The following is a 72,089-nucleotide window of genomic DNA, read 5'->3' as shown; positions in this document are numbered from 1 at the left end:
TAAACCAGGACCATTTGAACTGCACTAATAATTAAAGGATAGAATAAACTGCCTTGTGTGTTACAGTATATCACATAAGAACATTTTTTCGATTAGTGCCTATACTGTATGATAAACATGCATGTGATTAGATACCAGTGAATGAGCCTCAGGCTTTGAATACAATTCAGCAGCTGCTACATATCAAAGCAACAGTAAAGCCTCTGGGTGTACTGTAATGTATGATCTAGATATGTTGGTATCAGATAGCTGTAAGCTATAGGAATAATTATATAAAACATGCTTGTGATTAGGGACAAAATCAAACAAATATATTCTGCACATGGAGCATACTTCTGCCCACAGGAAGAATTAGCTCATTGGTGTGCACAGACAGAAAGAGACCAACACAGAATCAGAGTTCACAGCATTTATAGTCAAATATTTGAACTCTCATTGGAGAAGATGTACAGGAGTCAGTCTGTCAGTGCAGAAATATGTGCTCAAATGTTCCAAACTAAATATCTGTAACTGCATTTATATTGCGTATTTGTATTACTTGTACACTAACAAGTAAACCAAATGTGAGCGTGAATGGTTGTCTGTCTCTATACTGTATGTTATACCTGTGATTGACTGGCGACCTGCCCCATGTCAGCTGAGACTGGATCCAGCTCCCCAGCAACCCCCAAGAGGATAAGCGGTAAAGAAAATGAATGAATTATGAATATATTCATATCTAAGTGTACATATAATACTGTATATACATAGGCTATATACTAAATAAAGGATCAAATACAAAATAAATAACAAAAACTGCAAAGTACATATCATTTTAATATACTATATATAATGCATAATGAAATAAACTACACAAAGTAAAGCATAGAATACAAAATAAAGACACATTATGGTGCAACAATACATGACTAATATGCTGATGTGTAGCAGGTATAATGTTTATCATGTTCACCATCTTTGTTTAATGTGTTTGCATGCTAAAATGTTCTAATTAACCAAAAAGTACAGCTAAAGGCTGATATGTGTCCATCTAGATGAAGTTGAGATGTTTTACTTTGACCTGCTGGTGGTGCTACATGAAGAGTCAAGGGGGAAACTAAAGTCAGTAGGCTTCATCCTCTGGGGACCATAAATACCAAATTCCATGGCAACCCATCCCATTGTTTATGAAACATTTCACTAAACACACAAAAAATGTCATTCTCGTTCATAAAGCATGTCTATGAGCAGCATCTTCCAGAGAATCAGCATGTACTTCCAAGGCTGAGTCAGTCTTCCTGGAAAGTTTCTTCATCTTGTTGGTGTCAGAGCCAAATACTGTCCGCCACCAATTAATAGAACATCAGCAGCATGACACTGCAGACAGTTAACTACCAAAGCCTTCTCAGGAAGTGATTTTGACTTGACAATCCTTTTAAGTATGATCAACTGTAACCTATCTGACTCCATGAGATTTCATAGAAAATCCTAATTTGCCAAAGGCAAGACCAGATCTCCCATAGGAACATTCCTGTCCTATAAGTGAGCTAAAACAACACTGTAAAGGTTAGGTACAAAAGATAATAGTCCTCAGGGGAGGAGCTCTTGACCATACTGGTAATATCTCCCGGGAGCAGGTTGTTTAAATCTTTATTTCTCAGGATGTGATGCACATATGATATATTTAGTGTTATCAAGTTGAAACAGTCTGTGATAGAAGATTATTGAGGATTACTAAGAAATACTAGGATTTGTTGCACAGTACTGACTGGTGTGTTGCCACAGAAATACTTCTTGGTCTTTGCAAATTCAACAGAAGATGTTAAATCTGCTATTTGAGGGTTCTGGGGGATTCTTGGAAGTTGGAGGCATTGAGCTGGTAGGTTCAGATGGGAGGCAGTCCAAACTGCTTGAAGGGGTATTTGGCATGAAAACCCACCTCTTTAATATACATTACCCACATTGCTGTTTAATATGAGGCTCACAGTTGTATTACTGTGGGCAAACTTATGAAGTTATAGGCAGAGGAGTGGGAGGAGGAAGGAAACCCTATGGAGAAATCACACACATATAAACAAGAGAATGTTACACCAGAGATTGGGGTAATTGAAAAAAATCAGGTCCGAGGGCATTTTTTTTACCGACTAGGATAACAGAGAAACCTTGAAGATTGGTTTCTGCAAAGGAGTTAAATCTCCTGAACCTGTTACAAGGGGAAATATTCCCCCTTATTTTTCTTTTTTTTCTTTTTTCAGGAATAGAACAAAACAGTTAAGATGAAAATGGAGAAAGGTTACCATGAAAAGAGCCTGAATTTAAAAAGTTAAAAATGATAGTGATATTTTACAGATAATAAAAACACATTTCAAGGAAAAATGTATCAATAAAAAATGGAAACTCTTTGCAGCTACTAGATATAGGAAATCTGAAATGTGTTGCTCATTAGAAAGTGAGAAATTTATGACCGGAAACTCTGAACCTGGGGGTCATTCAACTCTTTAACAGTGCAGGAACTTATGAGGCATTCAAAGGAATATGAACCAGCTAAATTACTATTGAGCAGGTGTTATTGCTCAAATCCATTGGTGTATAATAAGGACTCAATACAGCATTGGCGGCATGGCTATGTTCATTCCAACAATTGCTCAGTGGTGAATCAAGCCAAAAAGCTAATTCCCATTGTAGAGAAATTAGCCAGATGTTGCTCATCCTTCTTGATCATTGGGCACATTGAGCATGCACACCAGAGACTTCTGCTAACTTGAATGGGAATGTTACCAAATGGATCAAATTCTGATAGTTAAATTAGTCATTTCGTGGGGGTTGTGATGCTCAAAAAAATGTATCCACTGATTTACAGACGTCTCTTTCACAGTCTGTGGGGAAAAGTCTTTTTGTGCCCAATAGCATCAAGTGGCGGAAGTTGTACCCGGAAGTTACAATTACACGGTTTGGCCGTTATGTCAAATTGGCTTCAAAGCCCGGCACACTGTCTGGGGGCTTGGTTGAATCTTGCTGTATAGCAATGCCTGCTGGGAGCAAACGGCTTGCTGGTTCTCCACTGTAATGAGAGGGAGAGTTAAGGTATCCATGGGAGACAGTGGGCGTGATGGGCTCCCTAGGGAGTGTTGTGGAGGAGGTGAAGTGACAGAAAGAGAGATTCAACAACCCACAGAAGAAAAGCAACAGGGGAAAATACATGTGATGAAGAGGACACACATTTTATCATCCACCATGTTTTAATGACAAAAAAAGGTATTTTTATGCATTGAAGGTTGAAATACCCACCTAAGAGTCATTAACACCATGAGAAACTGACACAATTAGATGCTAACATAAACATGATTGTTAGCAGGTCATGTAAGGAATCTGGAGTAGACAGGTGTGTCTTCTAAGTAACAATTTCTTGAATGCAGTAGTGTTGCAGTGTTATTTGTTCACCTGTGAGACTGATGAATTTCTAAAATGGTTAGCTTCTTTGGTGTGCACCTTAAACTTGAAGTGAGTGATTTTTTTTTGGCCATTTGGGAACAGAGCAGCAAGCTGGAAACACAAAACTGATATATCTTGACTTCATAAGGCTGATATGGCAAATTCAATACTAAAATAGGCCCTGTTGATTCATTACTAGAAGAGACCTCTTTCATATTACACATTTGATCCACTGTGGATATAAAAATATTGATTAATGCAGCTTTAACACGGATGACTTTGCCATGTAAAATCCTCAACTCCATCATGTTGGCTCTTTACTGACCAGTGTCCATTTTCACTTAAAGCCTCCAATTCACAATTTTACCGTATCTATCCTCCACAACAATACCCTCCCTCCTCATAGCACACAATCATCAGCGACTCTGTCACTGCTCCCTTGTAATCCTGTGTGTCTCGGTTCTGGGTCGGGTCTAATTGGCTGCAGTGTGTGTGGCTGCTAACAGTGGAGCCCAGAGAGGTCAGCTAAGTCAGGGTTCATTAATGTAACAGTGGAGCTGCTACCATATTCCCTCAGGATTCTGTAGGTTCTTCTTCCATCTATACATCAGTCACTCTGCCACTCACTAGACACACAGACAGAGTGGGAAACACCAAGCAGCCATTCATAATAGTACGCAACTCATACATAAATATTGAAATGCAAATACAGGCGTCCACAATATGCAGAAGTGTCTGATTGGATGCTGAAATAAAATAGAAGAATTTGCAGGGATGTATCACAGTAGAAATAGTTACACTGTGCTGTTCGGATCCTGACATTTTGATCCACCTCATTAAACTACATCTGATCTTTCAAACACACACACACACACATCTTGCTCCAACTGGGGGGGGGGGGTGAAAGGGTGGTTTTGTCAGCCTGTTAAAAGCAGTAAACACCACGATGCCTTCTGCGATAACGCACAGCCATGTTCTGTTATTACTTTTCTCATTTTCAGAAATGGGGATGGAGGGAGTCCCTGAAGCTCCCCACTTTCCCACTGTCTCTCACTGATGGGCCTGCAGTGATGGATGAGGGGAGCCCAATCCAAAAGCAAGAGAAAATGAAGCTTTCATTAGACAACGTAACCAAGCAGTTGTGAGCCATCTCCAGAGTCTCTGTCTCTCTCTCTCTCTCTCTCTGCACTCAGACATATTACCTGCACCCAAACAACGGCGCCTTGTAGATGGAATCAATGTGTTGTTCTCTTGCAGCCACCTCTGCACTTTCACACACTGAACCTCGAGTCAATTTCCAGGACTTTCTGTGAGAGGGAAGGAAGGAGGCTGTTTATGCTTCAGTAGGTGCTCACTGGTTTGTACTGTGAGTGCGGCTTTAATATCCTTCTCCTGGCTATTTTAGTCACCTTTAATGTAAAAGAATTATAGAGGTTGGTGACAAGTTACCTAACTCGCTAGTGATTATTGATTGATAGGAGTGAGATGTCCCTAGGGGGAAACAATCAATAGCAATTAAAAAGGAGGGGAGGTATTTACATAGGAAGCAAACATCACAGCTTGTTAAACTGAGCTTGATAGAGGGCTCTCCTTTATGTGGCTAATATTCTTTGCAGGGCGTTGCGTGCAGGAATGATGTAACCCAGTTAGAGGCATCCAGGAGGAAACTTTGCTGGAGAATTTTGCCCTCTGTCTGGCAACACGTCAGTCCCCAGGGCTGTTTTTGTAGCTCTGTTTTAGCCATGCATGGCTTCTCCCTTTCCATCTGCGCACAGCTAGGGGTCATGTTTTACTGCTGCATAACACTTCATGAATGAAAGTTTAATGTAATTACTTCTTGACAGCCTCACGGAAAAAGTTACTTGAGCCGAGTCCCAGTCCCTGTGTCTGCTATCTGTAAGTGCGCCGCGAGTTCAAGGTGAATGAAGTGTTTGGTAACATTTTCTAAGCAGTGGGAGGAAAGACTAATCTCTAAATATCCTGTTTGCCTCTTTGATGTTTCCTGGAGAGAAGGGAAGAGAAGAAACGAGAAGAGAACAGGAGAGAATAGGAGAAAAGAGAAGAGAAGATGACCCTGTATTTCACAGAAGGATGAAAATTATAGCTGCTTAATTGCTACAGTTGTGATAAAATATTCAGTGTATTATAAAAAGGATGAAACCACATTTACAGAATCTCTTTACTATTCCGTCTCACTCTCCTCATTTTCCCTTCCTCTGTCAGAGAGTCAATAAGCCATCCTCAAATATTGATGGAAATTTCCTACAATTTGCCTGGTTTAAAAAACACCTTTGATCTTCCTTCCTTCATTCGCCCTGTCTCTGTTTTTCTCAGACACAGTCTTCCACCAGAGCACAGCATTTCTGAAAGAGCACAACCACGGCAGATCTACAGTTTTCCAGCTCCAAATTTATATCGATGAATAGCCAGTAATTTCAGTCCCCTCTACATCCATAAGCTGCCCAAAGAGAGCACTGATACAGGCAAAACTGGGACAAAATTCATGATCACGTAGGCCCCCAGAAAATGATGGAATAGAACTGCACCAAAAGAGGAAATTCAGTCCAAACACAACAGAACAGTGCAACTGAGAGCTGCTGCTTTATCTATCATTTACACTGCATTGTAGATTGTAAGAAACCCTAGTACAATGTTAAGAGGTTGTGTTATGTAGCACAATAAGGAATTGAAGCTCCCTTGCATGCACAGTGGTGTCGGCCATAAAAGGAACTACTTTCCGGGGGCTGAAAAAATGTAACATGATTCCAAACTCACTACTGTATTCAAACTCTTGGTGGTAAAAGAACATGTATCGTGTATTATGACAATGTGGTGAGTTATATGATATATGAGACTCTGCATATGTGTTGTTGATCAAACTACAACCACACAGTCTTAAATGACTTTTTAAGTCATTGATGGTTTGGCTCTGCACGTGTTAGATTTGTTGACAATAAGAAAATAAATATAGACAATGACCAGCCAAATCCTTTAATTAGAATGCAAAAGCTCCAAGTGTAAGAGAGATGGAAAAGAAGAGAAACTGAGAGGAGAAACAAGATGACAGACTCTCAGAGGGAAGAGAGGAAGAAATGAGAGAAAGAGAAGGACTGAAATGAGATAATGGAAACTAATGGAGAGAGGCAGGGAGATTGATGATCCATTACCTACCACAAATTCACTTGCACTCAGTTCATATAATTTCTGGTACAATAACATTTCACATGTTTTTGGTTATTGACTGTTTTCTGTTGTTATTTATCTGCACTCACTGCTCTCACATGCTGCCATCTGTTTTTAGATGCAATTTCAATTTGCACATAAAAAACCTCAAGTGGAAATGCTGAATTAAAAAAAAAAAATCCCCCTAGAACTAAAAAAAACCCCAGTCATGATGTAATATTATGGCTGCAGAGTTGCATCTCACTCAAGCATGAAAACTAAACCCATATGTAGGTCATGTTGACATTTTGCGCCTTCAAGTGCTCATACTGTATCCATGCACAACACAGGCTTTGCTCAGTGGATGACTGGCATATGTGAGCATGTCTGTGTGTAAGTAAACGTCTTAACATATAGCGGTTGTTACAGATGTAATGAGGCAGTGTGGCCTTACTTACTCTTTATGGGTAAAAGCCATCACTGGGGACGCATTTCAATCAGATCCATTTAATCAGTGACACATTCACCAGCAAGACTCTGTGAGGGGGCTTCACGTAATGACCTGATCATAGACAAGACACCTCACAGCACAATTACACACAGACACTCCACACACATCGATAACTCACATGAGCAGCAGGCATGCAGTCTCCTTCCAGAGCCATAAACAGCATCTAATATACTTCAGAGATACACACGCTGTGATGATGAAAATATCGTAAAACACACCCATCCCATCGCCTCAGTGAAGAACAATGCATGGATGCTAGTTTGGTGAAATGTGTGGCATTGCATTTAGTGCTATTTAAATAAATCCTCTCAGTGCATAGACAAGCCCTTCCTAATATAAAGCCATATAACATGCATATGCAATAAAGTGTGTTTTATGTTGGAGAACAGAATATAGGTCACCCCTGCGCCTGCACATAAATGTATCCATTTCAGTAATTGCTTGAGAAAAGCAGACGAACACTCTTGTCATAAAAAGCTGGACATTATATACAAACACATAATAAATCAATACAATTTGCTGCATGCATAAAGTAAAGAAAAACCTCTCCGTCGTCGTCATCATCGAGCTCTCTCAGCTCACTTTGGTACTGGGTTGCAGAATGAATCATAAATCAAAAGTTTGTGTTTGAAGTCCTCACTAATAACTGGCTAGATTCAAACTAGTGACTTACTAAGACAGGTTGCACCGTTAAGTAATGTCTTAGCTAGTAAAACCTTTAGTAATGTTTAAATAGGTTGCTGGAAAATGTCTGTAGCGCCATCTAATAAACAACCATGTAAACCGGGAGCCGCTGTGGTATTACAAGCTGTAACATAATTTGGCACCCTAAAACTGTTTTAGGGTGCCAAGCAGTATATTTAAGGACCGTAGAACCAATTTTCTCAAGCTAGCTTGCAAGTCTGGGTAATGGGGTATCTGCAGTATATGAACATTTGGCCAAAGTTTCAACACTTTTGATGACTTCCCATCAGAAGTGCTGCTTTTTCTTTGTGACCTTTATTGGCCTGAAGAACGCGGACTCAGCTGGGAAAAAAATGATGTCACACACTTCTGCGGACAAATCAGGCTTTAACGATATTTGAAAGAAAATGTGATGATTTGCTGTTGGCTCTTGTTGCCACTCAAATCTGATGAAGTCCTGATGAAGCAGGGAAGTGCTGAGTTTTTATGTTTTAAACTCAAATAAAATGCAAATAAAGACATTTTTATTCCCAAACTTTATGTGATTTACTTATTCAGTTACTAATACAGTCAAGCTTTGAAGCCAACCTTTTAAGTGATTTTAAATTAGCTGCTAATCCTTTTCAAATGTCGGCATTACTTAGTTATATTTGTATACTGTATGCATACATGGAGAAAATCATCTTATCAATTAGTTCAGTGTAATCAGCATTTTAATTATGTTGAGTTACTTTTTTGAGATGTATTTTAAAATCTCTCATTTCACAATATTATTAAACAGCCAGTTAGCAACCTCTTAAATCTAAACAGGTCATATATCAGCGAGCTAAAATGAGCTTTGTCAGTTACTTCAGTTATCCACACCACTTTTACACTTGGCAGGAGTGTCGAAATGTAGTTAGTTTGTGCGGTGCAGCCAATTTTATTTAACAATGTGTAAAATCTCCACTTTAAACTATTTGCAGTTTTCATCGTGCAATATGTTGCACAGCTCTTGCTTTCTTTCTGGTGTCTGAAAACTTGTGGTTGTTAGATGTGAGCAGCTGTTAGAGTGCTAGACTGATGAAAGAAGGACGACAGCGGGATGGAGGGATGGTAGAGGGAGGCAAAGTGGAGAGCAGGGGAGGGAAGGGGGGTTATATCAAACACTAGTCTAATGAGCCATCTGTAGTAGCAGCCCTGTGGAGGCCACTCTGACCTGTTCACTTCAAAAATTGTTCGCCACCACACACAAGATGACACCCACACACTACCACATGTATCCAATTTTAGTGTTACTACATGGTACAGTGAATGATCTGGGCCAATATTGGTGTTTTATCACAGACAACAAAATATAAGCCGATGAAAGTTCTCACTAGAATTATTTTGGATGTGTCATCAGTTTTAGGAGCGATTAACGCACCTAAAATGATTAGTATTTGAACTGAATAGTTTATGTAGGCAGTGGATACAAAAAACAACCTTAAAAAACATTTGTTAATATTTTAGGAGTTGTGCTGATATGTCCAAATGTATATTTATATTCTTTTTAAACTATAATTATTCTGTGTTTTATTTGTCTTCAGGTACAGTATTCAGGCAGAAGGTAAAGCCATGTTTCCCTCTTTGGTATCACTGATACTATCAATTCATGCACCAAAACTATGTCAAAGTTTCTTCATGTTGTACTTTTTTTGATGGTTTTGATGACAGTAAATGTTCAATTCATCTGAAGATAAGGATTACATTTTTGTGGCAAGTGATCAATCCCTCATAAGCTTCACAACACAACAATAAACCGCTGCATGTAGAGCACACAGCCAGGCTGCAATGACCTCAAGAGAGGGACTGTGATGTGTGATAACAACACAGAATAATTGTGTTTGGTCGGTGCCAGTCGTTGAGCGGTTCCAGTAGTCTCTGTGTAACACTGCTCAATATGCAATAAACATAAAAAATGCTACGTTCAAAGATATCAATAAAAAAACATGTTTTTGTGGGTGGTATGTTCTAAAAGGTTTATAAGCAAGGTTATTTTCATTTGTAGCTCAATCTGAGTCACTTATGTAACAGGTCTCCAAAGACTAGAGCTATATAGGACAAAACTATCCAAGCCTTTAAGGGTATACATTTTTAAGCATTGAATTCCGGCTCAGAATATGAGCTACCATGTCATTATCTGCCTGTTATAAACCTTATTAGCCAGATACAGTACCGCTGACTCCCTTTTTTATCCTTGAGTGAGTAAACTGCTGTAAACACTACCATTTTTTCTAAAATTATATTTATATAATTTGACTGTATATCCATCATCTGAAGTGAGACAAGGTTTCAAATCACTGCCAGAGAATTATTCCTCCTTTAAGGTCTTAATAATCACCCTCTGGAGCCCTGACCTGACAGAACATGATATAGACGGGAAGACAATTGGTTTTCAATACACCTATGGGGAGTTGTTCATTGTTAATCATAGCAGTGTGAGCACATCCTCAGGGACTGTTACTGAGTCCATGTGGATAAGGGCATTGTTTGATCTCTAAATGGCCTAATTTGGAAACAGGTGGAGGTAAAAATGACTGACATTTGCTATTATTTGATCCGTAATATATAAACATCAATAAAAGAGAGGTCAAGAGAATTTTTGCATTCTTTTAGCACTTCACCTAGCTGTTTTCCTCTGACCCGATGAAGCGGAAGCACTGATGCATCTCCTTAAATATCAACGGTGTCAGCTCCACTTTCATGGAAACATGGTTATCAGCCATCCCTGATGTTCATGTGCACAGAGGCAGAAATAAGCATCTTCTCAGAGGGAGGTGCGATGAATAGAGGCTGAGGAAGCAAATGTCGGCCTCTGTGCTGATATGGAGCTGAACACTTAATGGAATTATTGTGCTGAACGTCCTCCAAGAGCATTTCCATCCAGAGACTGAATACCCAAAAGCTATGGAAATAAGGGGGATTACACACAATGTGGTATAAAGAGTTCCCAAGTCTTTTCTACTTTCATCTCGAGCCAGTGACAGAGAGAGAGAGGGTTGAGCAAGTTGGAAGCTAAGGAGTCGATTTGTCAATTGGACCACTGAATGGACGCCTCAGCGATTGAGGAATTGTGATGATTACAGGGTTCGCTGCTGTGTGGTAATGCAATAGGCAAAGCCGTCACTGCCTGTACTGTTATCAGGCCGAGTGATTTAGACCCTGCTTTGTTAATGACGGCCATCCATTCTGTTCAAATGGCTGGGAATTTATCTAACATGGCTCTGTCACACATGAATAAACAGGAAAGCACACACACACATCCGTCGAGAAAATGAACATGACTAGGGGATGTGCTGACAACGCTCCTTGAGTCTGAAAAGGCAATCCAAAATGTTGTCATCATCCTGTAGCACTGACTGATAAAAGGCAATGAGGGAAATTGACAGCAGGCTAAGGGCAGTAGTGTATGTTTTTAATCAGGCTATGTCTAAACAGCCATTGGAGCTGTCCTCCTTCTGGCAACATATCATCATTGTCAGTAGGACCTCAACGCTGATATAAGATTAAGATGAACGATGATTCGGAGCACCCAAACCTTTCCCACTTTAACACAGGCTCCATGATTAAACACACATCCATTTTTTAAACAGGCTCGCCACAAATGGATTACCTCAACCGTCAAACAGCATAAGTACTCCCTAAAGAAAGAAGGAGGGAGCAGAGTGGAGGGCGTTGGGAAAATGACATATTTGCCGCATTGCTATTCATGGTTTCTGTCCCGTCCATTAATTATGTTCCAGAGCGGTTCTCAAGAACGAGCTCGAGTAAAGAGCTTCTCCATGTTCAACAAAAAAATTAGTTCTTCTCGGGATAAAAGCGTCGACTCACCACAGTCCACAAAGTAATTAAGGCTCAGACATTAATAACTCTGGCAAGAGGGAGAAATTAAATGAAATACAGAGAGGATTTATTTCCTCATTCCGACGAATCTTATTTAAACTCTTTCACGCCGGTGTCTATTTTTAAAATTGTTTTTCGTTCTCTCTCTTTCTTACTCCTTCTCTTTCTCTGTGGAGAGGAAAAGCCCCAAACATTCCTGATCAATAATCTGCCAGCGGAAAATATAATTTATTCTTTCCTTTTCTGTTTTTTGCTTTTACTTGCAGTTCCTTCGCTATAACGATCGATGGATTTCAATTCCAGCAGCAAGGAATATTTGTCTGAGGCTGCAACACTATAATACAGTAATATTCATCTGGATAAATGGCCACAATGATGATATACAGCTCTATATGTGGTGACTCTGTGTTGGTGTACAATTAAAGAGAGGCTGCTAGTTTTCTCCTGAGGGTTACAGACCACCCCTCCTAAACATTACCTTGATATTCCAGCTAAAGCCCTTTTATTACCTCTGGTGTAATAAGTGTATATTGAAAATAATGCCGGTGGCAGTACTACTATTGTTGCTCCCAGAGAACGTGGGAGGAGGTTATTATTTTGCGGAGTAGTCAGCTTGGAGTCTTCCCATCTCAGGGTACGATTAGAATTCCTGTGCTGATGTTGGCAGTGATTAGAGGTGAGGTGAGAGGGTGGCAGGAGAAAATAGAAGGGCGGCTCAGAGAGGTAATGGGTGCTGACTTACAGCCAATGATGAGGAAACGACTACATTAGCTGACAGAAGGTCTGGGACGCAGGCCAGCTTGATCAGGTCAGGTACACACATTTGGCTTTTCTACCAACATGGAGCTGGTGCAGGTGAGACTATGGTGAGAAAGGCAGGGGGGTTTCTAAGTGTAGCTTGTAAAGGAGCTGCAGCACAGACCTCATGTTGGTTCATAGATGGTAACAAATGAACACAGACCTCCAGGTATACACGCATGTAAGCAATTTCATATTTGATGCTGTATTTTTATTCAGTAGGACATGTCATGAGCCAAACAATCTGCTTGTTTGGTCCAATTTCAAGATGTGGATATCCAACCACATGTCTTAGCGTCACTAGCAGCATGGCTATAAGGATGGCATTGTCAGGCAAATACAACTATTGTGTTTGGTGACCTTTCACTTTTCCTTTAATGTGATCAATAGGTCACATTGTTATTCAACCTTAGCTGTACTACAGTGCCATTTAGCAAATGTCAGCATGCTAACAAACTAAGATGGTGATCATGTAAACATTATGCCTGCTATATATTTGCATGTTAACGATTTAGCTCAAAGCACCACTTTGCAAATGTACAGCCTCACAGAGCCGCTAGCATGGCTGTAGACTCTTGACTCTTCTGAGGATGCTGGTGTTTAACATTTAGCTTGTGAAGTAGATGCAGCACTGATCCGTTTTAAGTGGGCAGCAGTTGTTAGACTTCCATATATAGCCTATACACACACACCTAGAAATGTCCTATTTACATTATTTTGCAACCGGTAGTATTGAAATAAGTTCTCTTCTCATACTACAGTGATTGATTTCAATCCGTATTGCACCAACTACTTTGATTCTGATGTCTTCCCCATTTTAGAAGATTTACAGTATATTCAACCCAAGTACTCAAACCTTAACATAACTGTGTGAGTGGGATAATACATTCTTGCACAATAATCCCTACCATCCATCTCTGTAAAGTATGTTGTGTGGATAATCAGCCACTCAACTGCAAAATACATTTCAAAATCCATCCTTTGAGCTTGTGTGAGGAGTGAGAGCTCTCTTCTTCATCGGCGTCAATAATTTTAAGTTCACACTGTTCTCCAGCATATAAACACACAAATACACACACACACACACACACACACACAAAACTACAACATGTGAATATCTCAAATCTACAACATTAAAGTTTCCACGCCAGAAAATAGCTTAAAGACACCTTTAGATGTGCATTATGTATAAGTTTATTGCATATCACAGTGTGCAAGATACCTATAATAAAATATTGGTCACAATCTGTACACTGTATGGTGAATTTTAGTGAATTATATAATGTGAATAGAACCACTCTCTCAAACTTTATTCTGTTCTATAACTGCATTTACAACATGTCACTCTGGCTAGTGTAATCTGTGTCAATTCATGTTGTATTCTTCTTAGTTAGTTGGTAGACGTGGGTCATAGCAGCAGTCACATTGTGCGAATTTGGGTCTTAAATTTTTGACCCTGTCCGAATTTTGCTTCAGGTCTCACATTTCGGATTGACAACCAAAGATTTTACCAAGTTTTGTATCAGATAGCCCCAGACCGCACACTCACTGAGTATGTAGAGGCCCTAACCCCTAACCCTAACCCTTCCACATAATTCAGTGAGTGTCTGTCTTTTTTTTTTTAAGGCAAACAAAGTCTTTTAGAGAAAAGCATTGCTCCACCATCTCCTCCCTCCCCGTTTTTATTGTGCAGTAGTTGCAGATTTCTAAACCTAGATGTACTATATCCCTTCCTTCACTTGTAGACGTTCAATCCCACTAAACTACAAGACACAACACAGCAGACATGATTGCAGAGCTGTCTCTTATGTGCGTGCTGCCTGGCCCTTTTTGTTCAAATGTTTTTTCCATTACGCTGCACCATCCATAGAATGTACTTTATTCTCCTTTTGTGCGAATCATGCATTGAAACTTTCCAACACATGTGCAGACACATGCAGGCGTTTTTCAGTCTATTAATCAAACAAGAAGTACTGTATAGTCACGTTGACTGCTGAACACACACAGATGCTTACCCTGACACAGCCATCATTTACTGAAGTAACACTGTGAAAGGTGCACTCCATCACTTGCTTGTAATACAGAGCACACCTACACATTATTTATCAACAACAGACATGGTTCATTTCATCAAATTTGTCCACGGGTTCATTGGTTCATAAAATTGCACTAATGATCACAGTAACCATGTTGAGAATCCGCTCAGCTCACATTTAAAGAATATTAAACACCTCTAACCTTTTCACAGCAGTGTTGTGATTAGATACTAATGTATGACTAAGTTCTTAGGTGTTTATATATTCATGTTAATGCAATCTCGAACAGTCAGGACAAGCATATCACTCAACAGTGTTCAGTGGGAAAATAACATGAATTCTCACACTTGGTAATAAAACAAATCCCCCGACCAGTGTACAGCATGTTATATATATTATTACTACTTTGGACTAATCATTTTTACACTTTTCCAAAATGTTGAACTATTCCTTTAAGGTAGGTGAAAGTTTACTTTACTTGGGCTCTAAATAATCCAATTTATAAAGTGCCACCACTTCTGTTTATTCATCGATTGTGGCTGTGAACAAATGCAATTGAAACATGCCGCCACCCCTGTATATGACTTCCATCAACAGCAGCATTTTCCTTCCGGCAGTGGCCTATTGGCATTGTGTCACCACACCACAAGCTTCCTCTGGACTGCAATTAAATAAAGCTGGGCAGAGCCGCAAGCCTGATGAAATCATTAAATATGCTCTTCTCTAATTGCCTTTATGTCATTAGGCTTTGCCAGCTCAATGCTGCGGGCATTACAGCTGGCTAGTGTGAGTGGACGGAGGAGTGCCAGAGTTAGGTGCAGGTCTGTGAGTGCAAAATTACAATTTACACATAAATCAAACCTGCATGGCAGCTGATATTTATTCAGATAATGTACGTAATAGCTAACCCTGTGTGCGCAAGTGGGCAGCATTTGATTTGTAGTCAAAGCCATTCCAAATTCACAGGTTAAATTGTTTTTTCCTCTCCATCAGGCCATTCCCCTGATGTGTGGACTGGAGCCCATCAATAAGGAACCACCCATAAGTTCTCCATCTGAGCTAGTGGCCTTTAGACGTGGGGAAAAGGAGGCTCGTCCATCAGTGACAAATGCCTCACTGACACTTGCCACTCCTCAAGCTGGGGAAGCAGGTGGGCTGGTGTAGAGAAATGTTCACATGGCAAAACTCTTTAGGAAGTAAGACTATGGATTAAGATTTAGGGCAGTTTATTATTTATGATTCTTTATTGCATTTTACTTTTCTTACCACCTTTAAGTGTTCCTGTCTATGTCTAGAAAAATAACTTCCACCTCACAAAGTCTGCTCAGTCCAGGAAACTGCACTGGAGGGTGCTCCCAGACAGAATTACTCTGTGAAACCTTCTTTATGCTCAAATTTAATCTTTCCTTGGAATGAAATTGCATCTTTAAATTTTGTACGGTACTATAAAGTTCTTAGCAGTGTCCTAGCTACCTGAAGCTGAAAATGTCTAAGATAACTGTTGAGATCCCACAGTTGGTAATGATTGTGAACATGCATGTGTGTACATCCACAAAAATCACATCACTGATATAGTGTCACCTTATAAATTTGATATAGTTGATGCAATATTAAAATATTGCCAGAAGGAACAGAGCAAAAAATAAAACATTTGTTTTGAGTCATGTCTCTTTTCGGGTCCAATATTCACTCTTCTTCTACTTGTTTTCGTCTCCAGCGTCAGTCACTAAATGCTTCACTTATTTCACCAGCTAGCTGCTAACTTTGTCTGTCTGCAGGTTGATGCTGGGCAGGTAGAGTGTAGTGACCTGAAAACAGCTGCCAACATTGATGAGAGCTGTAAAAGTGAATAGTAAAGTTGAAGGCTGTAAGAATCAAAGCAATGAGCTGAAAGACAATAAAAAGCCTGATAAAACTGAGGAGAATTACAGAGTTGGGTGATCACTTTCCATGGTTTCATGTTCATATAGTCATATGATACACACTAACATTACAATATGGATTAGTGCAGCATCCAAATTGTACCTTACGGACCTCATTCTTTCTCCACACACACTTTACGCACCTGTCACTCAAAGCAACCTCATTTCTAACTTCCTGCTCATTCCCAAGACACACTCCCACCTGCCTTCTCCTTCTGACTCTTCTCTGCCTCTCTCTGTATTCCAGTCTTTCCCATCCCATAAATCATTTTAAGCGTGTGAGAAAGTCTCATCTGCAGCGCAGACAGATATAGTCTGCGCCGCCCCCTTCATGTAATCCCTCCAGTGAATGGAAAAGCGCTAATCCTGCTATTGTGCAGCCTGAATTGCACAGGGGATCGTCCACACTGTCACATGTTTGGTGTGCCTCTGTGTTCCTTGTCTTACAGTTTGCTTTGGGTGAATCTGTGCCATGTCAGTTATATAACTGTGTTTGCACAAAAATGCTTTAAAGCGAACACTGTCTGCTTCTGGGAAACTGAGCTGATAAAAGATCTTTATTGATCTTTATCAGACACATTAGATGATACGATTTTTTCAACTGAATGCTGGCTTTACAGATAAAAGTAGCCTCTGTTATTCACATGGATCTTCCTGGAAGTACCACAGCTTACAGATGTGCCAAACACTAGAGTTAGTGTTAGTTAATGCTAATGATAAACTTGCATGACTGATGAAGCCCCAAATGATCTGCTTGGTCTGAGGATATTTTCAAAGAAAACCAGATTCTTCAAAGAACTGCCAGTTTGTCTTTTAAGAGACTATCAGCGCTACAGAAAATGACTTGTGGTTGTTATTCCTGTACAGGAGTGGCAGTCTTTCTGTTGAGTGGGAGTCTTATGCAGGCACCCCTGGCTTGTGCTGACACATCACTTTCCAATTTATATATTTCACAGATGGTCCAACATAAGTGGGTTTTGTTTTAAATAACATATACAGAACAATTCCATTTTTTCTTCTCTCTGCTTTCAAGGACTAATTTGACATTTTGGGAAAATATGCTTATCAGCTGTCCTGCTGAGAGTTAGATACGAAGATTGATACCACTGTATGAGATGAATATGAAACTGCAGCCATTAGCTCAGCTTTTCTTTAAGGATAGAAACAGGCTTCACTAAAAGGTAATACAAATCTGTCTTACCAACATATTTTTAGTCTTAATGCTAAGTTAAGCCAACCAGCTGCTGGCTGACTGTAGGTTCATATTTACTGTACAGACATGTGGATGTTCAGAGAGAAAGACAATATTAAAAACATATTTCAAATTGTCAGGATTAAGTGTGCACACCAAAACTATGTGACCTCTGAAAGCTGAAAAGGGAACTGGAATTAAATATGGCACTTTGATTAGATCTTAAGGTCTCCTGTGTAAAGGACATATTGAAAATAATCTGTCATCTACACTCAGAGCTGCACATAAGGAACTGCAGGCTTTGTGAGCTGCATGTATAGACATCTGATTACTTATGCCATACATGTTCTCTACATTCACTGTATGCATGTTGAGCGTGTTCTGCACCGTAGTGGTATTTAGTGTAAGCTTTCTCATGTGCTAAGTGCGGTACATTGTGTGCTGCTTCGGGCTACCAGATGGAGAAAGTCCTGTACCAGTCTGCCTGCTAATGAGAGCAGAGTAGCCAGAAGACATTGGCAGATGCTACACTGGGAGGGCTATTCCAAAAAAGCACTTTTTGGGATATGCTTCATTTTAACCTTCTCTGATGGCTGGACAATACTGTTAAAATAGTAGCAAATATTTAAAAGTAATTGCAGGGATTTGTCAGTGTCATAAGCAAATGTATTGGTTGTGTTTAATTTGGCACAACTGTCAAATGTTGTAGAGGTTCATCCAGGAATGGTTTCCTGTCTCTTCCTAGAAGCATTCCAGTAATGGCCAGGAAGCAAAAATTCACAATGGCACCACCTCGGTAGATTTTGATCTGTGATGCATCACACTGTCGTGTTAAAGTGTTAATATTCAGCACACAAAACCTTTATCTCTTTACATCACGTACTGTTCTCATATCCTTGCACTATCTGCAATTTGCCGAACTGCCCTCTTACCTCCTTCAGAATGGAATCGGTGGGTTCCCCCTCCCGCCGCGGGATTAGATTTAGCCTGCCATGTCGTTCCCACTCATAAATCATTCGTTTTATCATTTCACCAGCCTCAATAAAACTCCTCTAAATGGAAATGCACCACCATCGTCGCTTGGGCTTACTTTACGAGAATAACCATATAAATCAGGATTGTTTGAGCCCCATAACCTGGCAAGTCCTGCAACCCGCAGATGATCAGAAACACACACATGCACTCAGTCTTGGGAGGAGACAGCTAGCATTCATACTCCAAACTGACTAGCTTCCCTCTGGCGTCTGTCCATACGAAAGTGAGTTACTACTACTGGGACTTCAATCATAAAGACAACACATGGCTACAGGGAAAGTCTTACAAGTCTGACACTGTTACTCTGTGTTTGTGTGTGTGTGTGTGTGTGTGTGTGTGTGTGTGTGTGTGTGTGTGTGTGTGTGTGTGTGTGTGTGTGTGTGTGTGTGTGTGTGTGTGTGTGTGTGTGTGTGTGTGTGTGTGTGTGTGTGTGTGTGTGTGTGTGTGTGTGTGTGTGTGTGTGTGTGTGGGAGAGAGAGAAAGAACAGGATGGGCTATATTTAGACCCACAATCTGGCATGAGGTGGGGCAGGGTGTGTAGTGGATGAGGGTTATATAAATGATTAATATGCTCGATTATAACATTGAAACTGTGCTATAAGTAATATTTTTCAAGGCCACTTCTCACTAACTTTTCCCCTCATTTAAATGGAGACACATCGTAGCTAATCGCTTTTTCTGAGTAACTCATCAGTTCATTCTATTAAATTGATGATTCTGTGTGGACATTTCTTTTTGTGGAATAAAAATAATCAACTACACTGTGATTTAGCAGTTCACAGTCTCTCTTCTGATATTGAAGGAATGTGACTTTCTCAGTTGATGCAGAGCGGTGTAAGAGCTGCCTCGGCAAAGAAATATATATTTTGCATAGAATGAGAGATTGCAGTGCGGCACACAGGCCTCAAAGCACAAAGGAACCAATCAGTTAAAATGAGAGCTTAATACAGTGCTGGCATATGAGAAGATAGACCTCCCAAAAGGGAGAAATAATTCACTGCTTGACCATTTATCACAGAGCTGAATGTTAAAGTGGTCAGAGTGCCTCACCCACTAAGTCCCGTCCTCTGAGTGTGCTCAATATGGAACAACTTTCCTAAGGCACAGAGTCTCTTTAATAGTACAAAGCACCTATGCTCATAGTTCTCCCTTGTTTCCCTCCTTCCTCTCTCATCTCGCTGCCCTCCATCCTCTAGTTCGTTAAGCACCTGGTGTTGATGAAATGGTCGATCTGGGCTGAGACACGGCCTGGCCCAAAACCGGATGCCGCCAGAGGGGGTCGATGCTTTCGGAGGCTGATTAGGCTAAGAAGGTGAAGGTGGCATCTCCAAGGACCTCAGAGAAGGATGTTCTTCATTAGGACAATTAAAGCAGATGGTGAGGCCGAGCAATGGACAGCCAAAAACCGGGGTCTTTGAGGTGACCGTTCCAAAGCAGCCCAAATCTCCACTTTGTTAGTGCTTTTTATTTTTGGATGTGTGTGTGTGTGTGTGTGTGTGTGTGTGTGTGTGTGTGTGTGTGTGTGTGTGTGTGTGTGTGTGTGTGTGTGTGTGTGTGTGTGTGTGTGTGTGTGTGTGTGTGTGTGTGGTTTTAGTGGTGGAGGAGGTGCTTGTTTCTCTTTTTGTCAAGATTACAAGGGAACGTTTGTTTCTCCTGATGTAGCACACAGTTGGAACGCATATCAAGATCACACTTGAGCTTTTGATTTTTTTCTTGATGGATGGATTTCATGCACAGATGAATCACTTTAGATCAAATAGGAAAAAAAACAACCTCAAACTAATGCAGCTCTGATAAAGCTGTCAGAAAACAGGGAGGACCACCTGACATCAAAAGAGAAGCCCCTTCATATTGACAGACACCCTCATTAAACTCAGCCACATGACACCACCGTCCCATTGATGTTCGGCTTTCCGGTGTTCCCCTTTGTTTTAATGACAACAAAGACAAACAAACCCAGTGTATCAAAAGTGGCAAAGCAGCACTCGTGATGCCACGCCGGAGATCATATCCTGGTTAGGATCTCTTTTCCTGTCCCAGAGAATTAACGAAGGCTTCTCGGATGTGGTCTCCCCTCGGTCAATTACAGTAGTGGTGCTCTCACTGGCCAGCAGCGCTCTCTCTTTCAGCTCAAGAGCCAGTGAAAGGACGTCACACAGGGCTAACCTCATTCGACTGCCAAATTCCACTTTGTGATTGAGTTCCTCATGATTCACACGCTAGTCAGAGTGCAGTACAGTATATATTAACAGTGGCGTTAACAGGTTGACAGCCCGGCACACTATTTAAGCAAATGTGCCTTTTTAGCCCTCCTGAGTGGGTTCAAATGAATAAAAGACTGATCGCCTGCCAGATGGACGTCATAGTCACACTATACGTTGTTTATGGCTCTTATTAGAAGGAGATGTACTTTTGATGGTAAAGAATAGCTCTTGTTATCCATCAACGGCTAATGAGTAGTTTATTGAGCTTGGACACATTAAATAAGAAGTACTTCATCTCTGCTCTCATCAATCGCTTCAGACTGAGATACTTCACTTTCTCTAATTGCTTCAGCACTTTATATATTTACATATTTCTGAAGGGCATTTCTTCATCTAATGGAGAGAGCGTGAAGCAATGTATGTTTATGGCACCAACAGGGTTTAAGTATATTGGTGCTGTAGGTCATTAGATTAAAGACCTGTTCCCAAAGAGAAACTCTAATCAGTGAAATATGTTTTGGGGTGAACTGTGAGTTATAATTTAAACGATTGCAGATAAATGGGAGTTTTTTTACTCTTTTCTTGAGTTCTCTCTCCTCAGCGAGGTTTAGCTACGTGTGGCGTTTCTCTGTGTGGAGCGGACGGGTACACAACAGCTGCTGCTGGACCTAAATATCACACCATGCGTCACACAGAGCTCGGCCTGTGAATAGTCGTGCAGGTTGGAGGTGGTGCTAAAGCTGGCTTCTTGCGGGCTCTCTGCACCCCATATGCTTTATGTTTTTACTCCATTTTTAGTTTGACAAATGTTGACAAATGTAAACCTTGTAAACATGTTTACAAGTTGAAAACGCATCACATGATATATCCACATATGCATGTACTTATATATACAGTCACGCAAACAACATAATGCATCATTGCACATATATTGTATGTGTAAATACATTTCTTCATATGTTGTATATACTCAAATATTTTTAATATTAAAAATATTAATATTTTATTTTTCATTTTTCATTTTAATGTTCTCTATTTTTTAGAATATCTCAACATCTGTTTTATGGATTCAAACTAAATGTGGGACAGATGTGCATGGTCCCCAGAGGATGACTCATAATGAATTTTGTGATTCCCTGACTTTTCTTTAAGCGCCACCATGAGATTAACATTTTGAGTAACATTTCAACAGCTATTGGATGGGTAATCATGGAATTTGGTACACTCATTCACGTCCAACTCAGGATGATGATTGTGATCTTGTAATCAACTTTGGTGATCCCTTTTCATCAGGTCAAAAATGTAATATGCCCAATGGTTTGGTTATATAAAGGCACCAGAAACAGTCAAACTTGGTCCTTTTTACTCCAAGAAAACACATTTTGGATCAAGGTGCTCCTCAAACTCATCGATGCACATCTGGTAAATGTTGTGACATTTTTCATCTGATATGAAGTGACTGCAGGTGGGAGCTGCATCATTTCTCTCACACTACCCTGAGTAAACTGAGCTGACTTACTGACTCCATTTAAGCTTGTTTAAACACTTTGATAAACTTGGATGTGATTGCTCAGTAGTGATCAAAAACCAACTCTGTGTCTTCATAATTTCTCATTCTTGCCATTTGTAGTTTTTCATTTGTTCCCAACCAAACATCCTCCTCTTCCTCCTACTCTCGTCTCCTTTTTCTTATCCTTTCCTCTTAAACATGATGCATGACGTCATGTGTTTACATGTATGTCACACACACACATACTTTACGGATAGGCTGCACGGTGCAAAATTCACTTCCACTGACCCTGCCGCTCAGCCTAATCTTACACATCCCTCTCTACCCTCTTGTCTTTCATCCCTCGCTCCGTGGCCGCTATCATCAGTATGTGTCACCTCAAGAACAATTCCCATCCTCTCATTTTTCACTGTCGCCCACCGTCTGTGTGCATCCATCACTGTCTGTGGCCCATTCGTCTGTCTCTGAATGCACTGCTCTCCTCTTTTTTTTGGGGGGGGCGAATCAAAATGTGTGTGTTTGCTGCATTGTCCACTGAAACTCTTTCACTTCTTTGTTCTCCGGCCAAGCAAAAAAAAAAAAGAGCAGTTAATGCTTCAATTCTTTCTGCCTCTCTCCATTTCTATGCACACATCACACAGTTTCAAATATAAAGAGTTTATTGTGTGTGTGTGTGTGTGTGTGTGTGTGTGTGTGTGTGTGTGTGTGTGTGTGTGTGTGTGTGTGTGTGTGTGTGTGTGTGTGTGTGTGTGTGTGTGTGTGTGTGTGTGTGTGTGTGTGTGCGCGCGCGCATGGCATAACATCAGAGACAAGAGGCTGGAGCAGTGCTCTGTGGCTGTATCAGTGTGCAGCAGGCAGGTCTTTGTCAGCCCCATGCTGAATAATGTCTAATAGGAATAACCTGGGAGACACAAAGACAATGAGGGAGAAAGAAAAGGATAGAGAGAGACGGACAGTGGGTAGGAGAGATACAAAGTGAGGATGATTTGGGTTTACAGTGCAGCAGGAGAAAGTGTTTACATATTTGGCCTCATGGTGAACTAGCACAACATAATTACATGTTGTTGTTGTTTTTACATAAGCAGCAGGTGTTTATCATTGAATATGAATAGAATCTATTTTGAGATTGTGTTGAAAATGCAGGAAAAAACCCAATAATCATAAAGAAAAAGATGAAAAACAGGGTAGTGAGGAGAAAGTGAAAAATGTAACACCATAATGATTAATTCTGATTGTATATGAATGATTGACCCTGGAAGTATTTCCTGTTAATTAACATTAACACGAGGACGACCATTAGTCACTATGATGAATGGCGACATCTTTTTGCTGACCTAAGAGCTTTGAGACAGAAATGATGGTCAGATCATTTTTTATCTCTTTCCTTTGCATTGTCAGATCATTTTACACTGGCAGGGAAACAAGTCATATCTTAAAAGTGACTCTTTGTCTAAAGGTTCATTATCAGTGTACCAAAGTCAGCTGGCAGTCTTAATGATGATCTCACTGTTTCTCAGCAAGCAGTTAATGTGGGAGGAGGCTCTGCTCAGTGGTAACCTAAAACTTATTATGGTGATGATGGTGGGCATGATAACAATTCATAGCAACACAGGAAATATTTGAAGCCTATATCAGAAACATATCTGCAGAAACAGACAGAACGAGTGACAGTAATGCTTTACAATGCAAACTAGTCTATGGAGTTAAAGAATATGGTGATATTCTTTTTTGTCAGTAAGCAGGACTATAGACTGTATATAAAGATGGATGTAGAGAGGTGTGACGTCACCCACTAGTCTGCAGCTTTGGTTGCAGTTAATGGTCAGCGCCAACTTTTCCATTTGGAGTCAGAACTTTAAGGGGTGTGGGGTGTTGCGGAGTGGTGTACACTTGAGCTTATGTCAGCTACTTTCATTAAATTGTGCAAACAGGGCAGGCATCATAATCAAGTAACATTAAAATTACCAAAATATTGCGACAATAGTGAAAAGCAATGGAAAATAGCAGGTGAGCCATCTGTCAATCAACAACCACATGAGAGACATCAAAGCTACTATAAATCTTCAAATCTTGTTAACTGAGCAGTAATTCCCCAAGTGATCAATAGAGGGCCAAGATTTTGTGATTGTGACAATGTTGACTCTTTGAAAAAGAGTTAAATTAGTGTTTCTAGAGAGAAATTGACGCTTTTCTAATGGGAGTCAATTGAAGCCTAGTGAAGTCTAGTGGCTGTCGTTTGCATTATACTTCTGCTATTTCTGCTCTGGCCTCAGCCTCATAACCTGACACGCCAGGCAGTTTGTTACACAGAAACCATCTGAAAAGTCATCCATGGAAACTGTTTGGAAAAGAGCAGGCACTTTCCAAAAATACTTGGCAGGTTATTGGATGAACCATCGGTCTATCACTGTGTTACTTTGCGAGGCAGCTGGATTCGTGACACTTATTGGTGCAAACCACCAGTGGTTCAGACACGAGATCCTGTGATCCTGTGATGTCGACTGCCTCAGGCGATGGTGGTTGGCGCTTGATCAGGACACAGAGGACTAAGCTACATCAGGTAAAGAGAATACTTGTTAGTGTTACTTGTTGGTTTGGTTTTGATCACTGGATTTGTTTACAAAGCTAAACATACAATATCTCCACATGTATCATTTATTCAGTCTCATAAAGGCAGTATTTATTGCAGGGCTATTAAATTGGATTGCACTATATCATACGTTTGTTCATGTTTTCTTTTTGTGTTTATTTTTTCCCTTTTTGTCCATCTCTGCATGCAGTCTAAAGAACAGCAGCTGTTGACATCTTCCCACTCTATTTCAACATGTTTTCAAAACTGCAGCAGGACACCCTTTCAAAAATCTGCCCATCAAAATATTCTCAGGGATATTTTCCCTCAAGATTCTCTCCAAAACCAGCCTTTGTTGCCAAAACACTCTCATATGAATAGCTCAGACTACTACTACTAGTACTACTGTGTGTTTGCGGCCAAGTTCAATAAAAGGATGAACAACAGGGTGTTAAATAGTGCAGGTGTGTGTGAAAGTGACCTGTTACATCAGAGGCTGCACTGAGGAGGCGTTCACAGGCAGAGAGCCTTTCGATTAGAGGCCAGCGTTCAACTCGTACTTTGAAGTGAGCATTGGTGCTTTGCCCGCTGTAGCTCCTCAGTGGGCTGGCTTCCTCGAATACCTAAACATCTTTTTCTCTCTGTCACACACACACACACACACACACACACACACACACACACACACAATCACAAACACATGACGCACACCAGGTTTATGCAACTGGAACCAACAGAAAGGAATAGACGATGAAAGACAGAGGCAGTAATATCAAGAGACAAATCATGTTCAATCACTGTGAAGAAGTCATCCAAGACATGTCATCTGACACGAGTTTCATTTCAGATTCGAACAGTACGCCATGGCTCGGCTGTTTGGTTGATTTCACACAGGCTCAAAGTCCTGATGTTAAAGTCGTTGGCACAAATCTGATTATTTTCATGTTTGTGCCTTAACAGGGTGAGCCCACACAGGATCAGATTTGTCCATGGTTAGACAGCTGTGAAAAGATCAGCGTCACTAAGCCTTGTAAGTCAGGTTGCCTCTGCTGTGCGTTAACAGTTGTAGACAAACATAAAAAACATATGATCCAAGCAGCCCGACTAACGCCATCACACGTGTTTCTCCGGCCTGTCGATGGGCGATGTGAATCCGCAGCCTCCTCGCCTCGAAGGAAAATCTCTCCTTGGATATTGACAGTGGTGCTTAGTGGTCCATTTAATTGAGAGAGGCACTGAGTGACAGGTGAAAAGGATGATGGGGAGGCTGCTACTAGAGAGGTGGATGTGGGGGGATCCTGCTCTGCGTAGATGCACTCAATTTACTGACCTGCCACAGCCACAACACAGAGAGAGAGAGAGAGAGAGAGAGAGAGAGAGAGAGAGAGAGAGAGAGAGAGAGAGAGAGAGGGTGGAGAAGAAATGGCAAACTGATAGAGGCTGATGCTTCGTTTCCGAGTGGAGTTCTTATTCGAGCCGCATGTGTGTGTGTGTCTGTCATACAAAGGATGTTGCATTTCAGTGTCTTTAATATCTTAAATGTGAAATTCACATGGTGAATTGCAAGGAAATGAGTATTAAAATGTAATAACTGCCACTGAAGTTTGAGCTCATAATGACTTTAAGCCCCATGAATGATGTTAAACCCACATTTTACATCCCAGTGTGTTAAATATCTAGAAGTTTGTGTGTGTGTGTGTGTGTGTGTGTGTGTGTGTGTGTGTGTGTGTGTGTGTGTGTGTGTGTGTGTGTGTGTGTGTGTGTGTGTGTGTGTGTGTGTGTGTGTGTGTGTGTGTGTGTGTGTGTGTGTGTGTGTGTGTGTGTGTGCGTGCGTGTGTGTGTGTACATGCATCTAAAAACAACATCCATTTGAGCAGGAAAACAAGCAATACACTAACAATGACAGAGCTGGGAAGTGGGATGACTTCAGTACAAGACATTTGTATATTGTCATTGTTTGTGTGTGTGTGTGTGTGTGTGTGTGTGTGTGTGTGTGTGTGTGTGTGTGTGTGTTTGTTTGTGTGTGGAGGCTAAACAATGCTTCCGCTCTGTGTATTAAGGTCCAAGATGGAAAAGAAGATGAGATGTAGTGAAAAAGCCGACAGTGGCGAGGGGCGAAGCACGTCACAGCTGTAGCAGGATCCTTACAGCAATCTTAGAACAATATGGTACAGAGAACAAGACACACACACACACACACACACACACACACACACACACACACACACACACACACACACACACACACACAAAGGGCAGTGTTGCTTTGAGTTTTTTTAGGGGAGAGGGGGCACATCAGCTAAGCAGGACGACGCGCGCTTTGGAGAGTGGCACTACATAGTACAGCAGCCGATCCACCCTTTCAGGAGGCAAATGTGCGCTGTAGTGTGTCAGTAATTGTGTTCCTCAACAGTCCGCCCACACAAGCTCAGTGTGACTGCTTACAGTGCAGCATGGAGAGTGTATTTCAATTCTGCTGCTATAATTTGTGTTTATTCCTCCTGTGTTGGCCCCCTCCAGTCCTTTCTAATGTGTGTGCTTCACAGAGCTGTCTGGGACTTTTCCCTTCACAAATCAGTAATAATAACATAATAATCAATAAGATAATTGTGGAGGTTTAACATGGCGACATCTGATATGGCCAAATTTTCAACTTGCAATTTCCAATGTGAGTTAACTTCCTCTCATTTATAATTTTGACACATTTCTTTAATCAAAACAAACAACACACTTGCAACCCAGATCTAGCAGGACGGACAAGTTTATCTTTAAATTGTGAGCGATACTTAATTGTGAAATGTGTTGCTGCTATTATTTAAACCACATCTGAGATAAAACTGAAAGTGAGCATGCCCAAAACATCAGTAATCAAATCAAAGCTTAACCAGGCAGTTTGTGACTGAGTTGAATGATTACAAAGAACAATAAATCAAAAAATATATATTGTATGAGTATGTGACAAATAAAAGCCTGTGAATCTATCCTTTGCATGTCATATTGTGGCAGCTGGGTGGGAACATTGTGTCAGCTGGTTCAGAGTAAAGGTGTCAGTATTCTCCAAATTAACTAGTTTGTACAAAGTGTACCCTGAAGGCAAGTGAGACTAAAGGCAAAAAAAAATGTTTTAGCTGCTCCAAACAACCGCACTGGAAGGTGAAAATCCTGCTGTCATAGAGAGGAAATAATCATTCAAATGGGGTCCGCATACTTTTAGTCTTTTTTCGGTTCAGTCGGTCGTTCACATGAACAGTTACAGAAGTAGTTGTGTGAAAAATGGGGGGGGAAAAGCCTAAGTAAAGTTCAAATCCTGATTACTTTCACACCTCTGTACACCTGGCTGCTGCATGAAGAGGGTGTACGTGCTGGATTATCAGGTTCAGAACGTTAAGGCGAAGTGAGGCTCAAAACCATGTCGCCAGATTGCGTCAGAAGACAAATGGCCACACTCAAAGACGGGGTGATCGATCAAATGTGGGGATAAAGGTGTACATTTTTAGATGATTTTTTGGAGCTTCCCCAATTCTGACATCAGAAAGGTGTGGAGAGGAGGGCATCACTGAAGATGTCAAAGAAGGACCTCGGTTTAAGCTGACTAATGTTCAAGTTCTCTAGGGAAAAAAATTACATTACATTAGTGTATGTGTGTGTGTGTGTGTGTGTGTGTGTGTGTGTGTGTGTGTGTGTGTGTGTGTGTGTGTGTGTGTGTGTGTGTGTGTGTGTTTGTGTGTGTTTGTGTGTGTGTGTGAGGTATGGGCGGTCAGTGATGTCAGTGGATGTGACAGTACCATCAGTGCCAAAGGAGGATATGATAACCTCTCTCCTGTCACAAGGCAGTGATATGCTTGTCAAATCTGCACCTTTATCATGTCTTCCTCTTTTTTTGTACGCACACACACACCCACACACACACACACACACACACACACACACTGTCACACACACACACATATATACACAAATAGCACCTCTTGATAAAGGACATCCCAGTCCTGTCCGCCAAATTCCTCATGCCATGTCCAACAACGCAGTCACAACCACCACCTCCACCACTTTCACCACTCCTCCACATTTATGAATATTCATCAAATCAGCAGAAGGTGATGTCAGCCTTATTTTTCCTTTTCTTTTTTTCTTTTCAGCCGCCGCAGTAGTTTTCCTGAGTGCTTTTTTGGAGCACGGGAACTTCAATGACATTGCAGATCAAGAGTCGGAGTGGCAGAAACCAGATGCAGAAGCAGCTTAGGGGATTTCTCTCAATCAATCCTTGCTGTTTCATCTCAGATGATCTGTGCTCACTTTCCGCTTTCAGAAGTGCTGGATTTCGGCGCTGCTTTGATGAACACTGGTGGGGAGGAATTTGCAAATGCCAATTTTTGTTTCGATGTTAGATCTTCAACATCGCAGAGCAAAAGCAGAACATCGTTTGCCCGACTGAGTAGCCCAGAAAGTGAATGACTTTACTTATTAGGCTATGAATCAGAGAGTTCAGCACACACTCACCCAAAGAGAATTATCTAAGCTGGTCTTTTTTTTCTGCCTTTCTAACGATCATTTAAGGGAACGTCCATCACTTTAATTTGAGTGCACTGTAAAGCACTTCTGAGAGCTGTAAAAATAAAAAAAATCATTTTCAAAATTAAAGGTGACTAAAACCATCTCTGCATATGAAGACCATTTTCACTCATCTGGGCTTATGGTGCGGTTCAAATCAATGAGCGTGAATGGCTTGTTTATTTTCCACTTTCTACTACACAACAGGCATTTCCTTCATTTCACAAAGTAAACATTAACTCTTCCCCATTGAAATTAAGATTAAAGTCTTGATTAATAGGTGCCACAGCAGGCGTCAGCAAGCTTTATTCCAATGAGGCCTGCAACAGCCTCATAAAAAAAAAAAACACAGCGCTGCAATTGTGCTCTGTGATGCAAAACATGACCAACTAAATTAACTTCTTTAACCAAGTGAAAGAAATGTTCCCCCTCCAACTGTAACTATTCCACCAAAGCAAATCTATCAGCTCAGGCTAACCTGAGAGCAGGCGCCTGTTATGCTCATTTCAACACAAATGGCCTTCACTATAGTTTTATTGTCCTCTTTGCAGAAACGCTCACACTTGGGTTAGTTAAAGGCAGAAGTGCTGACCGTGGTGCTGAATCCAATCGCTGTCTCATTCATGGGTTGAATCATGGCAGTCATTATTCGGGTGGACGACCTGATTGCCTGCATGAACAGGCTGAACAGCCCTGACCCAGAGACCTGCTCTAAATCTTGCAGTCTCATAGAGCCAAATGCTTTAAGGCAGCAAGATAGTATCAGAAAGCCATTTTAATAAGGTTACAAAACAAAAAGTGAAGATAATGTTGAAATGAATAGATGAAACAAAGCCAAAAGTCAAACAATGTGGAAAGAGAGAATTAAGAAAGGGGGAGAAACCTGAGCCAAAAACTAAAACCAAAAAAAAGTCTGTTGTGGTCAAAGATAGAGTGGGAAGAGACTGAATGTCATTAATGAGCCTGTAATTCATCAAACTACAGAGGATGCAGAGGTTGAGACAGAGGGAGGGCGGAGGCAGAGATGGCAGCAGGGACAGAAGGAGGGAGGGAGGAAGCAGGTGACTCTAATTGTTTTCCTGACCCGACTTCTTTTATCTGTCCTAGAGTGAGCTGGATATGGTCTCCTTGTTTGAGAGAGGAGTCAGGTCTGCCTGCTGCCATCTGATTTACACTCCTCTTGCTTCACCCTCATCCAGTCGCAGCAGCTGGTGCAGGAAGGCTGCACACACACACAGTTACACATATATACAATAAATAAATAAACGGTGGAAAGAAGTGCATGGACACTTTCAGAGGTCACAACTGACAATGTTTTCATGGTAGGGCAAATATGATCTGTTGGGATCACAGATACAGAATATTAGTATCCGTCTTCACGTTGGCAGATATGAAGTCTAGTAATTTGTAAAAGTAACAGCAATATTTCAATAAATCTGTCTTTGTTTTATATTTTATTTTTTTAAAGAAATGAATACATCTTTATATGAAATATGTACATACATAAATAGGTTGTCATTATTTTCATTTTCAGTAATGGATTCAGAGATGGGTCAGGCTCTAATCACAATAACTTTATCACAATCTATCACTGTTTCTACATCAAACTTTCTGTATTTAAACAGCACATGCAGTCTAACAATAATAATGGTTGCAGTATTCTTTAAACAATAGGTTACACAGAATTAAACTAAAGCTGGCTTCTCATTTCTAGCTGACAGCTGTCAATTTTGTTGGCTATATGATTCCTGTTCCTTGTAGATGTTTTCAGCTGTAGCTAGTTAACGTTAGCTAATTATCCGTGTGAGTTAGAGACCAAAATTCTGTCTTCAGCTTAGCTTTTGTTTAATGTTGGTACAGTTAACACACATTTTTGTTTCTGTATTTTTGGTTTTGGATAGGCAACTGTCTACAAACTCTGTAAGTATTTTTTGGACACTAGAGGGCAGCAGAAACAACTTGTAAACAAAATACTGACACAGTATCACCTTTTAAGTTGATATGGAGAAACATCATTCATTTGGTGACGGTTTCTGCCCACTTGAAGAGTCTAAATACAATATTCACTCTCTTTTTAGCTCTGTTTTTGCTCTCTATCAACTACTGAGGAAAATATCTGGCTTTTTAGCTGCTAAATAGTCCATAGTGTTAGCTAACTTTGTCTGCCATTTGGTGCTGAACAGGTAGTGTACAGTGGGATTTTAGTGGTGTTTTTGCTAAAAGGAGATGCCTGCTGCCAGAAACAATGCTATTACAGCGGTGAGCAGGAACAAAAACAGTAAAGTTGGGGCTAGACAGCAAAACAATGAACTGAAAATCTTTAGCTCCGTAAAGCTGAGGGGAGCTGCAGAGTTGCTGATAATTCTCTGTAAGTTCATCACTATAAGCTACAACTCTCAAATTACACACTGTGATTTCATGCATTGTTACAATAAAATGTTGTTACAGTGTAATATTGATAATAGCCACTTTAAATTCAGAGCATCACTCCTACTTCACGCACACCAGTTCAACAAGTGGAGCACACTGACAGTGATTTCTGCTACTGTTAAAATTAATTTAGTTTAATTTTCGGTCAGTTTAAAATCTTCATCTTCCGTGTCCTGCCATGAGAAGCTTTGAGTCAGTTAGCTGCTGCCAGTTCACATTTTCCCCAATTCCAGACAGGAGCGTGTCTTCGCACAAAGCTACAAATAAACTCTGAATCCGTGGAGCTGTAATGGGATTATGAGCACGAACTCAATCATCCAGGAGCTCCAGTTGCTCCACATGTGAGCTGAACCAACACGTTCACTTCCCCTAAAGTGTCAATAGTGGCTGCCAATCAAAAAATGTGACTATGAAATTAAGACTAAAGGATAGAGGAGAAAGTAGAGAAGTTTCTTGAACGTATTCCATGTACATACTCCTCTTCTTGTCTGTTCTCTTCCAGGTTTAATCACACCTTCTCCTGCTGTCACAGCTCAGTATTTCTTGTATCTCCTCTCCCTGGGCCAGAGTCCCAATCCTATCAAGCTGAAACAGGAACAAAGACCGCTGTCCCTGGCTTCATAACCCCCCCCCCCCCCTCCCTTCCCTGCTTTCACCCCACACCAATCTCTAAAAAATCCCTTCTTGGTCCTGGTCCTCACCTCTGTGCGACCTGCTGGAGCTCATAATCCAAACTCATTTTGAAGGCAGAAAAGTCCCAGTAAGCCTCAATGTCGCATCAGGAAATATTGGTGCGTGTAAAATATTCATGCCAGGGTGTCCCAGTTGCTGTTTCCAACTGTTTAAAAACTGCTAAATCAGGTTGCGGATTTTAGCAACTGTTTTGGGGTCTTGACTTTTTTATAATCCTTCATGGCTGTGGTGCTTGGTCAGATACAGTTTTTACTTTGTGACTAAAACTGATAATGGCCGCAGCTTTATGCCTCGGTATTTCCAAATTGAATGCATAACAAAATGTCTGAATTGTCTCAGTCAACCATGGACTAATGCCCCCAGGGTGCAATATACACAGGATTTTGTATTTTATATAATGTTAAAATGGACCATAATTGAGATTCAGGATTGAGGCAATTTGCTGACCTTTGAGAAACCACCTCATAATTTTACATTTTCTGCCACTAATCCAGGTACAGGTTGTAGTAGCAGCAGACTAAGCAAGATAACCCAGATGTTTTTCTTCCCAGCCACATCCTCCAGCCCCTTTCAGACTATTCCGACAGCGTTCCCAAGCCGAATGGGAACACTTCAGGATGTACAATTTTAGATTCAATCCATAAATGCATTTTCAGTATTTATCATCACAGGCTGGACTTAATTTCTCAAAGTTCAGCTGTCAGTCAAAAAGTGACTCCTCGGCTATGATGTCTTCTCTCTGGCTTTTCTAGTCCTGAGGTTTGAATTTTTAGTGTTGTCATTTTTATCTTGGTCTGCCTGGCTGTGTGGGCTGAACTATAAACTGTAGTTTATTTTTTATCCAAACAAAATGAAAATGGAAAATGCTTCACTCTCTGTGTTGGCTGCAGCCTGTCTACCATACACTGAGGTCATGTCTTGTGTATTTATTTATGTGGGAGAGGAGGTTTGCCTGTTTTAGCAACATGGTGGGAGTTTACATTGTACTGTACAATTAAAAACATACACATGTAGGGTTGGTAATTGCACTCCATGTGCTATTAGTGAACTGAGCTTACACCCCTCCACACTCCAGCCCCCTACTGCCGCCACAACTATTTTACCTCAAGTACAATTATAATACACTAATGTGCAATAATTGCATAAGCACTTTAAATTATTTTATATTCTATATTATATCATATTTTTATAGTTATTAACTCATTCAACCTACAGTTTCTTTTAATGTGTGTGCATGCAAGTGAATGGGGTACAGTTTTCCTTTTTTAAAGAGAAACAGCAAATGTCATTGTATGTTAACATGCACACAATAAGGCATTCTATTCTATTCTATTCTTTTCTATTAAATTCTTTTCTTTTCTATTCTATTCTTTTTTGTCTGTACTGGACTGTTTTCTCTCCCCTGGCATTTTTTACTTAGAGTTGAACATTCATTCAATAAGTTGTATTGGAGCTGCCAATAAAAGACAAAGCTGTCCATGCTAATGAGCTTGCTAACTGATCATATAGTTAGTTATTCAAAAAATGTATTTGTGCTTCTGTCTCATAATTATCTGCATAGTATGTCTCTTTTGTGGCCCTGTTTATCTGGCAGGTTAAAGTGAACTTGGCTAAGAAGCTTTGATGGCTTCCTCAAAGGTCAACACTGCGTAGACAGCTTGCTATCGGTCAATGGCACAAATTTGTGAATCAAAGTTCACCAATGATGAACTCCATATCAAAATTGACTTTGTCCCTTTGAGCAATCAATACAGATGATGGATTTTATCAACTTAAATGATGTTGTTTTAAATGCAGGTGTGAGCAGGCCTGAAGGGGTTCAGTGGGTGACTCATGATCACAGCATTTCAAAATCACCAGGTGTTTTATGTTTTCCCTATCGTGTTACGTCACTGGCGTGTTGCTAACAATACAGCAAAACAGACAGTGGCACTGAAATGTCATGTTGATAATGTAGGAGATTTTACAGTTTGTGTGCTGCTTGATCCAAACCTTTAATGACAATCGGTCACTATATCGCTGAGGAAAAATACAATGTCACCAAATCCGTTCACACCCTGGCTGTGCTTTAGCTTTCAGTGTAACTCAGCGTGTCGCTAACCTATCAGGTGTGACCCACAGTGAACCTCACAGTTAGAGCTTCCTAAAGTCAGTGTTAGCAGAAGGGACACTTCAAAGAGCTGGATAAGCTGAGCGTAACCTCTATAACTTTAGACTCATGTTCCACTTCATGAACCCCTGCTCCCCCTTTTGAAAAGTGATTACAGGGACCATACAAATCCTTTTCCCCTGCCAAACACAAACACTGCCACGTGCACTGATGCACATGCACACGCACACACACACACACACACACGCACACAGAGATAAACAACTTCTCCCTCTACCGGGTTACAGCTCACAGGAACACAGATGAACTGGAATGTCCATAAAGACGTCAGATTTATTGCTGATTTTCTGCTTGATCTGCGTTTAATGTCGACTGTAAGGTATCAGTGAGGCCAATTTCCAGAAACAAATTACTCGCTTGGGCTGAGTCCTTTATGTGTTTGCTGAGTGCTGAATTTAAAGACCATTAACATTCTGTGGGCCCGGGACTTTGAGAGAGCTCTAAGAGTTCCCCACCGGTGTGGATACTGTTGACACTTCAGTGGGCAGTCTTCGTGCTGGCCGGGCTTAAAATTAATCAAGTAAATTTGCCGTAGCTGTGTTTGCTTTTCTATTCCGCAGCCCCTTCTCTCTGATTATCAGTCAGGAAATCATATCGCTGTAGACCACATGCATTTCTGATTGGTGCACAAGCAGCCACTTCCAACAGCAAAACCAGGATAAGAGTGTTTTCATAGTTTGTATTTAGACAGTTAAGAACTTACAGGTTTAAATGTAGGTTTTGATCTTAAAACTGTTGTGTTTATAGTTAAAATGAGCACAATTTCTATTGATTCTTACTGTCAGATTTTAAAATAGCTGTTTTTGACTTGCCTCTCCTAGAAGTGAGTATATGTTGGTGCATCCCTGTTTTTTTCTTTCTTTTCTTTTTTTATTACCTTGATTTAGATATTAACACTGTGTGCACTCATGCTTTTATACTTGCATGTATTTGGGCATGTAACATATTATCTTTTTATCATTTTCCCCCCTATTTCTATTGTAATTGTTTTCTTTATGGATAATTTAATTGATTCCTGCACTACATTTTCATAAATCTTTCTGATGTATTTTCTGATCAAATATATGTATATGTGTTGTGCTTTTTTCTCTTTTTTTATGGAGCATCGGTGTTATCTATCTATGTTCAAGTTCTCTAGGGAAAAAAATTACATTACATTAGTGTATGTGTGTGTGTGTGTGTGTGTGTGTGTGTGTGTGTGTGTGTGTGTGTGTGTGTGTGTGTGTGTGTGTGTGTGTGTGTGTGTGTGTGTGTGTGTGTGTGTGTGTGTTTGTGTGTGTGTGTTTGTGTTAATGTTAATGTTCTGGGGAAGGTGCTTTATATGCAATATGTTATCAAAGTGTCACATATGTTGTTTATTTAAGTCTCTGCACAGTATGTCTGGCTGTTGTATAACACTATTTTTGTTGCTATAACTCACACCAAAAAAAATTATAAATGCTGCTCATCAGTGAGTGTAACCATGTGCTGCTGTTTAGAAGTACAAATAAGAGATGCACTAGCTTTATTTAAGTGTTTCCCCTTCATGACACTTCATAATTCTACACCACTACATTTCAGACGCAAATACTGTGCTGTAAGTAGTAGTATTTTTAAAGTTTGGTGTTGCTACTTGATTTACTCCTCCACCACTGGTGCTCAGGTGTTCGGGAGGAGTTTGGTTTTGGCTTGTGCATCTTTTCCTGCGTCCTTACAAACTCTCGTTCTCTTCCTCTCTCTCTCAAACACACGCAAACACAGGAGAGAGAGCGAGAGAGTGTGTGAGAGAGAGAGAGAGAGAGAGAGAGAGAGAGAGAGAGAGAGAGAGAGAGAGAGAGAGAGAGAGAGAGAGAGAGAGAGAGAGAGAGATGGATATCGAGGGAGAGAGCAGTATCCCACAGGAGAGTGAGGCATGCAAAAAAAAAAAAAAAAAAAAAAAACAGCACAATAACCCCACACCACCAACACTGTTCTTCTAAAGCACGTCAGAGGCAGCAGGCTATGAATCGAGGTGCACAGCGGGGTGAAGAAAACACTTCTTGGGGACACAGCTAGGGGACTGCGACGGTTTCCTGACTCGGGACTGACACTCCCACACACGCACACACTCACACACACCGGAATGCGCCTACTGCGTGCTGCAGGGAAACCATCTGAAGTGCAGGTACTGTATGCAGACTTATCCACTTCTATACCCACTTCATCATGCGCTATGGGCGCTTCTGAAACAATGTGAGCCGGTTCAAAACTATGCGCGGCGGAGTTTGGGGGTGGAAGTCAACTCAATGGTAAAGTCAAGAGGCACGTGTTTGTTTTTGAAGTGGAAAAAGCAGTTCAAAGCAGCGCCACCGAGACCTTATCTTTGCACTGGCGACTGTTTCCGTGGGCCACTGTATGCATATTTAATCGACGAGTGGGCAGCAGTAATTCAGAGTAGTACTGGCTCACCAAGTGGAGCTAAAGCAGGATGAGAGAGAGGCAGAGCGAGAGCGAGAGCGAGAGAGAGAGAGAGAGAGAGAGAGAGAGAGAGAGATGAGAGAGAGAGAGAGAGAGAGAGAGAGAGAGCCATCCTGGATCAAAGGGAAGGGCTTTGGTGTGCGCTTGATCAGCTGTGCTTTTGGATGCCTGGAAGAAGTCTATATCTTTAAATTATTACAGCTTTGTTGGCCGGTTGCGTAGACGTGTGTGTTGTAAGATCTGTTTAAAAGTAGGCCATAACTGTTGAACTACAGAAAACAACAGGATTGGGGTTAGAGGCCTATAAGGGGAGAAAGTCCTGAAAGTTTCATTTTATATTCTATGATTTAGTAGCCACGTTGTTTTGACTGTCTTGCAGCCTCCCTCCCCTACTGTAAAGCCCTGAGGCGGGCAGGCAGGAGTCAGTGTGGCAGGCGGTGACAGTCCATGCGCTCATATACAAAGCCAGCACGTTTCAGTCTGTCTGCAGCAGCCGAGCGGTGCTGAGCACCACCTCCAGCATCACCAACAGCAGCAACAGCAGCAAGTAGCACATCGGGGAGGGTTTTGGAGCACAGTTGGAGAACCGACGACGCATATCAACACCGCCAGGCTCGACACCAGACGATAATGATTATCTGAGGCTGGGTGCCGGTGGCTGGCGGCAGCTTGCCGGTGTTGAATGAGCGGAGGTGTTGCTCAAAGAAGAGGAAGAACAAGTAGAAGGAGCGCTGTCCAAGGTGTTGAAAGGCTGCCGGACCGCCGCTGACACACACACACACACACACACACACACACCCACACACAGACACAGACACACCGTCGGCCGCCTTTTCCAGTCGAGACGATACGCATGAACTGACGTGAATGCCGAGCAGCAGCAGCAGCAGCACAACACACCAGTCCGGCGGTTAACGCAGCACCCACGGCCAGAGTAAATGGGACCGCACGTCGTCCGAGCGATAGAAAGATGGAGAGATTTTTCCTGCTCGTCCTCAGCTGTCTCGGCGTCTCTAGAGTCTCAGCGGGTAAGTTTGTGTTTGTCTGGATGTCTCCGTGAATTTTTTTAGCGCAGCAGCTCGCCGCATCCCCAAACAGAGTGATATTTGATTTCCTAATTAAACGAGCCATGGAGAGATTGCAGCGGCATGTGGGTGAAACACTGCTGCTTTACACGAAACTGTGTTGTGCAGGATTTGAGCCGGTATTGTTGTGAGCCGTTGCGTAGGTTGTTGTGTTTGTGGAGAGGCTGACAGTGTTTGCAGGATACTAGAGGCATTTCTGTGCTGTCATCTATTCAAACAAATATATATGCGGGCTTACAATTCGTCGTTTTAAACAATCCACTTAAACAGTCTGATCTCAGCAGCTATGTGTTGACATAATGATACATCTGCGAAAAAAATGATAATGGCTCTACACAGTTGTCATGTCATGGATTCATTGAGATTAGTGGTAAATTGACCTATTGTTTGTCTGTAGAGCAGTGTGTGTGTCTGTGCGTGTGTGTTTGATGTGAGCCAAGTTGACCTTTGAATTTCATTTCAGGCAGGTACTTTAAACTGCTGCACACACACACAAGCAGAGAGAGAGAGAGAGAGAGAGAGAGAGAGAGAGAGAGAGAGAGAGACAGAACCTATACCCTAATCTATCATTTCTAGCTCAATGTTGACCTGAGTTGTGTGTTAACAATGTAACAATGGTTAAAAAATTGAATATTGTATGATAATTTGCTGCTGATCCGTGCATCTACTGCTTAGTACAGACATTTTTTATCCCCAGAGTCTGTAATAAACTGCTACTGGCTACTAGAAACAGAATTGGACTGCTGTGAAGCGACAGTAGTCCTCTCATAGACTGTAGATCCATGGAAACGCCACTGATGCGTGCTGTGCTAGTGTGTGTGTGTGTGTGTGTGCTGATGTCCAACATGTGTGGATCTATGTGACTTGCTTTTAGAGTTAATGCGCGTACACACACACTCACACTCACACTCTGACCACTCACTAGATAGAGAGCCACAATTCACTCCTGACACTCTCCTGCCATCAAGATGCACATCTGGTTCACACGGCATCCTCCCATTCCTCAACAATGGATGACTGTGCTGCTCCTCTATCTTGAACACTGCAAACTCAAACACACAATCACACATGTACCTTTTATACAGTTAGCTGGTAAACATAATTAACTTGCGCACCCTCTCTGTCACGCCTGTCTCTTTTACAATCATGAAGAATTATAGACTCACTCAGGCTGCATTATAAAGCAATGCTCAGTAACTTTTAAGCATTTCATCAGGCAGGCAGTGTCGTATCTTTGATGGAAGCTGGGACTCATATTGCTTTCTTTTGATTTATCAACTCTATAATGTGAGGAAGCACTTGAGAAGAATACAGATTGATAAAGTATGCAAGGTTGTCCTCAATTCTTTTAAAGATGTTTCATTGGTCATTGTAGTATTTAACATTTATAGGTTTATAGGAACCAGTAAATGGTTCATATGGCTCTGTAACACACTCAAGGCTGATTATTATCTTCGATGATTTAGTTTTATACTTTTTTAAGTGTTTGTTAATGTTTTCGCCTCTTATGAGAACTCTAAAACTAATAGATAAACAGTTAATGAATGATTGATAACACAGAATAATATAGTTGTAATCATATGTAATGATATATTTACTGTGGCTGAAACTAATAATGAAATTAATGATTGAGTAATCTGCATTTTATTTTCTCAATTTATCATTTTATGGCCAAAAAATGTCAGAAATTAGTGATTAATAGTCCAAAACCCAAAGATATTCAGCTTATAATGATATTAAAATGTTTATATGCCAGTTATGGATGCTTCATAAGAGGGGTTAAAGTTTGTGATAAATACTTACAGCTGCTTACAATGACATTAGACTGTGTCATCAATCATTAATTAAAAGTTTATATCTGCTTATAAATGCTAAATAGTGGGAAGAGGTAAAGATCAGCAGCACAGATGTTATTTATGGATCCACAGTTTAACTCAAGCCGAGTGTTTTGATGCATTTTAAGACTTAGTAAGACACCTGCACCGAGAAATCCAAGCCAAATCGATGTGGAGGCATAGAGGTGGACTGGCAGGAGTGAGTGGGAGCGCGCCACGGCACCATAAAATGTACACTACGGTGACGTCTTTACTGCGTCTGCTTTTACAGGGACTCATAAACAGTCAGTTGATCCGGGGGAAAGGACAGGTAATGTTTCCATTTAAAATGTAAATCGAAATTCTAACACATATATCTAAATGAGTCCATAAATCTTCGCAGGCAATTTTCCACGGTCACTTACATTAAAAAGAAAGAAAGAAAAAAAATCAATCAATCAATCAATCAAACAAATTGAACACTGATGCAAGCAGCGGAAAGCTTTTGTCTTAGAGATGCTTCTAATAATGAGTTAAGAGCTCAGAGGTTATTTTTTGTTACTGTAAACCACATACACACACACACACACACACAAAACTAGGGATATTTTGGCATCGAGCTGCCAGGTGATAAATTGTCAGTGAGTGCAGGATATTATGTGTCAAGTGCTAAGCCATCTAGCATCCATAGAAAGAAGTAATAGGCCTCAGCTGCAAAAGCCAAAGTTTGTAAAAGCCACCCATCTTCTCTTCTCTCTCGCACCAAATTACCATCAGACAGGAAACAGACATGTGAATATTCCTGAGAAGACGTCCAATCAGTCAGAGACATGCAGAAAAAGCCATAAAAGAAATTGATGTGGTTTCATGAAATGGCCTTGTTTCCTTGCACTTCCTGTCGCTCACACAATGAGCACAGTCTCACAAATTGCAAATATTTGTTTATGCTTTAAGGATTTTTTGTAGACATTCTGCATCATATTAAAAAAAACTGTCTTCAGGGCAGTGATGATATTGTTTCCCGACTGCAGTCTTGCCACATGCATGAAATGACTTCTGTGTCGGGGGATAAGCAGACAGCGTGCAGACAGGGCCCATGTTCATGGACCAGTGCTAAAACAATGACGTCATCAGCTTTACTGTCTGCATTAGAATGTCTTTTGCTCTGTTTTCAGTCATCTAAATGCAACACTGCTGCCCTGATTTTATTCAAATGTGTGTCCTTTAGACCTGCTGGCTATCTAGGGCAGCCTCCCTATTGGAGGGCTGAATCATCACTGTTTCCTCTGAATAGGCTCTTTAACAGAGCACAGAGAGAATGGGAAGTGTGTGCATGTAAGAGTCACCGGGGATACAGAATGGTGTGTGTGCGTGTAATTATCTGTTCATTAGTTTCACTCTAGTCAATTGCGTGTGCACAATTAGCTGTATGTAATTATTAGCTGTTTGTTGTTTGTTAGTTTTTATTAAAGCAGTCTACCGTGCTTTTTTTTTAGCACGTTCTCCCTTGCATTGGATACGAGGAGTTTTATGAGGGAAATGCTTTCATACAGCATGTTGCAATTTCATGTAAATGTGCTAAAAAACCTACTTTGTGACCACACTGACAACAGTTACTTATTTTACATTCAGAAAGATGAGAGAGAGATGGTGAAATAAACAAGAAAAGAGAGATAAGATCACTTTTACAGTGAAGACAAACCAGAGTTTCCACTATTTTACACTTGTGTGCAAAGTGTTTATTGCCAGTTTAATAGTTTTTTAGATGCATGCACACAGATATGTTTGATGTGGAAATGTATATAAATCTATGTGTAATTCCAGCATGAGCTTTGAGATGAAGCCAGAACTCATTTAAAAGCCTGGATAGCCAGAGTTTGTGTATTTTTGGAACAAAGAATTGTTAGAAGGACAAAATGAAGAGGTCCATCCTCCCCATAGCGTTGCTGTTGTTTCTGTGTCAGAACTGCCCACATGTCCTTGCTTATTCCTTGTCATGTTTTAATTGTTACCTGACAAGCTGAATTAAAAAGACTTAGATGAGAAACCATTTCCACAGTGTCCTTTCAAAGTTCTGTGAGCGCCTGTGCTGTTGAGTGTTTGAATCAACACACTAACGCTGCTGCTCATTCCTCCGCCACCTCGTCACCCTCTTCTTCTTTTTAAAATGCCTCTTTTGAGTTATTCTTTGAGAGCTCGCCAATGGCTTAGCGAAACGCAGATGAATGGAGCAATGGCCTTGTCGCTGATAGCGAGGGCTCACATGCCAAAGCCTTTCAGATCTCGTGGCAACTGTGATTGAGCCCAAACAGCAGGAGCGAGAACCACAAAGAAAATCATTTTGATTAAAATGTTTTGTTTTTTTTCCCTCAGAAATAGTTTTTTATGTAATTCAGTTGTGAATTTTCTTTTTCTACATTAGTACAGTGACATCAGGCTGGATGGTTTTTGATGGAAATGGAATGAAACAGGCATTAGAGGACAGATTGGCACGATCATGGACCCTGGGCCTGTGGGAGAAAGTGATGAAAATGCCAAAAGACTGACGTGGCAGCAGCAGCTTGCTGACGCCGCCTGTCGTCTGTCCAGTGTCACGTCCGAGTGTGTGCAGGTGGATGAGGGTCTGAGCTGCCATGTGGAGAGAATTAAATGCTTTGGATGTAAAGATGTCCATGTGGTAGGCTACTCTGCATCAAAGACTCATTCATATGCGTACATTAGAGTGAGTTTGTGTTCTGGGTTTTCTCAGTGAGTCCTGGATACCTCTTCAACCTCCTCCATTTACTCTCATCAGAGTTTAAAAACACTGTTTTTATTTGTGGTGGGTGTGGAGCAGCCCAGATGGTGTGTTTTACATTTGAGCAGTCCGCAGTACAGGTGGGCCCCACAGGAGATGACACTTTACACTTCTTCTTCCAAAAGTTTTGTCTTGTATTGCAAAAGTTGTGTCTCACACATATAAGCTGTGTGTGTGTGTGTCTGTGCGTGTGTGTGTGTGTGTGTGTGTGTGTGTGTGGGTGTGCGTGTGTGTGTCAATCAGTTTCCCATGATCAATATCTGTGCCTGTTCTGAGTTGGGCGCATCTCTATCTTCAGTCAGGGGCCAGTAGTCAGTCACACAGCAGGGATACTTGCCAGAGAGAGAGAGACAGAGATGAAGGGAGGGGTGGATAGAGGGAGAGTAAATGAAAGCATGCAGAGGGGGAGAAAGTGCTAGAGTACTAGCCATGAGAGATCAAGACAAACCCAGAGAGACTGAGAACGCTGATAGCAAAAACCACGGAGGGTAACAAAGAATCAGAGAGCGAGTAATAACCCTGTTCACCCCCCTCCACCTGCCTGTGACACCAATCCTCCCGGGCAGCTACTGTAGGCGTCCTCAGCAGGGCTGCAAAGTCTCCGCAGGGACAGACGGACAGAGAGAAGCTACAGGATGTGTGAAGTGGAAGACAGAGAAAGAAGAATATGTATAATGTGTCATATTCAAAACCTTCTATCAAGCTGTGAGCTCCTTTAGCTTTATCAGCCCCATCCCATATGACTGCTGGTTCCTTGCCTGGGAATAGGTGGGGAGGGGGGATTTGAGAGTAGATTTCATTAGCAGTGAGCTTGTCAAATAATCAGCCTCTCGGCACTCCTTTGCCTTTTTGAATTAGCTGGCTTGCATTCTCTCTGACACAATGCTGCATTGATTTTCATACCCTGCCTTTTGACATTTAATTAGAGAAAAGTGTGTGTGTGTGTGTGTGTGTGTGTGTGTGTGTGTGTGTGTGTGTGTGTGTGTGTGTGTGTGTGTGTGTGTGTGTGTGTGTGTGTGTGTGTGTGTGTGAGTGTGTGTGTGAGAGAGAGCGAGAGGGTGTGTGTGTGCCCATCTGATGAAAAGAGGGAGAAAGATGCTGTTTTGCAACCCCACCATCCCCACCTCAGCGCTCTCGTGGCCAGCAGGGTTGGAAAATTCATTTCCTATGAGTAAATAACTCATTTCTCTACAAAGGGACAAAAAGACCCTCAGGTGTGATTATTTGACAGCACCAGGCTGTGGTGTACAGAGGCAGAATGGACCGCAGAGAACACACTAGGCTCTGTACGACACGCACACATGCAGGGAACACACACGTTCAGCCTCCCACGCACACAGATAGGCCCTCTGTGGCTGCTAAAGAAAGACATCCCAAATGAATTCAAAATTAAAATCTATAAACCGGCAATACTCCAGCCTCAAAACACTGCTTCCTTTTATAAGCTGCACATCTGCCTACACTGTAAACCAGCTGATCGCCAGCCAGTGTGCAACTAGCATGAAGCTAATCAATAGTAGAATAGTACATGAGTGAGTCACAGCTAGGCTACCGTCTCCCCTTTACACCCACCATCTCCTCTCTGCACCCAGATTCCCATTGAAGTGTCAGTTACAGGCAAGGAGAGCTTCACACGCCAGGCTATGGAGGAGCTGCCAAAAAGCCCCGGTGTAGTAGCTACACAGAAATATAGTTAGAAGTTGTTGCAGACAGACAGATGAAATGAAGGAGAGAACAAAACAGATCGACAGCACGGGACTGTGCAAGGGGGAAGGTTTGTGCACCGAGTGTCCATCACAGTAAGAAAAATAGGTGTTGAAAGGAAAAGTGAGTAGAGAATGAAATACAGGAAACCTATCAGATGGATTTCTTCTGACAAAGAGGCGGTGAATACAGATCCAAGAGCTCTGTGTCTGTTGTATGAAACAAATGGCGAGACAAAGAAGAAGGGGTGTATACATAGAGGAGCTCTCTTTTGTAGTTTATGTAACATTATAAACAGTCATATGGAAAATAAGTGAGGCAGCTGTGAAACAGTACCCAGCAAACATTGAGACATTGAATGTTGTCTGAATGTCCCATTATGGTTTGAATATAGTTTCAAAATGAAAGCTGTGTTACTTAACCAGCTTCCTGTGAGACCTTTCAAGATATGAACACTCTTCATCAACATGATTATTATAGATCATAAAAGTAAAATTTAAAACCAAACTTACTGAACAGCTTTATTTCTGCTTCATTTCTGTCCTCTTGTTACTGCTGCATGTATTCTATCAAACATAAATGACCGAAAGTATGAAGATATATGAGTTAATGATAAACCCTTTATTACTTTTATTAGCCCTGATAAAGCTGCTAAACGTTGACTCTATGGGCGGAGGACGTCCCTCAAGGATAATCTGCTCTCAATCAATTCATGAATAAATGATTTTTTTTTACATGAAAAATACCAAACAAAACGCATATAGATGTGTTGCACAGTGACATTCAAAGTGTTTTCAAAGGCAAGCCCGGGTGGACTTTTATTAAATGGACAGGACACCCTGTAATTTTCTGCCCACAACAGTTTTTAAACCAAAACTAAGGACACTTGCTACAAATCTACTAAAAAGAGGTTTGACTTGAGTTTCATGATTTACGATTCGGTGCATGGTGCTGTTTTTGGTGTCTGACTGGAATCACTGTTGGCTGGGGATACAGGGTTTGGAGGGTAGGCAGTCCCTAATGAAAAAGGCATTGCAGCCAATCACTTATAAAATATGACAGTGTTACAGTGTGACTCCGATGTGTGCACGCGTTAGATAGCACCTCTAAATTATTCAGCAGATGCTTTAGCTTCTAAATGAGACACATTAACGCCTCGTGTCTGCCACCTCTCCAGAGTGTGTCACGCTGTGATCCTCCTAACTTGCGAGTGTGTGTGTGTGTGTGTGTGTGTGTGTGTGTGTGTGTGTGTGTTTATGTGTGTTTGAGCATGCATCTACAAGGACAAGACCACGCGCCAAGGTCTCCTCTGACATATGCAAGGGCAATCTCCAGATCAGCACAAAATCCCGATGGCTCTATCCTGGCACATTAACTATGAATGAGGGGAGCCAGCGTACCTGCCAGCTTGATACTCTAACCCCCGAGAGCACAGCGTGACCACAGCACACACACCTCAGAGACTCAATAGCATGTTAGCGGTGGAAACAAGCGGCAAGCAATTGTAATTCCCCAAACACTGCTGTTAGCTGCAGCACCATGTTAATAAACGTGCTAATTCATAGCTGCTAACTCCCCCGTGGCCTCCGGCTTATAGCTGCGGCACAAACTTTTATTTCCCCCTTTTCAAAGCGTTCCTTCAAACACACGCTGCTCTGATATTCACTCCCACCTGCTGGTTATTACACCTTCCATACAAAGTGACTGTTTGCTTAGTATTAGCTGTGACATGAGCTAAAGCGGTTTGAGTTGCTAAACACAAATTAGCACCAACACAGTGGTCCACAAAGAGAACAGAAGTAGCAAACACCCGAGGCCTGCGCTTGCCCCTAAAATGGCAGATAACAGTGGAGAAAGATGTAGCTAACAGGCAGTTTTCATGTTAGTTTGCAAGCCTATAGACATTAGCATCCCAGGGAGTAGAATCAGCCCAGGGGCCTGACTTTGAGAAGTGCACTCCTAAGGATTGCAGAGCTGTAATAAGGTGGTACAAATCAGTAATTTTCCCACAGGGGGGGATGGAAGCTGGAGCACCATCCTGCTAGTTTTCATGATCTCTCAGTCTCAAAGCCCCTGCTGTTAACCCAGGTGTCATATTGACCTTAACCCAGTGTGGTATAATCTTCAAGCCTAATCTTGTCAAGGAGCCTTGTGTCAAAAAAAAGTTTCACTACATTTATTGTTTCAGTTTATATCACGCCTTCATGGTGCTTTATTGGTTGGTTTCGGGGTTTCTGGGCAAACTTTAACGAAGCTGCCATGTGGAGACTTAAAGGCAATTGGAAACATACGCAATGCAAAGAGAGCAGAAGGGTCAGCTCAGTCTTGTCTAGGCCCTTCTAGTGAGTTAATCTGGACGGGAACATCTGATCTTTGCATTTACACCTGACATTGATAAGCATTCATGTTATCTCAGTTCTGCTCACACTCTGATCAGATCTCATTATGCAAATTAAGAAGACAGAGCTGGCTGTGTTAGTTACCTGGTTGGAAATTCTTAAAATGACATCTCCTCCTTATCGTGCATTAAAAATCCAGGAATCCATGAATAAGTAAATATTTTTCACTTCAGTTTAACTGCTCGACAGTAAAGTCTATTCTCAGTTTATGTGCACTAAATTGTATATTGGATTACAATAAATATAATAATGAAACTCAGATTTAAGGTGAGCACAGAGAAATTGTCCTCCTTCAGCAGATAAATGTGAAAAACAGATTCCAAGTGTCAAACTAAACTACTATGCTCAGTGATGCAAAGATGTTCAAACAGCCAAATGAAGCAAAAAACACATGCATGAGTGGAGAGGGACTTTAAATATATGACAAAACTGTGCCGATAGTATCTACAGACTGAACGATAATACCAGGTATACATGGGGTTTTTTTTGGGGGGGGGGTTTAAGTAAATTAATTCAGTCGTTCAGAGACCACTGAGAAAACGTCAGCATCAGCATAAGAAACAACCCATTGCACATCTGATGAAATGGAAAAACAGTTCAATAAATTACCATACATTGTTCAATCAATGTGTTTGTGTGTGTGTGTGTGTGTGTGTGTGTGTGTGTGTGTGTGTGTGTGTGTGTGTGTGTGTGTGTGTGTGTGTGTGTGTGTGTGTGTGTGTTCACAAGATGTGTTGGGAAACTTGGCACACACACACTCTACCAGTGAGTGAGTCCTTTAATGATATGGGATATTAGGATGGTAAATGGATTGCACTTATAAAGCACCTTTCTAATATTCCAACCACTGAAACCCTAACCCTAACCCTATTACAAACCACATCCACCCATTCACACACACTCACACTCACCCAACAATGACTGCGAGCTATCACGCAGGGTGCTGGCACAGCCATTGGGAGCAATTTGGGGTTCAGTATCTTGCCCGAGGACACTTCGACATGTGGACTGGAGGAGCCGGGAAACAAACTGCTGATCGTCCAATTAGTGGACGACCCGCTCTACCTCCTGAACCACAGCTGTCCCGAAGACTTGAACACACCCCATTCTGGAGCTGTCACCCTTCACACACTGCTCAGCATGGGATAGACAACTAGCTGTCACTCTGATCATGATCGAGCTAAAGACACACACGAACGCACACCAGGAACGTCCGACATGGCTCAAAGTCACCCCTATCTCTCAGGGTGAGGCAGCCTGTGATGAGGGAGAGTTTATGAAGACATCTGTCTGGTGTTTCATTAGAGCTGACTCTCATGTCATGTGGCTATTTAAGGCCCATAGTCACTGCCAGCGTCCCCTTTGGTTGTCCCTCGGTGTAATGCAGACATACAAGGGGAGAGGGGATGGACAAAGACGGACAAAAAGTGACCAGAAGCTGTAGGACAGATAATTTAACTTTGTTTTTCAGAAAGCTAAGGAGAAATACCAATGGCATTTTTTCTCTTTGCTCCCCTCCCCGCCTCGTTGCAATCTCCTTCAATTTATATGTTATACTTTTTATTTATGCCTTATTTAATCTGTTTGTCTCAGCGAGATCAAAATCTTTTTTTCTGGAGAGACTCAAAAATGCAATTACTCACTTACACATTCAAACAGGCAGTCAGCAATATACTGTCTACAATAAAAAAAAAACTAGTAAAAGAAAAAAAGCTACACTTGGGAAAATGGGAAAAGAATTTCTTCTTCCTTTACAGCAGGATTCTTCATTTTAGGGTACAAAGAGAAAGCACACTCACCGAGATCAATAATTTAGAGGCTTTATTAAAACCACACCAGCTCTGTGCAAAATGATGGGATTTAAAAGACATGAGATGTGAGGTTCAGAGCTTCACAAGTAGAGCCTCACAGATCAGACTGTTGTCAGGTGATTATTGAGAAGAAAGAGGGGTAGAGTGACACCAGACTAGTGACACTACAAAGCCAGAAAGAGGGAACCTTCAATTTATAACAGAGTCATGAAGTCACGTTAAAAGTCTAAACCTAATAAAAGTCAAACTCATATCACAATATCACTTCATCCAGTAAGTCATTGATAGACAATATTATTACTAACTGTTCTAATAAACGTGGAGTGTCGGGTATACTCTCTACTGATATATCAGACCATCTTCTTATTTCTTTTGCTTACCATTCTAATCAGATTAAGCAAGTTGGTGTAAATACTTTGTCAAAAATGTCAAGATATCTAATGTGACGCCTTAGATGCAACAAATGATGCATCTAAGGCTTATAATGTATATTCAGTGGTTAATCCTTTGGCACTTTCAATGAATCCTTTCCATGTGAAAATAAAGGCATCGCATGCAGGTTGACTAAAGAGTTGAAAAAAAGGTATGTCTCAGAAACACAAACTATATAAGGACTATCTAATCAATCCCTCCTTTAATTTTAATTATTCCAAATACAGAAATATTCATACATACAATATATTCTAAAAATCTTTATGATACAGCTGTTATTTAATTTCAAGGTTATGTTGACTTTTTTTCACAAGCCCTCAGGGTTTTTTCATCCCACTCGTGCATTTTTGTTTTAATTATCTTATTTTGTCTTATTTTATCATTATTATATCATATATTATTATTATTGAAAAACTCAGCTCAGCTTCAGCCCTTCCTTTTATTTGTTCTCTTCCTTCTCTTCCCTTCCCAATCAGAGTGAAAATGAGTTACAACAGAAGTGTGTAGAGTTTGTATCCTACTCCATGAATTTGGCAGTTCTTTATTTAAAAGTGCAATGTAGTTGTGTAATCTTAAAGTAAAATATGTCTCTTTATCATCTTGTGTCTACCCTGATCATTGGAGTAAACTGCAGGTGTAAAAGCGACGTGACAGTCAAGATATCTCGGCCTGTGCTGGACTGATTTTTGACCATTTTAATCATGCAAGTCTTCCAACCACACAGAAGTGCTATAGTGAATTATTGAACTATCCCTTTAATATATAATATGTTTCTTGTTATAGCTGAAAGAGGAGAAAGCAACATAGATATTTGCAATTCTGAAGAACTTCTGTGTCATACCAAGCAATGGTCTTTGTCAGTCACAGGAATTAAAGTGTTCCCTGAGAGGCGTTCGGAGCTAAACGTTAGCTGTCATTGTGTGTTTAGCTACGGGGAATTAGTGCAAGGGAGAGAGAAGGATAGCGCTAGCAGTGATATAATGAGTTTGATTTTTGACTTCTTCAGTCCCATCAGCTTCAGTCCCCAAGAAGCATGTCCCTCAGGCTTCCTGGGAAACAGCAAACAAACAGCAGACAGTAAACAAAGGCAAAGCCACTTCAAAGATCAGAGTCGCCCATGATGAAGAGACGCAGCAAGTCTCCATCCTGTCATCTACTGTTACTCAGCCTATTCATCAAAACGTCAGCACCGGGCGGGGAGGGAAACATGTAACAAAGAGAGGCCTGCTTTGGATATGGTGTGCTGTTTTCCCAATGTACAGGGTGTGTGCAGGCACCACAGCAGCCCATTGTCCTGTAATTACCAGCTGTGTGATTTGTACCCATTGCGGAGGAAAGTGAGCGTTAACTTATTCAATAACTCATTGATTGCATTTGGTTGGCTGAATCAGATTTATACCCTATTAAAGACAGCAGAGTAGCATCATTGAAAGTGACCATTTCTCCTCATCCTCATTGATCTCTCTCACATCTGCATTGCATTACAAATATCCATCAATCCCAAAACACGTCAGAGATTCGTAAAAATTGATGCGTGCTTCAACATGAATGTATAATGATTGAGTGTGATGCAGGCTTTACGGTTTGTCACCGTCAAAAATCTAAATCATTCCCTGTTTCACTCCTTCTACACATTAAACACTTAACACATTAAACACTTAACTTAACTTTATAGTGAAGAGTAAACTAAGATTCAGGACGTTTACTGTGTGAGTCATCATCATGAAACGGCTGCCTACACTTTCTGTTCCAGTGAGGGCCAGTTTGACGGCACGACATACAGTACAGCAAACATTTTATAGTAAGAATTTTTAACAGAAAGTTAAAGGTTCCCTGTGGAGTTTTCTTTACATTCACTGTTACTCACAAAACACATTCTATGTATCCTTGAGGCCCCACAAAGCAACTAAGACTAGACAAGATGGAGACCCACTCATAAAAACATTGGGCCAGATGCAAGAATATGTTCGTATTTTTCTTCTTAAATCTGTCGTACTTTTCTCGTGAGGTGGAATTTACGAGTGTGCCACGTCTGACTCACCAAACACTCGTATCACCAGGAAACAGTCGTAAATGACCTTCGTAAACATGATGAATCCCACCTGTTCTAAATGAACGCGCGTTCCCGAGAATAGTAAATTGACATGAATGACGCCCCCAAAATACCATATAAGGTCAGACGACCGGCAGGTTGTGGAGAAGCTCCATTCATGAAAATGGCACTAAAGACTAACAATAAGAGCTTTACGAGCTCTCAGACTGAGGTCCCGCTCTCAGAAATAGATCAACAGAAACACATATTATTATTTAGTGTGTAAGTGTTGGAATTAAAGGTCCTGAGAAAGACAGAGAATGAGTAAAAATGACTCGTGCTGTGAACGCTGTCTCAGCTGTTGCGCGCAGCACTATTACTTCGATAAGCAATATTTCAATTAAATGAATAACAGTTATTAATAAATAGTCAGTTTATATTGTGGAAAAGTAACTGTGGAAAAGTGTCTGTGGACAAGTCGCTTTGTAGTTTCGGCCGCTAATATTTATATTGTACGCTTGCATTATATCATAGTTTCAATTGTCAATTCAAATGGCTGATATATCTACCTAAATTGTTAAATAGCCTACTTCTTTATACAAAATAGCCTAATTATTTTACAAACAGAGTAATGTCATCATGATTATGGATTCGGAAGTGCAATTTAATGAACGGGACATAGTATACTTCCCCCCCCCTTCTCTACATCCCCTGTAGTACACACCCATTACTCAGGGGTCTCTAAAATACTGACAATATAATAATCGCTCAGCCTGCGGATCGACATTATTCATTTCTCTGTTAAGTGGTAGTCAGCATACAGTGATGTTAAAAAGAAAATCCAAGTCAGTTGATTCTGAAGCTCAACTGCTGATGTTACACCTGCTGCCGGATTGCTGTCAGCACAGACCTGCTAACACCCGGGATGACAACTCAGGGCAAGCCGGCAGAAGAAGTTGGAGATGAGGGTACCCGTGTGGAGGTGTTATGTGTTCATTAAGTGATTATCATATCTTGCTTATAGTATATGATGTCAACCCCCCCCCCCCCCCCCCCCCCCCCCCGGAAAAAAATTTAGTTCCCCCAAAAGACATGATATCGTTGGCACACTGCCATTAGACAATTAGACAGTAACAGTTGTGTTTTATTGCTTTGGAGGACTGCAGGTTGGTTGTGCGTGAGAGGTACGACAGGTCTGCAGCACTCGTAAATTTTGTTCGTACCTAAGAGAAAATCCAAAATACGAGGAAATTGGTGAATGCGGCAAATCCTCATAAATCACTCGTACGCATGGTTTAAGAACGAATCTGTGCGTACGAGTGGTTCTTGCATCTGGCCCATTGTTCCATATCACTACTAGTGGTCTAAAACTGCAACAGGTATCTTTAAAAGGGATATATCATGATTTTTGTGGTTTTCTGTTATGTATATACTCTTATGATGTTGGATTTCTTTACTAAACATGGTCAAAATTCCAAAACTTGAGGTTAACGTATGTAGAAATGCCTCCTGCAAGCCAAAAGCCAGGGCTTCAGCCTGATCTGAATGCTTCATTTGTGACGTTTTTTCTAGCTTGCAGACATCAGCTCGTCCTGCATTGCCTATAAATAGCCGTCCATTCTGTATGCTTTGTTGCTAAGGTTGTCGCAAAGACTCTTGTATGTGTTGTCTTTGTTGATCACTCATATTTTGGATCGGATTTTGCCTTGAACGTGTATGGATATATTTGAGATGTTGACATTTTGAGGAAAGAATGAAAGCGAGTGAAATCTTACTATGTTTGTTGCATCGTTTAGTTGACGTAGCCTCCGAAGTAGGTGTAAGTCTGCCAAGGGGCAGCCTCCAAGAGCTGGCCAATCAGAACCGAGTAGGCTCCTGAGGAAGGGGGGATAAAATGGCCTGCTTTAAGCCCTTTCACATATGCAGTCTATCCCGCAAATGTTCAGGAACATTACCTGCATGGGTTCACGTGTGAATGAGAGCAGGGATCGAAGGGAAATCTGTACTGCCAATTATAGACCTGTATATGTCAGTCAAGCATGGTCCAGTATATGAAACAGTTTTGTATCGAGTGCAAATGTATACAAACCTTAAATATATACTTAAACCAAAGAATAGAGTATATCCTTTAGAGAATGTGCCAGATTATCACTCTTCAAAGACCTACGTTGGACACAAACTTAGATCAAATATCTTCAACCAACCCTCAACCAATTTTACTAATGAAGTGATTGATTTTTATTTTCTAAGCTAGTTCAAAAATTCAGCATGTCCACATTTTCAGGCAACAATTCAGACCTCTAAGAGTTCACAATGCCATTCAAATTTAATTGCACTCTGAGACATTTAATGCATCTAAATAAAAAAATAAAAAACAAGGAGTGCACTTTGCGAGCCACAACTGATTTAATTTGCATGGACTGTGATGCATTTTTCAACATTTCAAATGTGTCACATTTCTGTTTTCAAGCCATGTCATATTGTTATACCTGAACTGCAAAGCCATGACGTTGTTGTTTTTTTGTCCATCATAGTTATGACAACTTGTTCTTTAAATTACTTTGAAAATGTGCATAAGAAGTAATCTTGTAGACACTATGAAAGAAAAATCCATTTCACACTAATTTGAACCAAACTAATGTGCTCTCCTCTGCTACAGGCACTTTGATCACCTGATCTTCACACATACTCATAGACTGTGGCCATTAGGGATGATGTTCAGCTCTGGTTGCAGGCGGGAGCTGAATGTACAGTAATTAGAGTCTTATTCAGCTGCAGCTAAGACCACCAATGTATACAGAGGGACACACACACACACACACAGCCTTACACCTAATTATAAAATCAAATCAAATCATTACTTTCATACCTTGTAGCCTGTGACCCTAATCAAACTGAAGGTTATTTAGAACATGAAGCATGACAACAAGCTGAAAACACACACACACAGACATAAGCGCATGCACACACACACACACACACACACACACACACACAGACACACACACACACACACACACACACACACCTCATCACCACATCTGCATATTTATCTTTTATTTTATTTTACTTGTACTTCATTCATATTCATAACAATTGTCTAAAATACTATAGCAGGTCAGTCACTTCCAGGAAAAAAGTGAGTAAAAGGATTTAATGAGGACTTAACTATAGTCAGTCAATATTTTGAGTGATGGACCAGCCTCACCAGTTTCAATTAAAGAGAGACAGAGAGATAGAGGCCATATTAATGTGTAGCTGTGGGCACTACCGGGAGGTAAAATCAGTTGCACAAATCATGAAAATAAAAGTAAGATATGAAAGTTTTAAATAAAGTTAGCTTTAAATATTGAATGTCTGACAACCGCTTTGACTAATGTTCCCACAAATGTTTTAATGAGAGGAAGATTCTGGTATATGCTAATGTTTTATTTTTATTTTATTTCTACCTGCATCATTATTTTCATTTGCACATGCAGTATCTTATATTTTGTCTGGCACCGTAAAAAGACTACAGATGTGTGTTTAGATAGTTTAAAATAAACTTCAGCAGCCACAAGGTGTTAAAATATTACAGTAGATAGAGAGTCTTGATGGATATAGCTCCTATTTGTTGCAGCAAACAAATGGCTAATTTGACTTTCATTTGTTACCAACGATGTTGGTTTGGGTTGTTTTGAGGTATTGTGTCTGTGTTATAAAAAGAAATACCTGCGAGCAAAACTGAAAGAGGGTTCGTGGCTCTGGGACTGTGGTGAATGTCCACAAAATGTGTTCAGAAACTTTAAATTTAAAGTTTTGTAACATTACAAACATTTTAGATATACTTGTTTTAAACTGTCTATTACCCAGCTGTTAGAAGCAGAGTTATTACTTACAAAACTTAATTTCAAACTTTCAAATCTTAATTTTACTTTCATGAACGGTAACATTGATCTTCCCTTACAGGCTGCATTGATCCTCTCTCATCATACATATTGTAGTGTCTGCTGGGCCCTGGGCAGTACCACTGTAACACTCCACACAATTGTTTTGTGTTTCTATACTCTGCAATCGATTCCACCTTACATAATGGATTCAGCCGAGCCATTTATACACGCCACCGAATTTGGCTTCCTGCCATGCTGGTGGCCGTTTCTGCAACCAGTAGAGATATAATGGAGCCCAACTTCTCATTTGCACACAAAAGATTCTCACTACACAAAAGATAAAACAAGCTTTTGTCTCTGTCTCTCTCTCTCTCTTTTTCTTTCTGTTTGCAGATAGCTTGTCACCTCCCGTCAATGTGACCATCAAAGCAGTGAAAGCCAACTCTGCTGTGGTGACATGGGACATCCCCGAGGGAGACCCCGTCATCGGCTTTGCTATCACACAGCAGGTGAACAACAAGCACACACTGCAGACACAACACACAGTGGATATATATGGAAATATATCAACAGGGTGGACGCACCTGCTTATGCATGCATAAGCTACTCAAACAGACACACTAATTGAATTGTGGTTCCTCGCTGGCTATTTGCTGCCATGTCCAGTTCTCTTTATCGTGTTGTTCTTCTTGCCCGTAGTCAGCGTGCATTATGGGAATTATCACAGGGCGCCATATCCTGTTGGACCGCCTGTCTGCTCCCTGACAGCAGAGGACTCTGACAGCTTTGTGAAAGGGGGGAAAGTGATATTATTATCTGCCCTTACACACACACATACACGTACACAAACACACACAAACATATAAACATACAAAACCCACACATATTACTCTGTTCACACCCAATTAATTAATCGCATTACTTTACAAGCTATCACGTCACAATTTTACAGATACAAACTCACACTCAGGACACAGGAGTCGAGGGTGATGTGATTGAAGAGGACAGTTGCAGGGTCGGTGTGGGTCAGCTGCTCACAGTGGCACTGAGGTGTGTGCGGAGGAAATAGAAAAGATGAAAAATTGTGATGTCTGATATATAATATGGCCCTACTTGACTTTTTTTTTTACTTGGGAAACTTAGCTATGTTACCACAGCAGAAATGAACATTTGCCTACACTGTGATAATTAATGGAACATTTCATAAACTTGAATCTTGAATCGTCCTCTTTGTCTCTACAGTTGTGGGTTACATTTTTAAAGGAATAGTTTGACATGTTGGTAAATTAGGTTAATTTCCTTTCTTTGCTGAGAGTGATACTTGTCTTTCTGTTTGATAAGCAGCTACAAGATACGGTTAGCTTAGCTTAGCATAAAGATTAAACATAAGGTAAAACATCTATCCTGGCTATGTCTGAAGGTAACAAAATCTGGAGCACATCTATTAATATTTCATATCTTATTTATTTATTTAAACTGTACAAAAATTGACTAAACAGCTGTGTTTTAACTTAACTACATAGCTAGGCTAGCCTTTTCCCCCCTTCTTTCAGTTTTCATGCTAAGCTAAGCTAATCATGTCCTGTCTCTGGCTTCATATTTAACAGAGAGTCACAAGAATGGCATAAATAATCTCGTCTAACTCTCAAGAATAAATAACAAATAAACATTTATCTCAAAATGTCAAACTACTCCCTTAACAATGAGGCGTTTATGAATAACTTTTGACTCAACTTGTACAGCAATGCTGTTCTCAGTGTTGAAATCTCTTTGCTTTGTGAAACTTTAATTCAGCCAGGATATGTCTGTGCCCAAATGGGACAATTCCAAACATAATTTTGCACTAATGTAACACCAGAAGGCCTCTTGAGCATTCCAAGTGTCTGTAAATGCCCATTTGGTTGGCTCAAGTAACCATCCAGTTAGCTAAATTGCCACTCTTGTGAATGGTGCTTGTTTTTCACTTTTGAGTCCGCTCTTGTACTGAAGAACATATGACTGAGGACAAAACATCCTACTGGTGTAAACAGTGTTCATCACTCTGTGCCGTGTCATTGTCCAACAGAAGAAAGACGTGCGCATGCTGCGATTCATCCAGGAAGTCAACACCACCACGCGCTCCTGTGCATTATGGGACTTGGAGGAGGAGACAGACTACATTGTGCATGTCGCGTCCATCAGCATGTCTGGGACGAGCCCGCTGAGCGAACCCCTGCGCTTCCGAACGCCGAAGGAGGCCGAGACTCAGGCCTCTAAGAGTAAAGGTAAAACACAACACACGAATACAAACTCGTGCTCGGTCACCCACTGTCTCTATAATTAAAGAAAAAAGAAAAAAAAGTCTGTTCCTGCCTTTTTCAAGATTGTGAGTGCAGAGGGGACTTTGACTTTTGACAATTTCTTGACTGATTTTGTCTAAAGACCAATAAAAATCAATAGGCACACAAAGCGTGAAATGAAATTTCACAACAGAGTGCTCGTCCCCGCTCGTCCCCGCTGACCACTACTCGGGAATAAAACGGACGAGGGGGGTGTATACTTCATCATGTATTGACGTGCCTCTGCGGGCCTCACCCTGCATGCACCCAGCACAAGTCCACAGTAAACCAAAATGAGGAGAGGCATTTATCAGACACAGAGAGGAGGTAGTCAGAGCTGCGAGGAGTGGCAAATCGATGTGCTTTTGGCTCAAGTCCCAGCTCCATCTATTCTTTCTCTCATTTACACTCATCTCTCATGAGAGTCGCTGCTATATTCCGATACTTCCCAGAGAGCGGAGCCAGGAGGAGACTGAACTTCTGTTATGGTGGCGAGTGGGCTGGAAGAGACATGTAGAATATAAATACGATCATCGCAGAGCAGTGAAGACATGCTCTTTCAACCACTGAGGCCTAATTAGCACAGGAAGTGTTGTCTGAGTGTTGCTTCTGCGAGGGAAAATAATTTACAGAAATCAATAACTGCACAGGCTTCAGATAAACAAGTGATGTTTTTTTCAGGTTTTGTGTACACTCACATGCTTGTTTCCTCTGGGTTGCGGATATGATTGTCTCTCCTACTGTTTTCTCAAGTTATGAGGACAGAATAGTGGCTCCACCTCATGCGCAATGCACAGAAATAAACAGATGCGCCTCATAACCTCAAACACACACTCAAGCAAACCCAAAAACAAAACAAAACACGCTCCTTTAACCGAGCAGGTTGTCTCTTGTGTTCCAGAGAGCAACTTTCCACTTTTTTTTAGATGAGGTTGTTGAGCTGAAACATGTTTGTTTGCTTGTTTGATTTGGATGTTTGAGGAAGCAGCACTCGGCCTCACTTCGCTACTCATCCATTGCCCAAAAATATTAGATTTCCACATATTGGCAGGCTCTACACACACAAACACTCAGACACACACTGAGTGATTCCCTATTCACTGCAAAGCAAAAAAGACACGTTTCCCATCATGCACACGTTTCACACAGCGTCCCCGCAACGAGCAGGTCTGCGATTCATCATCCTTCACTCAACAACAACTTAGCTCAAGTTTAGCTCCCAGACATCTTTCTTTGTCTCATTTGTGCTGCTCGCTCAAGGATGTCTGTTTAATTAGCTTAGCTACATTGAAACAATGAAACATTTTGATGACAGATGAGCAGATGTTCTTGAATTCAACATTTTGCAGAACAATCATTGTAGTTAGGAAGCCCTTTTATCCCATTTTCCATACAAGTTAGGCAGTGATTTGGTTAAATCCTCCAGGATATGTTAGACTTTAAACAGTGATTCATTTTGCATGTTGCACATTTTGTCTTCATTGATAAATAACTGCTACTGCACAGGCAATCCCTCATCAATTCCACTTATTCTCTATTTCACCAACACCATAAATAATATACCGATAATATTGAAATAACTTGCATTAAAGTAACAACAAACCTTAACAGAGCAGTGGGTTTGTGAGGTTAGTCTAACACATCAGCGCAACATGAGCCAAAAAGAAAAAAAAAAATACATTTTTTGTCTCTCAGTACAGCTGTTGGTCCTTTGTCTCAATATGACAGGTGAACGTACCGAGAAAGAAAAGGAGGTTTTCACCATCTTCACTCAGTTGCTCAGCCCTTCTGTTCTGCCATATCGTGCTGATCTCAGTGGAAAGAGCAAAGGATGAGCCTGTACTGCTGGATTATTCTATATTTTCTCTCGTTTCCTCTTTCACAATGGGTTTAAGCTTCAGGAGATCAAAGGAGGGGAAGAGATGGGAGGGGAAAAAACAGTACAACCTGTGCACAAAAACTGGAGGAAGACAAAATGAATCAGAGGATGGGAGGAGGGAGAAAGACAGCCTGACTGACAGAGAGGTTAAAAGGGAAAAAATCACTGAGGATGCAGTGTTGCAGGAAAATAAGAAATCCTGACAATTAAATTCCACTGCTCCAAGACCTGAAAACCCAAAAAAACATGTGTGCACTCATTCACACAGATACACATGTACACTCCCCAGGCAAATGATTTGAACCAGACTCACAAACATGTCAAATGAATAGCACTACAAAAAAGGTTCATTGGTCTCCTCAGATCTGATAAAGGGGAAACTATCTTTCCGGCCCGAAGGTAAAAAATCTCAAAAACAAGGATGGATGAAAGTTTTCTTTTTGCTTTTATCATGAAGGAGTTTGATATGTAGTATGTCAAAACAGGACTGCGGTAAAATATCTCCCCAGACAGCATCCCACAGCTCTGCTTCATCCCAAAGGATGCACAAAGCAACCACCGGATTTTTTTTCACAGTCTGGCCACTGAAGTAGAAGCAGAGGAGACAAAGGAAGAATCCTACATGACTCTGGTACATTAAAAGAATTGCTCAGCGTTTTAGGAAATGCACTTTTTGCATTCGCTTCATTTCGGGAGGGAGACAAGCAGATCGATATCAATATCATGTCTGTGCATTAAGTGCAAAGCTGAGTCATAATGACAACAAGGAAAGAGCCTGACTCTGTCATAAAGTTCATAAACAACTGGCCATGCGAAAATATAATCAATTACACATTATATATCTTATATAAGTGATTAGATTTCCAGTTTCATGACAATAAAATGAAGGTGCATCCATGGCTGTGATGAGCACTGAGATTACAGAGTGCCACTTTAAGTGTGAAACCTCAATATCAGATTATGAAAGTAAAAAGACAGCATTATTTCCTCTAATGTCACAGCAGTGAGAGTTTCTTTTTTTTTCTTCTTTTTTTAAAAATCTCTCTGGATTGAAGATAACATATCAGAAATCTTCCAGCTTTCAAATGCTAATTGGAAATGGAACTTTGAAGCTGGTAATTCAGAAATCCTCAGCATTGAGATTGGTCAGTGAGCATCACAGCTGTTACAGCTGACCAGTTAGCCCCAGTGAGGCCAACTGGCAACAGAGGCAGGCCCCTCGGGCTGTTGTGCTTTGATTAGTTAATACTGAGCAACAGAGGCCAATCGATCAGGAGAATTGCTTGTTGCTAAAAGCTACTGGAGCGTGGGGTTCCTGCCACGCTGGGCCCTCAAAATGTCACCCACTGCATCTAATAAAAGGATAAGAGTGCTCTCTACGCTGCGGTGAACTTTAGATCAAGCCTGCGACTTCCACAACATTCAGCGGTGCAAGAAAAAGTTACTATGTGTTGTCGCTTTGTTTGATAGAAAGCTGCAGGCGTCTATACAGACAGCCTGCTGTATGTGCAAACAAGGATAAAACACACTCCTCTTCTTTGATATCCCTCCTGGTGTTTGTTTGACTTCAAAGATGATGATGGAGTTTTATTGAGGCTGGTAGGAATTGATCCTGACTCCTGTGATTAGCTCAGCAGCCCAGATGAAGCCTAAACTATCCTCTTCATGTTCTGCCTCTCTGTGATCTTCTGACTCCATTAGGCGCTCGCAGAATCGGCCTTTTTGTGATCAAAATATATATCTCATCTGCTGCCTTGTGCATGCATGTGCACTTCTGTGTTTTTAAGGTTATGTAGGGATAATCTCATTTTAAGCTCCTTTATCAGCACCTGTGCTACAGTTTCTCTGCCATTAGTTTGCTGCACCTATAATTTGAGATGTAATAGCGACAGGAGAAGATAAGTTGACAAGTGTAGGTATTCCTTATGGATGTGCAAAGCCAAATGGGGAAAAGCTCTCGATTCACAGAAGATTAAGGAGACAGGACAGCTGTGAAATTGTGAGACAAACTCATTCAAGAGCTGAAAGCAAGACCGCAGAGTCTAAATAAGTAAATTCAACATCTCAAGGGGTAGAAATGCAGACTTTGAACAGCAACTGTCTAAAATAAAAGCAAGAAAGTACGTCATTGAAAACCCCAAATGGATTAAACGACCGAGCAGCGGTTCAATCGGGGCTGCTGTGGCTCTACGACGACGTGCACTGACAACTTTGAAAACTGTGAGAAGCACTGTAGCCAAATACGGAGAAAATATGTGAGGAGTGGTTTCTCAATTTTGAATCCCATTTCTAGCGAGCTGGAGCAAACATGAGAAGTTGTTTGAATGTTGACAGGTGAAATCATCTTGAAAGTATGGAGGTGTTGCGAAGGCTGAGAGGCGGTGATATACAGTAGTGGTGTTGACAGAGATTTGAAGAGTCAAGCTGAATCACGACCATGAAATCTTACATGTGAGAAGGGAGCGGTGTCGACCATATTTACACTGAGGAGACGTTCGATTTAAAGATGCTGCATCGTGCTCACTTTTGAGATGGAGCAGCCTGGCATTTCTTATTACAAGAGACCTGCGCTGATTTTATATAGGCTGACTTATTTGCCGCCCAGCTCAGTCTGTTTGAAGTGTCAATCACGATCAGTAAAAACTTGATTTTTAAAACTAAACATTTGGCTGATATGTTTTATAACTGTACAGTTCTGGGTCTGCAAATCACTGACTCAGAAACTCTTAGGGAAAGGCTGTTATGATGCAAAAACGTTATACCATGAAGTGTTTTACAATACTGTCATTCTTGGCAACATCAAGAGAAAGATTAATTGAAAATTGAGAATGTAATTATGGGTTCTGATGAAGATTGGCGCCAAATTGACGTTAGGTAATTTACATACAATATTTATATAGAAGGTAAAATGTGTCTGGAGGGATAATAAATGTTAAATCATTGATTATCTGTTTTCTTGTTATAATATGAAATTTGCCATCGTGTCACATTTCCAGTACTAATTAAAACCTTTTGACTCCCTTAGACGAAGTGACGATGGAGGAAGTGGGCCAGACCACCCAGCTGAGGGCAGGGGAGCTCATCATCATTGTGGTGGTACTGATCATGTGGGCAGGTGAGAACGAAAACGTGTAACGAGCGAGGAATCACAAAGCTGCAGTGTTTCTGTCTGCTTTAATCTTCCCTAACTGCTTACAAAAGCAGGTGCATGCATATGTGTGTGAGAGGATAACCGGACTTGGCTGATGATGAATACTTCCTTCCTCCCCCCCAGGTGTGATCGCTCTCTTCTGCCGCCAGTATGACATAATCAAAGACAACGAGCCAAACAACAACAAGGACAAAGCCAAAAACTCCTCAGAGTGCAGTACTCCTGAACACCCAACAGGGGGGCTGTTGCGCAGTAAGGTATAACCAACCCCTCTCTCCTCCTCCCCCCCCCCCGGGGGCCTCCCCCTCAGCGGCGCCGGGCAGGTGAATGGTCCCCGGCCACTTCTAGACCTTTTCCACTGACACTTCATGCCTACTCATAGTGTCATCTGAGCATCAGCTTCAGGCTAAAGCTACATAATGCTTCAGCGTGGCAGCATTTTGTGCATGGCTGCAACATTTAACATCAAACAGCAAACACACTCCAGTCATGATGTCGAATAAGTTCTCTTTTGATCAATTCGCAGAGCCTCATATCATATTCATTTCTTATGTTCAAACCTGGCAGAAAACAAAGTCAAAAACACTCTGTTTCTACAAACATCAATAAAACATCCAAGTGCAGAGGCATCCTCATGCTCATTGAAGAAGCTTATTGTATGATTCCTGTGAGTCCTCCAGCCTTCTCATACCTGTCATCTTCTTCTTTGCTCCCACAGTTCCCCCAGAACAACAACAACAATAGGATGCCATCTGTCAACATCATTGAGGTGTGACTGCCAAGACGTCTTCTCTTTATCCATAAAGACTTTGTGTTCTCACAAACAAGCGGGCCCCTTTTTAAGCCCATCTGCTTGTCAGGATGAGGCTGGGACTCTGGGCCCCTCGGTGGCGCCTGCTCTCCTTTGGCACGCGGCCCGGCGATGAAGTCGAAGCTGCAGGACTCCGGGGGACGGGCACGGCCTGGCCGGAGCTGGTCTGAGAGCGGAGTCCGCAGCGGAGAGACTGTGGCAAGAGTTCAGTGGCTCCACCGTGCTCAATAACTACTGGACCATGGGGCAGCGGAGATTAGGGCCAAATGGCTCAGGCAGCGGACAGACTGCAGATACACAAACCCCAGGGACCAAAGCCGATAAACAGAGCCAGAGACCTTATTATTCTCTTTCTCTCCCTTTCTTCAATTCTCATTTCTGAGTGGCACTAAACTGCATCCACAATATCTGATATTCTAGACCTTATTTTCCTCCATAACATCCTCTAGTCTACACTTTCTTAATTGAAGGAAAATATTGTATCAATCAAGTGTGTCACTCTAATGTTTTTTTAAACTTTACTTAAGGTGCCACCAGAACACTTCTGTTGTTCTGGTATCTGTTTTTTTTTTCTTCTTTTTTTAGACCACCCCTCAGGCGGAAACTTTTTGCCGTCCTGTGGGAAATGTCTTCATTCTGGCGAGCTTGTTTTCCCCCCCTCAGGGAATCCAGACTCCACCTGGCCAATTTAGCAGCCATTTCTTAAGACGTGCTGCGATGACGCCAGAGCAGCTTTAGAGGGATCACACCGCTCACCACCAGAGCTGAATCACCCCCAATCTTGTCAGAAAAGATGAAAGGTGTCTCTGATCTTAACATGTCTGTAACGGGACGAGTTTGGTATCACATTTGCGTCCTCTAACTTTTTTTCAAGGGGTTTATTTCAGCTTTCTGAATTGTTACATTCCACGTCTTGGTGAACCCTTTAGTGTTTCCTTGTGTCTTTCTCTTTGAGGGTGATTAATTTCAGAGCGTCCTAGGGGAGAGAAAAGACCTGCCATAATGGAGCGCAACATCTAATTAATGAACTTTAAAAATGGGCTGGACTCACGTTTACAGAGAAGTTGACTTGCCTCTGTAGAGAAACAGAAAGAGATCCCTTAAATCAGCAATAACAGCCCTCAGTGAAGCATGAAAGCAAGGACTCTTACTTCTGAATTCGATTGCGCACAAATCTTTAAGCGCTGTTGTAAAAACTTTGGTTTCTGACGGACAGCATGGAGAAAAAAAAAAGAAAAAAACTTTTTACGGGCCCAACCTTCAACCCTGAGACTTCCTTATGAAATCCTGAATCCATGTAACCGAGACAGAAGGGCTTCTACCGAGACTTTTTCAAATTTAAAGTCAACATTTGTGTTGAAACTCAATGTTGTAGAGGCTTCATTTACAGATAAGGGATCATCTGTCGCCATACGGTTCTGTGAAATGTATACAGAGAGGAAGCTCGTGGCTCGGCAGACCTGAGTCGGCTGCGGTGATAAGATGGCAAACGGTGTATTTGAGGGCTGATTCAAACTCAGTAGTACTGCCTTAAAAATAATTCAGTTTTATTTAGTATGACGGAAGGCCCTGTATCTCACATATATCTCATATTCTTTACCTTTCACCTAATATTCAAACCTGTGTGGAAAGTAAAAGGAAACTAAGTGACGTTGCAGGTAAGTGCGCAGATTTGGCTATAGTTGAGGCTTGTCGAAAAGCTCAAACATTTAACGTGTAAATACATTTTATATTTCACTCTCGTTTGGTGGAGTCAGTTTAGAGAGCCTTTAATGGAATATGACAAGGCAAATGTGGAAAATGCATACTCCTAATGTAAGAGGGTACTGCTCCTGGTGAAAAAAAAGGTGATTTTTGTTTTGTTTTGTTTATACTCCGCTGTTAAAGTCCTGATATTAAGAAGCTTTTCATACCTGTAGCACTTATCTGCTGTTATGTATTTTATTACATTATGTCATTGTGCTGTTTATGTGCAATACGACTGTGGATAGTTTAAATAATGATCCAAACATTATGGTAAAGAGCCACTCAGTTGCTGGAAATTGTATTGACAGGCAGAATGATGAACTCATCATGCACGGACTCATTCTGCGATACGCTGCCTAGTCATTTATTGTCAACACAGACATTTACATGTGTGCATGCAAACATAATGGGGCCGATGCACACACCGTAGACTAAAGGCAGTTAATAGAGAGAGCAATGAAGGTTACGGTTGAGTAGAGTGGGTAGAATGATGACTGCTGTAACGGCAGGCTCTTATCACTCCCTACCTCGCTCTGCCTCCACTTCCGCTCCTAATAAGAGTGAAAAAGCTCAAGATTGCACTCCTTCAACAAGCACTGATTCATGTCAGAGGTTTAAAGTGAAGGCATGGTGTTGGCTAAGGGAGAGAGTCGCAGGGGCCTCCCTTGACTGATTAACACAGACGTTGAGCTGTTGCCAGGACAAACTTGGTGAAGTCTTGAGTTGCTGTTCTGCTGCATTACCCAGAGTGATCAGCACTTCATCGGAAAACTTGTGCGGCTGAAGGTTGAATCAATTCTTCCCCTGGAACACTGCAACGGTAGCAGGCCCCGCCGATCGATAGGCATCCGTCCACACAGTAACAGATAATGATGATTGTCTCCCTGGATGATTTCTTTGAACCGGGGCCATGTTTTAAATTTGCCAGCAATATATTTCTCAACAACAGTCCCTGTTGGCGTTTGTGTATTCACTTCCCTCCTCCTCGTCCTCTTCAGTTGCTTAAATGAGCAAAACTTTAGCTAGAAAGGAGAGGTTTACTTTTTAACTCTTCTTCTACGGTGTGTTGCCAGTGTAAATATTGTATTCCTTATTACTGATTACAATGTAGGACTATTGTGAATATTCACCTTTGTGGCAGGTTGAAGTCCAAATTTGCTGTTAAAAAGTTGCAGTTTTTGCAACTGAGAGATGAGAATCCAGCAGCCTCTGTTTCATGGTAAACAGCTGTGGAATAAAAAACACAAAGGTTTTACATGTTGGGTAGACTGAAGTGCACTGAAGTTTGCTCAGTCAGCCATTCATAGACTTTAGGTCTACTGTTCATACTGCAAAGAAAAACTGATCATATTGAAGTTGTTTAAAAGTTCAGCTTAGTAATGAGGAAGGTTAAGCGTACATCTGTCGACCACAGATGGAAACTACTTTTCTCCTCAATCACTCGACAGATGTTGACGACTGTAAGAACATTCCACAACATTTAAACATTCCACTTGAGCTCAGTGGCAGCAAAACCACTGTTTTATCGAGACACTGAGGAATTCCTTCCAGTAAGAGGGGGTCCTGCCGTATGTCCGATACAAAGCTTGAAAAACATGCTCAGTAGCAGTAACAGCCTATTTTGCAACAAGACACCAGAGCAGTAAAGAGACTAAACAACTTAAACACAGTGAGGGTCATATGAGAGCAGAAACACACCTGGAAACTGAAACTCAGCATTGCAACAATACAGAGAATTCAACCTATTTCATTATGGGTTCTTGAAATATAAGGAATGAGATCCACAAAGAAGCATGGTTTAGAAAAATGAACTGCTTTATTAGTGCTATCATGTTTATATTCATTGTATGAAGTGTACAGCAGGCATTGCTTAATGAGGGCTAGCATGGTTTAACTATTATGCACAAGGTTACACAACTTCAATTATGAAGAATATGGTGTATGCTTACTTGTGTATGCTTCAATAAAATAAAAAATATCGACTATTTTCCATAAATGTCTGTGTTTGTGCTTAATTGGGGATAAAAACAATTAAGTGGTGGTATTCCAAACAAACTATATTTTCTAAACCGTTTCTGAGCATATCAGGCTGGTGAAATATTTTTGATAGAAAACAGTGTTCAAGACCCCAGGAAATCAGGGTTTTTTTCCTGTAGTGAATAATACATGTGAATCTGTCTTCACCAGGCTTAAGCTGTCAGACTTCTTTCCATCAAAAAAGAAAAAGCACATAGACCTACAATTTACTGTTACCAGAGAGAAATGGAGCTCAGACTGAGGAAGACATGAAGATTCAGCCAACAACATGGTTTCATATAATGTTGACTCAGCAGCTACTGAGAGTAAACATGCCAGGATTTGTAATGACTTAAAAATCGATTACACCTAAACCCTCCCCCCAAAAAAAATCAATTTTCAAGTTCCAAATGAGATGTTTAGGTTTGTCTTTGCATTTGTACCAATACAAGAGGAGCCATGGTCTTGAAGACATTGATGAACAAGTAAAATGAGGCGCTTTAGTTTTAGGTAGCGCAGCCTCTCTTTTGACAGAATCCAACACCACAGAAGAGCTGTCAGCCTCCTTACTGCTGAGATCCTGCCCGTGACTCTGGAGGGGTAAAACATTGTTGGAAAGTGTGAAGAGGTGCCGAGGCTGCTCCGCTGCACACGTGACCTGCAGTCTGCACAGCATGTGTCACGAGGCCTCCACCGACACATATCACTGCCTCCTGGATGGCTGGTCAGGGACATGCTGCCTCTCTCTCCGTACAGACAGGATTACTTTAACAGTCTGCATTATTCAATGGATGCTGATAAGCTCCATGTATATGGGCTCCTCTGGGCCACTTCTGTCAGTCTGTACCTGTACATGCCACATAAGACACTGGGCAGTAGACTCAGTATAAAGCTGACAAAGATGCAGAATCACTCACTAAACATTAACAGGTGAGGGCTTATTATGAGTACTTCATTAGCAGCGCTGTCTCACCCCCACACTAACACAGCTCCACTCTGACTCTGGGGAAACAGCTCTGCACTCAGTGCCTGTAGCTCTTACACTTTTCTTACAATGTTACAGGGTTTAATGAGACCACTGTGCAAAGAATCCTCCAAGCAGCTGAATACACTGTGGTCGCATCTGCTCTACAATTAAAGGGTCAATTCACACAAAAAACTAGAAACATTTGCTTACCCTGAGCAGCAGGATTTCAATTCAGGTCAGGTTTCGATATAAAGAGGGGGTAAAAAGGATTTTTGTTTGTTGTGCTCACGAAACAATTTATTTTCCAAAAGAAACCTCAAAAGACTTTGAAGTGAGCAAGTTTCAATTAAGTACTGTCAAAGTTCAGTCTTTCATTCTTTTAGTTAACACCAATATAACATACAAGACAAATTAACACTTTGTCTGCCCCAATATAAAACATTGAACTACATTATAACATGGCAGCCAGCACGTCTTTGAATATATAAAAAAGTGAGCCAATATTTGCAGCAGTTTCCTCCCTCCTAAACAGATGAATACATATTAAAACAGACATAGTTTCACGATAATAAAAAAGGTATTTAAGATGCTGAACATGCTTCCACACAATTAAAACATGCAGTAATTTTTAAAGTTGGGTACATGCATAGTTGAAACAAACATAGAAAAACACTCAAACTGACAAATCAAAAAATACACACCACAAATTTAACTTAGAATGACAAACAGTGCAAACATTGATATTTGAAGGTCCACAAAAGTGCTGGTTCAGGGAAATGGACTCCTCTCAAAGATTTTTGAGACGTGGGCGAAGCGCTTGTGCTTTACACTGTTCTTGGTCTGCCATTCATGCAGGGACATTTTTGGCACCATATTTCCAAAGCGTCTCTGGTAGTTCCTGAAAGTGAACAGAGATCCTGACCCTATAAGTCTGCCTTAAATGTTGTTTTAAATTTTTAAATTGTGAAGAAACCAGTGAGAATGACGTACCTGCATGTGAGGTCAGAGGGATGCTGCCACTGTCTGCCTGTAGAGCCTGGAGTCTGGTCCTCCACGTCGGTCATCAGCCTCATCAGCTCAGTCATGACATCTTCACAAAACAAGAGAAAAGATTTTATTAAAAAAACTTTTAAAAATACATATTTATATTTGCATTATGTAAAAGGTAAACTGAGAAATGCATTCATACCCCCAAGACTGGCACACAAAAGAGAATGTCATTCACTATACAGTCACTCCAGAAATGATCAAAATGACTACAGTGACAGAAATACAGTGCTTTGATGCACTAATGAGAGAATGTGGGAGAGGGGCTGGATGATCATCTAAAATCTATAATCCATAAAAAACTGTCTCAGACTGGTTCATACCTGGAGCTTCACATGACCTCTCCTTCAAGTGTCTGGTCACTGAAGCCACATACAGGCTTTTCTCACGCTCCCAGTCCGCTTCTCTTTTAAAGATCAGCGGCCTGTAAAAAGACAGAATATCTGTAAAAGCAGGTTTATTCACGTGCAGCCACACAACATCTCATTACGACTCAGAATATATATCAAAAAGCAAAATCATGCTCAATAAATATGGCTTTACAGACACTGATGACATAGAAAGGCAGACTGGTATTATAATGTATAGAAACAGTTGGCCTTAAAACCATGGAGCCAAAATATCCAAATTGCATCTAATATGGTCCAACTGCTCCCCCTTAAGGCAACAGAGGTAACTACAGTACTTTAGACTAAGCTTAAAAGAAAATATATGGAACAAGATTGGGAACAGTTATACAAAATGATGGATGGGAATACATTAACAATGAATGAAGTGATGTTACAACACATTCAGGTAATCATAACACACAAATAGGTATCATTATACAGAAAAACAAGAAGAAGAAATATTTCTTTACAAACAAACCAAACAAAAGCAGAAGGAAGGAAATGAATCTGGTGAATATAAGAACACAGACAGCAATGTAAGATACATTAAAAAAGCAAAGTCCAGGATATAGATGTACACAGTTTCTTAGCTTTTATATTCTATTTGTACCATAATTTTCAATGACTTAAAGTAGCTGGAAAATCTATGTATGAATATAGTGAAAGAGGATATACTGCTATCCCACTTACAAGTATGTATATGTTACTAGTCCATACCTGAAGCTCCTGTTTTTAACTGGGCTCTGCTTGGCAAGCTTCGTGTTCTGGTCTGGCACAGATGATGCAACTGGTTTACTACTGGTGAGCTGAGAGAGCGCCACGACGACTGACTTCACCTTCAAAAAGCAGAGGTTGTGTGTGTGTGTAAACATACAGTATGCACACTCAATGAACAAACATAACATGTGTGTAAGACCACATCTTCAGTGCCTCCTGCTGAAACAGCTTACCTGTACTTGGAGTGGTAATGTACTTTCATAGGTGGTGTCCAGCGTGGTCTCCTCTCCACTGAATGTGGTCTGGCACTCAAAAGACTCTATCACATCTCCCTGCACCTCCTCTGACACCTGTCTACTCTGCTCACTACCAGTGTTCACCTTCACTGTCACACCATGGCACACAGATGATTCAAATATGGGCTGACCGATATTCCAAAGCTCCTCAACATCACCTTCTAAAGGCTCTGTAGGTGAATTCACAGTATTCGACGACAGACCACTCGCAGTGGGAGACAAGCCCTCCACTGTGAAAGACACATGTAGCCCATGTGGCGCAGCTAGTGCATGACAACCAGACTCAGGCGAACTTTCTGCTGTCTTTACCTCACCTATCCTGAGCAAGGGGCTAGAGGTAGTTGGGAGCAACTTGGGGGTTCTTATTTTACAGTCTTTTAAATAGGACATGGAGAAGTAACCCTTATCCTCCTCCTCATCGTTTACATTCCCATCAATATCTTTTTTAAGCTCTTGTACTTCTACCAGATCCCCATGCCCACTATCTAACTCTTGTCCATCTGCTACAGTGGGGACTGAGAGTCGCTTGTCCTGAGATGTGCTGCCATTTGGATTTTTGCCGATCTCTGAAGAGTCAGAAACTTCTCCAGCAGTGCTGAGGGGACTGAGACGCATGATAGCATCAACATCAATGTCAAAGACAGGTTCAAGACTGAAGAGGACCTTTTCAGTCTTCAAACTGTGTGGTTCAGTCCCCTCATCACCCCCTGGCTTGGACCCACATTCTCCATGCAGCTGAGAGCTTGCGATGTCTTTTGTTTCAATGCTGATAGATGCAGACTGAGAAACGGCTGAAGAGGACACAGACTGTGCTGTAGGAGGGCTACAGTAGTCCATGAAACAGCCAAGGTCTGGGGACAGAGAGTTCGGGGTGAAAGCCTTTTTAGCTGGAGTCTCATAGCTGGCATCATCCAATTTCCTCTTTTTTGCACAATTGTTCATCACCTCAATCTTAAAATTGATAAATGGATCATGAAACTTTCCCACGCAGTGTAGACTGGACTTCTGATCACATGTGATCATTCTTTGATCCATGCCTGTTGAAAAAAAGAAAATAAAATAATCATCAGGTCAACTCCTTCAGTAGGATCAGCATTTGGGTCATTGCAGAATTGGAGGACATTTTCTGTCCCCCCCATGACATTTCAAATAATCCATGCACAAAATACTAAAACATGCACTTGGGATGTAAATTAGAGTTGTTTTGAGGCAAATGTAAATATAGCTGAGGTACCAAAGCTTTTTTAGCCTTCCAAAAGAAGAGCAAAAACAGTGAGCTTTGCGACTCATAAGAAATGACATCAAGCCATGTGCTAAACCCATGGGTAGAAAAAAGTTGAGTCCTATCTTCTATTTTTCACATTTTTGTTCGATATTTTCAGCCTTAATTGAGTCTGTAATTTTCTCAGCTCACAATGGTTTAACCTATTGCCTTTTTAGTTTGAAGAGTTATATGAATGAAGTTTTTGAGCAAATACATAAAAATAAATAATGTAATAAAAAAAAAAGTTTTACAATTAAAAAATTGGGCAAGATAGATTTCAAAAGTTCCTTAAATTTATATAAATCAAGTCTTACCTGAAATTAAATGAGTATTCAATCTGGATGTAACTTTTATGTAATGGCAAAGT

The 72,089-nt window shown here is 41.1% G+C and overlaps 1 protein-coding gene across 1 annotated transcript; it reads left to right on the top strand.

Annotated features, from left to right (window-relative positions):
- The first annotated feature begins 42,574 nt into the window (after window positions 1–42,574).
- Window positions 42,575–63,244, top strand: fndc5a (fibronectin type III domain containing 5a). Its single transcript, XM_062439789.1, has 7 exons — window positions 42,575–42,754; window positions 44,467–44,566; window positions 55,515–55,630; window positions 57,187–57,385; window positions 62,344–62,433; window positions 62,593–62,726; window positions 63,188–63,244. The coding sequence occupies exons 1-7, from the start codon at window positions 42,575–42,577 to the stop codon at window positions 63,242–63,244; spliced, it is 876 nt and encodes a 291-aa protein (XP_062295773.1).
- Window positions 63,245–72,089: the final 8,845 nt, after the last annotated feature.

Source organism: Scomber scombrus, chromosome 19, assembly GCF_963691925.1.
Source record: "Scomber scombrus chromosome 19, fScoSco1.1, whole genome shotgun sequence".
NCBI lineage: Eukaryota > Metazoa > Chordata > Actinopteri > Scombriformes > Scombridae > Scomber > Scomber scombrus.
Note: the sequence above shows the minus strand (reverse complement) of the source record. Positions and strands in the feature narration are given on the sequence as shown.

Excerpts from the sequence above, each read along its gene's own strand:
- fndc5a (XM_062439789.1), top strand. The coding sequence starts at position 42,575 with ATGGACCCTGGGCCTGTGGGAGAAAGTGATGAAAATGCCAAAAGACTG. Across the intron at positions 57,386-62,343 it reads TCAGGCCTCTAAGAGTAAAG|ACGAAGTGACGATGGAGGAA; the intron begins GTAAAACACAAC and ends TGACTCCCTTAG. Across the intron at positions 62,434-62,592 it reads GGTACTGATCATGTGGGCAG|GTGTGATCGCTCTCTTCTGC; the intron begins GTGAGAACGAAA and ends CCTCCCCCCCAG.